Consider the following 60948-nt stretch of genomic DNA (forward strand, 5'->3'; position numbering starts at 1 on the left):
GTGCCAAGTGGTGGGAGTTTAAGAGGGCTAGAGACTTTTTCTATAACATTGTGGTGGTGGCGCCACCGGTCAAACAAACCAAAGGGCTTAGGTCCGTACGTCTGTGGGAGAAAGAGAGAGTGGTGAGTGAGGGAGTGAAAGGGGAAGAGAGTAGTGGTTCTAACTGCCATACCTATTCATATCCCTTCAATTCCAAGCCAAGAAAACTAAAAACTCATGCTTCTCCCTGTTTGTCGGTTGGTTCAAGCTGCCTTTCCACACAAATATTATGTCATTTGTCTAATAAAAACATATGTGTGTTTGTTTCCACTTTTTTAGTTTCGGAACAACTCATGAAATCTCCGAGTACAATGCGGATCAATTTGGATAAGTTTTAGGGTCTGCTTGATCTTAGTCCACCGAGGGCAGTGTGTGAGAAGCTAGCTAATTCAGTGTGATCTTCGTTTCTACGATTTAAATAAAATTTCCCTAAAAAGTTGTGTTATTTTTCATAAACATAAAACACACATTTCTTAAATTCAAATTAAATTTATATATATATAAAATGTGTATGGGATGTCTCTTTCTGTAAAGTTTGAGATTTCCATAAAAGATATCTCTATCTCAAATTGAGAGCAAACTACCACTAATTGTACAGAAAAAAAAAAAGCGTGATATCAGGTAATGTTTTGATGAGATTTTACTCATATTAGAGACGGAAATATCTCATGAAAGAAGAAAAGGAAGGGCTATTCCTAGCTATTTTATTTTGCCTAGACGCCAATAAACCTTCCAAAGAAAAATAAATAAATTAAAAGAACTTGCGTCTTTCCCAAGCGATCGTTTGTTCGTATCAGAAATCGCTGAAGCTTGGAATGAAAAGGATGATTAAGAGAATTTGAAAATTACTCCATTTAATTTATGCAATAAATTGAAAACATTGATGAACGGATTAATTCAATAAACAAAAAATGGAAAAAAAATATTATTTCTGTGTAGCGTTACTTCGCTCTCGCTCGGTTGAATTTGCACATTAATCCAATTTATAGTATTCAATCGGGTAGTGATCGAGAATCATTTTGCGCTATTTTACTGGTTCAGCAGAAGATTTGGGCATTGTTGTTCCTATGCATGTCGATGTTTATATTGGAGCTTCATACAGTAATGCTATAATTACCTAAAACATCTAAAATATTTAGAAAACACTATGGTGCTTCACTATTTATACATGGATAATAAATCACCTCAATCTTTTTTCTTTATTTTTTTTTACTTTGTAAACTTTCTCTCTCTCTCTCTTTCAATTAGACCCTTCATAACCGAATTTAACCTAATTTGATCATGAAATTATGCTTTTCATTTTCTTTTTTTTTCCACTCTCCCCTTTCTATATGAACTCGATTTTGTTTTTTTAATTTCTAAACTGTTTTTCTTCCAATTAGATCCTTCTACAAACTAGTTTGATGAAATTAGGCTCTGCCTCTTCCTCTTTTTTTTTCTTTCAATTCAACCCTCTCTTTTTTTTTTTTCCTTTCCCCTCCTTTTTATTTCAATTTCAACCTTTATTTTTTCAATTTCATCCTCGTATTTTTTTTAATAATCATCCGGGTTGTTCTTGAATTAATTAACCAAGTTAACCGGATCATATCGTAACATCTCTAACATGATTTAATTTTAAACTTGAGCTAAATAAATAGTCAAGTTAAGATGTTTTTCTTTCTTTCAATTCCATCATTTTCTTTTCTAAATTCTAACTTCAAGCTTTTTTTATATGACCCGCAACATAATGCCAGTGTATAAACTAGTTATATCTAAGCTATATTGTGGTTCGTTGGTATATGTTTGGGTTGGTGGTTTCTGCTTCACGAGGCTGACTGTTTCTGATGAGCATGCATGAGAGATATTATTAGAACTATATATTTTATTAATCTCATTAGTGAATCAATAAATTAAAAAATTGGTTCGGTTCTCAAATTGAGTTATTTATGCAATTGGGCCAGGTTTGGTTCTCAACTTGGGTCTTTTAAGAAATCAACCTTATCGAACCGAACATGGGCCTTTTAAGAAATCAACCTTATCAAACCAACTTGAACCATGATCTAATCAGTTTGAGCCAATCTAACATAACTGACAAGTCAACCCTACCAAAGACGTGTCATTAACTTTTTTAAACATAAATGACAAGGATCATACCCCAAGAAGACATGTCATTTACTTTAAGGGAAAATAATTGAAAAATGCATCATGGTGTTAAGAGTCGAGTCATTAACTGCTTACTTGGAAGCACTTGTGTCACCATCAAGTCATAACAAAAAAATTAAAGCTGAAGGGGTTTTCACTGTACACATATATAATTCACTTTTCAATATAATATTATAATTATGATTTTTTCCTTTTTTAAAAACACTCAATGGTGATCTATTAATCATTCAATTCTTTTCAGTATGATTAAATGACTTATTATTTTTTCAATTTGATTTTTATTTTTTTGTTATTTTGTTAAGGTTATTTTTTTCTCTCCGAGTAGTTTTTATAGTTATGTTCTCTCCTGTTGAAACTTTAGAGGTTCTTACATAATACATCCTATGCTATCTCTTTGTCTCCTCGTCTTCCATTGCATTCTCTCTAGTTATCTGATAGAGATAATAATCTTATTTATCTATAGAGATACAAAAGATTAAATCTTCATTAGCATTTGTGTAAAATAAAAGAAAAAAATCAATAGCTTAGCTATGATTTGAATTCTTATTATTGATCTGCTTCCACGGGTTGTTTAATGGAACGCTTTGAAATGGGTAGAAGAAGAAAGTTTCTTTATATGTATATATTAATTGTAGCTATCCAGATCAGCTTACATGTATTTTGACTAATCCTCTCAGAAATCATCAAATTTTAAGGTTATTGGAGACTTATCTGGTTGATAATTTCAGGATCTTAGAGGATTAATCAAGATACATGTAAGCTGATCCTATATATATATATATATATATATATAGAGAGAGAGAGAGAGAGAGAAGGCCCGGATTTCGCTTTCCATATTATCTTCCATTCCTTACTGTCTCACTATCACTTATTAAAATTATATAATCAAATTAACAGTCTCATAAAAAAAAAAAAAGATTACCTTTATAATTAAATAAATCAAATAAATAGTCCCGTTAATAAATAATTACCCTCCTAATCAAATAAAAAATCTTGTAAATAAACGGCTACCACAGCAACTAGATTTTTTTTCTTAATTTATGTTGATAGAATTATTAAAAGACGAAAACACCCTATATAAATAATAACCTTAAAAATCCAATTTCTCTTCCATCCGGTCACCACTCATACCCCCCTCTATCTCCTTCACCCGCCACCAACACCACCAATTTTACTATTTCACGACATTGATGGGAAGTTAGCGTGTTGGAATCGAAGGAAGGCTCAGACTTGTCATTGTTGGGATTGATGCAATGGTGTTTATCACTTTCTGAATTGTTTCGATTCTTATCCTCTTTTACATTGTAATTCAAATATTTGTTCACCTTTTCTTGGTGATGTTTTCACAATGGCTGTTGTTGCTGCTCTTCTTCTTCATTTTATCCAGCAAAAATCATGGTTGGTCTTGTTTGTAATCTCTGCAGAAGAAACAGAGACGAGTTGTAAAGGGCAAAGATGATGGTCTCCGAGGGTTATGGTGAATGGCAGAAGAAACAGAGACGAGTTGTAAAGGACAATTTAGGCATACAGATTATTAAAACATATGTTAAATGGAAACTTGAAATAATTTAGACGTCATGTATGGGCATGGATTAACGTATGTAAATAGTCAGAAAAGGTTCCGTGACAATTTCAATTAGTCAATGAACTGTTGGCTAAGCAAAGTTATTAATTGCTTCCATGAGTGAAGTGAGTTTAGTCTGTAACCCATCAATTACAATAATTAATTTTGCTTCGATTTAAAGCATCCATAACTGGGTTACTTAAGTAGTGATAGTGATAAGTAAAGAAGCTTACTTGGTTAGTGTAGGCCTTGAAGCAACCAGTCCACTTTACAGTCCTAAGATGATCGAGACCTCTCACTGAAGAAGTTAAATTGGGTGATGAACTAGCACTTCCAAGTTCCAACCACTACACCAAAGAGTGTGAATTAGCCAATGTTTTTTTTTTTTTTTTTTAATTTATTAGTCCTCATCTTTGCTAGCTAATCCCTCCAAAGTAGTCCAACTTTTTCTTGGTTTTGGTTACATAATGGTTTAAATTGCCAAATATGTTTTTATAAATATAATTTTATCAAGTAAAAAGTCATTGATTACAAACTAGTGAAGGATTGTTGGTATAATTTATAAATTAATAAAAAATAAAAAAGATTTTAATTTCATTTTGAAAAAAAAAATTTCCTCCTACTTGTTTATAAGTGTGAGTTTTTACTGTGTAAGATATTAAGTGAAAATTACGATGAAAGAGCTATTCTAATAAGTTTCTTATTGAGTTTAATTTAAAATATAAATGATTAGTGTTTTCATGCCTCTTAAACCAATAAATTTTACTATTTATTTGTTTCCATACCCAAAATATTACTAAAGAGTCTTTATTTTTATTTATTTTCCACTAGAGTGCTTATGCGATAAAAATTCATATATAAGATGAAATGTTGTATTCTGTTAGTGTTTGAAGTGTATATTAAATTATAGATCTAATTTTATAGATGGAACTATTTTTTATTACCACCGCTAAATTATTATATGATCAGATTTTAAATAGGTCATTCCTAATAAAAAGTTTATTTATTTACATAAAAAAAATCCACATAACCTACTCTTGATTTGAATAAAATATGACAACTTTAAAAACTTATCATGTCAGCCAATATTTCAGGATATCTTACATTGATTATAATAATTTTAAGTTAACGTACAAACTTTTTCGAAAACATTTGAATAAATATTTTTATTCTATTAATCACTCTTGATGTGACAAAATATCATTATCTACTAAAAATCCAGTTGATATATTCAGTGTCTTGTTTCTTATTATCTCACAGTGTTATTGGACTGACATGTGAAAACTACCTGTCGTCTCTCCCATGTGCACGAAGAAAAGGACTGGATTTGGGAGAGGGTCCTTTAGAATCGACACATTTACAAATTTTTTTTTTTTTTTTTTTTTTTGTGAAATGGTCGGGCGAGGTTGTATAAGCAGTGGCGTCATTGCCTGGACGAAGAATTTTTTGTCAGGCTTTGCCGCTTAAAACAAGGCCGCGACTTCGTGGACCAGCCGACCATTACATGGGCTCATAATTCAGACGCGACCCATATTCTGGCAACCCGAATTTCTGCCCAAACTTTATTTAAGAGTAATAAAAACAAAAATATTTTATGATCTATAAAGCAACAAGCCGCAATTAATTAGATCCAAATATTTTGTAAGTGTGAGGTAAAAATCAATGATATAATATTTACTTTATGATAAATTAAAAAAACCAAGCAGGATATATATAGTATCACCCTATCAGGATATAAATCCATTAATTCAACACTATTTCCTTCCAAGAAAAACATCGAGATTAACACTATTTTTTTTTATTAAAAAAATTATTTTTATTAATACTCAAAATAAGAGTACAGACACATTGCAATTTTCATGACACATGAATAAAAATAAAAGTTGACCAGTCTAATTGAAAGAAAAAATAAAGAGAAAATAGTCTTTTCCAAACCCTTCATAATAAAATCAAGGTTATGTGATTGTCAAACCTTACTTACGTATTAGCCCATAAAATAGAGAGTTTAATGAACATTATCCTCCATTAAGTCTAATGTATTATACAAGCCTTTTGCATTTGAAAATATATTTAGATGTATTTTAAAAATATGTTTAGCTTCAAAAAATATCAATTTAATATTTTTTTAATAATTTTAATTTATTGATGTTAAAAATTAAATGGAAATTTAAAATTAATTATTTTAATATATTTTTAAATAAAAATAATTTTTAAAAATATTATATACCATATTACCAAACAAACAGACAAAATAAAAGGTACCATGACGTGATGACAAGTTACTTATATAGCTCTCAGTTTAAAGACAAAGTAAAAAGTGCCATGACGTGATGACAAGTTACTTATGTACCTCTCAGTTTAAAACAAGGTAAAAAGTGATGAAAGAAATGCCCACGTGGTAAAGCTAATCATTCATCCTTTATAATAAGATTCCATGTTCCTTGGAACATACATACATACACACATGCATATGATCGGCTCCATATGGAACTATAGCTTTCATGTAGCAATTAACCACTAATTAAAATTTACTAGTGATCTATAAGTTTGTCCGGGTGCCCATCCTGCCGGAATTACACCGCTAGCTACAATGGTCTTGCCGGACTCAAGAGATGTTAGCTTAATAGAAAGCGGGGCACGTAACAACGAGCCTGCGTCGAGCTTCCAAACAGCACCCCATGATTTTTGCATGGGAACCCATGAATCTGAATCCAATGCCTGTTTTAATTCCACGGATTTAAGCTCACCATCTCCATCTTCGTATTCAACTACAGTTGCAAAGTAGTAAGGGTTTGATCCAGAATCAACATGGAAGGTCACCGTCTTACCAGGCCAGTTGCATGGGACCCTGCAAGCCAATAACGATGCATTATTAGACAAAAATTGACACTTAAAACAAATCGATTCGATTCTGATAATATTCTAATAGAGATTTTAATTAAAATCTTTTTAAATTTATCTGGGATTAGTAATCATAATGAAAAGTCCATGCCCGCAAATTATGATAATAAAAAACTCAAGTTAAATATGCTTGACTGGATGTATGCTTGAATAAATTAAACAGAAGACTTTGGTTACAATACTAATTATAAAAATTGACTAAATGTGCGTAGGAATTATTCCCCCCCCCCCCTTCTTATCTCTTCCCCCATTTCTCTCACAAATTTAAGTACCTTTGATGTTGAATTTGCAAGACTCCAGCATTACGAAGTTGATCTTCCTTGCCAGATATTGCCATGGCCCCAAAAGCAGTGCCACTTAAATCAAAATGAAAGGATTCCTGGGCACAGGGACTTCCAGGACACTGATCTGTGATAACCACAGTAACTGGATTCCCTGAGCATGCAGCATTCGAACTCGACGTGCATTTCACCTAATTAATTAAAATTGGAGCAGCATATTAGATAAGGCACAAATTAAAGATAATATTTATTGCTAACAATTAAAGAATCAATCTTCATTCAAATACTTGTTTAAAAAGTATTTGGTATACATAGAAATTAAACTAACAAGTTATTATTAGCAAACATGGTTCACCTGATAACAAGCTCCACATCCCTGGCCTGATTTGTATATAGAATCGCCTCCAGCTGATATAAATGAAGAGAATGGTGCTTGCTCCACAGCATTCCCATAGCCACAAGCTCCACCTACACATGCACACACAAAATATGAAAAACCTAACACAGTACTCTCTTTTTAAATTGGAAAAAAGGCAGCAAGGATTCATTCATTCATGATGTTTCAGTCTCTATTTCAATTACCATCACTTCCAGCACCAGTGGGGCTGCCATACCAAGTAGCCCCAGCAGGCGACCAATCAGAATTAGATTGTATCTTTGAGACATTGAAGAGCTTGGGATGGAAGCAGTGGCAGGAGTTCACCAAAAAGAAAGCTAGAATAATGGGGAGATGGAATGGATTTTGAAAGGAAATTATAGCCATAGTGAATTATTGATGTATCAAGGAACTGCTACTGTAATCAATAGCTATGTTGTTGTTTTGATGATGGGTCTAAATGGAAAAATAGACTCGTATTTATAGAAAAAGAGCGCTGCATGGTTTCAACTTTCAAACGAGTACAAGCATGAGTGGGCACGTGGCATAATGAGATTGAGTTCCATTTTTTCAAGGTACAAGACAAATTGTAAGATACGTAAAGTGCACGCTCTTAAGAAGGACCAATATTATATATATATATATATATATATATATATATATATGAAACAATCTTAGATTTTAAAGATAGATCTCACATATAGATAATATATATTTAGAAAAATATGTTTCTTTGAAAGTTGACATTAAAGATTAAATTAAAAAAATTAATAAAAATAAATAAATATTTTTAACCATCGAGCTAATTAATGTTTTGGTCCTTTGGAGCTGGGCAACAGATATATATATATATATATAAGATTTCCTTGACAGATTTCAATTATCAGTTTATTCAAGACGAATTAAATATTATGTCGTGTGTGTAGTAATTTCTATGTGTTTTCAATTATCAATTATCAATTTCTTTTTCAATGCATGAAAAAGGGCCTAATATTTGAAACTTATTAGAGTCAAATGCCACCTAAAATTAAGTATGAGTAAATTGTGAAAATGATACCTGAATTTAAGGGTTTTAATTTTTCCAATTTTTTGGGATTAAGCTTAATTAGCTGGTTTTTATTTCAATTGTTTCGATGCATTAGCAGGCTATTTTAAATTAAATTTGAGAATGAACAAAAAAAAGAGAGTTAACTTTGAAATATAATGCCCTTTAATTCCTTCTTCTGATGATATTATAAAAAATAATTCGTTTCATTTTTCAAGTTTGTTAATTACGTAATATTCAACATGAATTATATTTACTTTATTGTTTATCAGAGACACAGTGCTAATTAAATTTCCATACAGGGCAAGTCTTCTAATTTAATGCATCTTAATTTTCTCAATCTTTCATTAATGTAAATTTAAATGGACCTTTCTGATTATTTTCGCAGGCAGTTTTCCTTTCCATTTCCTTTCTTGCTTTTCTTTGTTATTTAATAAAACATCTTAAATTTATAATAATGCTAGAGATAGCTCTAGTACCATTGCACATCATTAGAAGAATGAGACGGATGAAGAGAATTATTTTAAAATTTTATTTTTAAAAATATTTTAGTTAATCTTTTCTTTTAATTTTATTTTTTAATGAAAATAATTTAGAAAACGTTCATGTTGTTGTTATATTAATGGCTTAGCCTCTGTTTCACATTGCGGCTAAAATTAATTTTTTTTATAAAAATAAATTTAAATATATATATTAAAAAACAACCACTAATATACTTTCAATCATTGTATTATATAAATAGCTCATAAAAATTAAAAATTTTACCATCTTTTTTTAATAGAAAAATCTTAGAACTAGTTTTTACATATTAATACTAAATCTCTATCTAATCAAATTAAAAAAAAAAATCCTAAATGGATGCATTTATATGAAAATGTTCCTTGCAGTTGAACATTTTAATTCATTTTTTATTCTTTTACGCGAATTTAATAAATTCACATTGCCTACTTTTAAGAAATTATTAAAATAAAACTGAAACCTCAATTAACTCTCAGCACTGTCATATCTCTTAATGGTTTCTTAATTTGACTCGTAATCTTTTCTTATTGGGTCTCTTTACTGTAAGAATTTAATCAACGACAACTTGATAAATCATGACGGTTGCTAGTTGAGACGGTTATTCTGTGCGATGGGCCCACCAGGCCGTTATCATGGACCCGTTTTGTTAGTGGGTCCTACCATGTTTTGTGTACGTTTCCTACGTTTTCTTCCAATGTGACAAGGTTCCGTCTTCAAGGGGATACGGTTCTTCCTCGTAAAGATTTTGCAGTTGCAATTTGAAAGCGAAAATTGTTCTTTGATTTTGCCGTTAATGGGGGTTCGAGGCCGTTGAAAAACATACCTGAATCTTGATCGAATGGTCGAGATGAACCCACATACTTTCCACGTGAGCGTCCACATCATTCGAAAATAACAGCACGTAATATTTGGCGGGGATTGGGGGGTTTTATTATCTATTTAATTGTGTTACTTGTGATTACACTTTTATTCACGTCGATGATGCTATCTTGACATTGTTTTTTTTTATATATATAATTATTTCATTAAGAAGTTCATTAGGTTTGACTAAAATGGTATATGAAAATTCTCTTTCTTTTTTGTTTTATTTCTTCTTTTTTTGTCGAAAAAATCAATTTCGAAAAATCTCAACCATTGAAATTCATGGAATACATTTATTTCTAGTATCCCTTTATGGGAAAAAGAGATTGAAAATATTGATGATATAATTATGTTTTATAATAAATACAATGAGAGATTATAGTAACAAGTTATATTCATAAATAATCAATTCTCTCTTGTCTTTACATATGGAATACAGTCAATCCTTTCTTATTTTATTTTTCTATAGAAAGAAAGTATTAAGCAAGATTATTTTTTAACAAGGATGTTAGAATCATTTAGCCTGACTAATTAATTAATTCTGCGCAGACCGGCTTGATCAAATTAATTTTGGACTAAAATTATATCAACTTTAATATGTGATTGTTAATTAATCAGTGCATATATTTTAATTTAAGTCGATGGGTAGTTTTATTTTTTTTTTAAATACTAGTTGTATTTCATATCAAATCCAATATTTTTCCAAGATTATATTAAGCAACCAAGCTACATAGTTAACATCCATCAAGTGACTCACTCAACCATATAATTTGAGCAAAACCTTGCATTGCTATTGTTAAACCCATAATGTATAGAATTATCAGTGTTTTCTTTTAACTAATTAACTTGAATGAGATTAGCATACTAAAGCTGTTTTTTTTTTTTTTTTTTGTGGTAATAGGAGCTCGTATATAAGATCAATTACATTGATAACAGTGATTTGATCGTGGTTTCTGCAATAAATGGGGTTTTTGTTTTGACTAATTTCTAGCATGAATCAAGCAAGACCCAAACGTGGCTATCATTGTCAAGATTAGACTTGAAAGAGAATTAAAATGGAATTTTCTTTTTTATTCAACAAAGGGAAATAGAAGCTGCACATGGCCATCGTTTTCACTTGAGGAAGTATTAGACAGGGCTTCCAAAGTGGCGAGGAAATTATCCTCACGGACAAATTGCTGGTAGGCGAAACAGAAAATGGATCTCCAAAAAAATGCACATGCAAGCATTTTACACTTGCATCAAAACCCTATTCGGCAAACTTTTAATGGATGAAACAGAAAGTAACTCAAATAATTTCCAGAGGAGAACAAACGCGATCAGGAGATGCCTGTGAATGGAGATATACTTTGAGGAAAGGAACTTCTACAATCACTAAAAATGATATTTCTGGGCCTGGTGACATATGGAAAGTCAGAAAATGCACATAAATGAATCTTTTGAGACAGGCATTCAACATTTTTTATTATTATGGACGGTACAGAAGCCCAAAATAGCTTCAACTTAGGATTATCCCAGTTAGAATTAAGAAAGCAGCACAGAAGACATCCTGAGATAGGTCTTGAAAGACGAAAGTATTCACGCACCATGCACGATGGTTTCCTTCTCAAATATTCAACACTACTAAACTAGTTCAATCTCTCTTTCTCTCTGTTTTTTTTTTTAACTACGATTTGTATAAAGAAAAAATGGTACCGAGTAATTTTAAATCATTAATGAGGTTTTTTTCCAATAGTTTATATTTTTAAATTAAGATTGTTTTTTTTAACTTAATAATAGAGCTTTTGTGACCAAACATTAATGAATTCAAATCTTTCGGCCTCACTTTTTGTTCTGAAATTAAATATAAGATTGTGATAGATCTGTTTAATTTTAAAAATATTTATTCAAAAAAATATATTAAAATATAATATAAAATTATTAAGAGCTAAGCTAACAACTCAAGAGACATGATAAAATCACAACTTTATCTTAGAAAACAAGTTTCCATGTGAAAGTAACCTAAACTTTCAAATTATCCTTACAATATTCTCTGTCTTTCAGTAATTGCAGCCTAAATTATTTCAAAGACTAGAAATATGCAAGACATTCATCAACGAAGCGATTGGTTCTTCATTCTTTAGAATTTGAATAATACGACGCATTTTGTACATGGATGTTGAAAATGTAAAAAATATGGTCCGATTTCCGAAGTCACGAAGAAAAATTGTTGATGGTTTGTCTTTTGTAAATGTTTTCCAGGAATAAGAAATGCTCCTTCAACATACTAACATGTTTTTCTTTCCCCCAAAAGAAAATTTTGATAGGTCTTCAGTCTACATGTACTTATTGGTTCCGAATCAACTAATTTAACGCAGCTAACTAGCTATTCGAAAGCCTAGCACTTGAGGTATTTAAGGGTTATTGTTTATTTTTATTTTTTCCTTTAGTTCTTTGTTTTTGAAAAAAATTGAAAGTAAAAATAGAAAACATGTAAGTTAATTGTTAAAATTCTAAAAAGCTAGACAAAGTGGTTTTTATAAATTATAATTATGATGGTCATAATTAATTGTAAGATCCAACTAGAAGTCGAGTCGGTTCAATATTGGATTACAAGTTGATTAATAAATCAATTAATTAACTTAAATTATAATTTTAAAAAATAAAATCAAACATCATTTTAATAATAAAAGTACAGTCCTAAATAAAACTCGATTTCGAGTTGATAAATCAACATTTAAGGATCTCAACTAGATTTCATAACTATGTTGGTAGCGATCATTTAATTTAGATTAGATTATGTTTTGTGGATAGCAAACATAATGCTCCGTATTTGTAGTCGGACTTCTGCTCTCTCTCTCTCTCACTAGTTTTGAACCCTTCCTGCTAGAGCTTATGGATTGCATGGTAAACATGAAACAAGAAGGTACAAGGCAGGATAATATATACAATGAACTGATCCAATGGTCTCAGAAAGCATAGCAAGTTAGCAAAGGCCAACGCCCCCATTGAATCCATAGCGCAGCAGGCATCCACTTCTCCCTCTCTTCAAATAACTTCAGATTCTAATCTTTCCTTCGTGACCAAAAATTAAAAAGAAAACATTAGAATGTTAGTTGTTTTTTCTTGGTAATGAAGAATGCTAGTTGCTTATGAAGGGTATCCTCCCTTCTCTGCAGAGCCAAATGGCCCAGGATATAAACATAGACCAGGTTCAATGGGATTTGTATTGGGCTTGAATATCGGTTTGGTAAATCGTTCGACTGGGTCCAATCCAGCTGCGTCTACCTGGGCTTTTCCTGGACCTCATTTTTAGTATGACTCAAATATTTTGTCTTTTTTTTTTCCTTTTTAGATTTGTTTTGGGGACGGCTGCAATCTTCCTTTTCTTGGTACAGTAAATTAGGACCAACTAAGGCCGCAGGAAGGCCACACCAATGGCATCTGCTAACAAAGTAGAGGTGTCCAACAGAAACCTGGAGGAGAGTTAGGTCAGTGCACGAACGGTAGAGATTGGAGAACCCCGCCTTGGCAAGAAAGTCTGCGCTAGAATTCCCTTCTCTGAGGACATGCAGGATTATATATACAGACCCGGGATCTCTGAAGGATGAACGTTATCGAAATATCCCTGAGAACAGCATTCCAAGAGCTAGTACATGATCGATCAGATTCAATAGCTCCCAAAGCTTCCGAGTAGAATCAGGGTGGACATAATTCAGGATGTATCTGTATTAAGGTTTTTCTTTTCTGTTCTTATTTTTTTTTAGTGCAACTGCAAGCAAAAACCATCATGGCAAGAAATATATAGTATTTGCATAGATATAAGACTTGGGTATAGTGGGGTTGTGGATTCGTAGATCAATCCGCAAGTCAACAAGTTAACCTTTTTTTTTAATTTAAATAATGTTATTTTGAATTTTTTTAATAAAATAATTTTGTCTTAGTTTTTCCTCATATAACATTTTGGTTAAAAAAAATCAGTCTTTAATAAAACTAGCAAATTTTAAATCGATGGATCATATTGTTAACCTACGTAGGCTAGAGAACAAGTTTTATAACTATAAAAAAGAATATGATATTGTTGTGGATGATTGGCAATAAAATTAAAAAAACTCTAAATTGTGTGGAAGTTTCATTGTATCAAAGAACATTTTTCACCGTCTCATATTTCACAGTGACTTCACTTTAAATTATTTTTTTTATTTTAACCCTTCTCCTTTTTTTTTGGGTCCGACTTAAAGTCCAGTTGCTTTAAATTTGTAAACCAATGACAAGATTTGAAGAAAAAGTATCAAAGAGAAAAAAACAATGAAAATAAATGGTCGTTTTGAAATTTTATTAAAAAGTACACTTTGATTCTCATACTTTTCAATTTATAAACTTTGGGCTCCTTAATATTTTTAAAAAATCAATTTTGATCCAAAACTCTATTTTTCTCATTTTTTAATATTCCATGGTTTGAGAGTGGAGGAGAAAGTGGTTGGATTATGGTGGTAAATAAAGAAAGTATTGGGTGACATTAATTCTGGCCAGAAAGAAAAGGTTAATTTTGGTGTTAATATGTTCCGTTTGACTAGAGGAGTTTATTCTAGATGTTATTTGCCTTTAACTTTGCCTGAGATAACAAATTTAAGCTTGAGTAGCTTTTTAGTTTTGGATTGATTTTGAATTTTTAGATAAATTTTTGGGTTGTTTGAGACCACATACATGTTTATCAAGGAATTTAGAATGTTTTCGGTCAAACATGAGTAGAAAAATGGGCTTCCATTTAAAAAAATATAAGCCTTGATTTCATAGCCACTACAATGGCTGGAATATGAGGAAAGACAGACAATACATCATATGTTTTTATTTTTTTCAAAGAAATAAGAGCAAATAATAGGTCGTTCACCCCATAAAAAAACAACAAGAATTAGACAGAACTAGGTGTGTGGGGTGTGCTTGGCGCCTGCGTATTTGAGCATTTTTTTAAAAAAAAACCTTTTTTTGCTTTTTAACCTTTTATTTTTTTTTCAATTTGATCCTTCACAATTGGATTTTTATTAATCTTTCTTACTTTTTTTTAAAAAAATATCATTATTTAATATTTTTTTATTTTTAATTGAGCAGCGTGATTTGTTTCGGTTTGATATTTGTAAGTTTATTATGATCCCAAAATAGATGCTGTAATATTTAGTTGATTATCATTTTTACATACATTTATTTTTCTTATTATATTGTTAAACTAAAAATTATAAAAAAAAAATTATTGAATGCAATTGAGTTCATGCATGATCCTAGTTAAGGATTTAGCAGGTTAATTTCAATTAGTTAAAAATTAAGTTTTATAATTTGTTTCGGATACACAAATAAATTTTTAATTTATTTAATTAAATACATTCATAAATTTCTATTTTTATAACTAAAATATTCTTATGTCCAAAAACAAGTATAAAATGCTATCATATTTATTTTTTGGTGTTAAATGAAAAATTAATCGGAGGTGCATGTAAAATGAAAAATTATATTTATTTTTGGTGTTAAATGAAAAATTAATCGGAAGTGCATGTAAAATAGTTAGTATGGAATAAATTACGTGTTTAATCGATGAACAACAAATGTGCCCAATAAAGTTTAGCTTATTCCATGTATGTATACGACAACAAAATCAAATGATCAAGTGCCTCCAATTCATATTTCTAAAATTAAACCTATCTGATGCCAGGAGCTACTTCAACTTTATCCAGCGCCCATTCAGCAAATTTTCGTTCGTGGCTGTGATTAATTTAGAATGGAAGATTGTGATTAACAAATACAATGGGCTTATGTATTTGCCAAAAGGCAGCTTGGCCCTTCTTCTTTCCACATTTGATCAAATAAATACTTAATTTAAACTGGATTAAATCAACTAAAGACAAATCAGAATCTTTCTCCAAATCACGTCGTAAAACAGAAGACATGCATGATTTTTTCTTGCCTTAAATACTATCTTCAATTGTTTAACATATGAACCAGTATGTAGTAAAAAAAAAGATTATCATATGAAGTCGAGATATAGTGAATAGACTAAATGTGATAATCTCAAGTTACACGCAAAGGAATTCCAAGTCGTAACTCGTAAGGCAGAACAAGAACTGGGTTAAACTCAAGTGAGTTGAGGATGAGATGGGTGGAGCGTGAGCTTGGGAAAGGAGCTCGCTCGAGTCACAGAACATCATTAGAGATTACTAATAACGAAATAAAGGGGTGTTGACAGGAGACAATCTTAGTTGTGTTATCATTAAAGTAAAGAGGTTTAGAGTTGAAAATGTGATTCCATGTAGAAAGTGGTAGTAAACAATGATAGCATGTAGCGTGTTTATTTTTCGTTTTAAAAGCATTTGTAAACAAAAACTTAGAATTTTTTATTTTATTTATTTTATTTTCAAAACATGATATTAAAAATAAATCTTAAAAAATAAAAAAAATCATTTTTATATATTTTAAATAAAAAAATACATTAAAAAACAATCCACTAATTGTACACCAAATACAGTGCCTCGGCTATTTTAATTTCATAAACTATACATTACACAGCACAAAACCCAGGTTTCTTCCTTCTTTCTCCTGCCCTATATTTTTTTTTCCCAGAAATATTGCCACTCGATACTTTATTAATCATGCATTCGGATTTGGGACTGAAAATTGTTCGATTTCATTCAACAACAAATCGATGGGATGCCTCCAATTATAGGATCCACCACCAATCTTGTCCCTCTTTAATTTACGGGCAATCCGTACATCGAAATCATCAACTGAGGTTAGAGAGAGCTGCCCTTTACGCCAACCAGCTCCTTGTAGTTAAGAAAAAAGTAGTTGCTTTTAGCCCCAAAATAATGCGCACAGTGTTATTTCATAAGCAAAAGATGCAAGTGTTTGATTAGATCTCTCATGGGACCTCGCCCCTTTCGCCCACTTGAGCTATTGATTATTTTTGTAAATTGATTTAAATTATTTTTTAGGTTTTAACTCAAAGAAGTTATAGATTTATTTGATTATAAATTTTTTTATTTAAATTAAAACTTTATTATTCAATCAAATCAAAATTCTGATTTGATTAAAATTCATCATTTATAACTTATACCGTATTTTAAAAAAATTATTTAGAGCTATTTTTACTAAACATATTTTTAAGTTAAAGTCATTTTAGTTTATCTTATTATAAGTTATTTATAGAAAACAACTTTTGAACCATGTGAGTCTCACTGGAAGTCAAAAATTCATGTAAAACAAACTCTAAAACCCCATCTAATTTCCTTTTCTCGTTTATATTCTTTAATACATAGATGGAAAGGATCGATGGGCAGCCAATCAAACAACTAGTGAATTTGTCATAATTAATTATTACAGCTAAATTAAGGGGCAAATCTCAATGTAATTAACTCCTAGTGTATTATCATTTGAGTCCTAGATCTAGATTTTATCAATCTTACTCCAAGTGCAATATAACCCCTCTGTTCATCAACTATTGTTGGTATTTGTACATTGGTAATTAAGAATTTCCATCTAATTTGCATGTAATTTGTATGTGCTCCTTTTATTCTTCAATTCAAAGTGCCAAAATAAGTCCCAATTTCTCATAAAGAACAGTTTTAGCATTAAAATTATTATTAAAGTGGAGAATTTTATTATGATTTGATGTTAAAATTGTCATTTAGAACACATTGGGGATAAGTATGGCTCCATTTGTAGAAAAACTTATACATCACATCCAAATAACGTCCAAATTTGTTGAAATGTTTTAACTACGTACCATTAACAACGGACGAATGAAGGGATGATGTTGTCTAATGTTGATTATATTTGAGGAAATTGATAAAATAAAAAGGTTTTGGACTAATTGATATTAGAATAAATAAATAGTTTAATCAATGATTTGATGTTTTTTTTTATTAAGTGGGGAATATATCTAAACTTACTTATACATCAATCAAGAATAATTTTCTTTGAAAATAATTTTTCGGATGCAACCTTTATATCAGAGTGAAAAAAACTTAATTTCTGTATCTAGAAATTGCACAAGGTAGCTCTAAATCTTCACCTAATAATTGGACCAAAATATACAAATCTATATTTGTGAAATTAAATTGGGAGCATGAAATATATAGGCAGCTCGTCGGTAGGTGATGGAGCCACTTCAATTTTAATCAGACACAAACAAACATAGCATTATTTTTCTCGATGCACTAGAACAGGACAAACTGCTACAACATTATAAAAGATCGATTCGGTGCCCAATTGATTAATTACCAAAAGCAGGAGACGCTTCTGTGATTTATCTAGTATTTGTTTTTTGTTGCTCCAGTGCCCTCCTCCCTTCCTCTTTCCCACCTGTCTTCTGCTGGTAATACACTATAGTTTAGTTTAATGTATCTTCTGAATGTTCTCTCATAAAATACTGCTACTGTTGCCAAACCAAACAAGAATCCAATAAGGTAGGTCAATGGTTGAACTAGCTTTGCTGGTAATGATACTTGCATTGTTAGAAAAATCAAGGGAACAAAAACAATTGCCTTACTTTATAGTATCCATGATCAATCCAGAAGAATTTACGAACGAGAAGAGCTCTGGTTTTGAGATTTTCACTCTTGATTTGTGTTCTTGCGGCTACTTCTTGCTTCACCAATATTTTTTCTTTCACGCCAAGTTTAACAATCCATCAAAATGAAGTTTATATTAAAGATAAATAAATAAATAATCTATATAGGATAAAGGGATTCACATGATTTATTTTTTAAAGATTTTTAAATCTTAATAGCTAAAAATTAAGTATATCTACTTAACTATCACGTTAATCTCATAATGTTATTTTAGCTTATAAATTGGTACGGGTGCCATAGCCTGCCTTTGGCGATGTTTCTACATGAAGGGACGGTGCTCTTCCTTAATTGCTGCATATCACCATCGATGTCTAATTAGTTAGCTATTCTTTAATTAAGTCTTTTTTTCTTCCTTCCTAATTACTGTAAAGACAAAAACAAGTAAGACGGACGGTGATTGATTACGTGGTTGTACCGTGTTTTTTTTTTAAATTTAAATTATTATTTTTTGATATTTTTAATTAATTTTAATATATTAATATTAAAAAATTTAAAAAATATTATTTTAATATATTTAATGACAAAAATTCTTTTTATTAATATTTCAAACAATCTTTAAATAATTATATAATTATAGAGATAGGCTCCTTTTCTCCATCCTCGAGTTGGTAACTGATAGATGACAGTGAAATGGCAGCTGAGAAGGTTTTTCTTTCAAAACAAGACAGCTAATAAATGCAGGCTTGATTCAGTTTTTCGTGGATTTTTATGCTAATCTCATTAAAAAGAACCTAGTTACTTGCTTTCTTCCGTGTACAACAGAACAGGGAAGTATGACTTGGGTTGAAATTTTCAAGTCATGTTACACAGTTGCTGAAATCAAGTGATTGTTCGACTTTCTGCCGGTCAATGCCACTATTTCTGGTACTTGATTATAACATGAATTTGATATTCAAAATTCTTTTTTAATGAACAAAATTGAGCAAATCGATAGTGATTTGTCTCTTTCAAAAACCAAAATACCAAATTATAATTCTACATCACTCTGCAGTCTGTATTTACTTTAAAAGTAAACCCAAGATGCCAAGAAATCATGATATATTTTACACATCAGTATGTACAAACAAGAAATACTCTACTCGGTACCCATCATGGCAGGCAAAATCGCAAGAGCAAAATTACTCTACAACATAATTCGAGCAATCTGATTATATCCTTTCTCTTCTTGTTGCCTTGATTTGATTTCTTCTGCACATCTCAAAGTCTTCTCTATATGGTATCCACCTCCAATGCCTACTTCCCTTTCTAAATGACAGCAATAGCTCTCAAAAACACTTACATTCACATGCAATTTGAAACCCATCAAGAACAAGAATTCAAGCTCCATCTTGTTCATTACATTTGCTGTCAATCCCCCAACTCTTGCAAAATAAGAATTCCTGTAATTCCTGTTCAATAATAGATTCGTTTATATTAGAACACTAAATCCAAGAAGGACCTCAATGTTTGGAAAGTTGTTTGCTTACAATCCGAATCATTTCCAAAAATCATCACAAAAACAGGAAAGAAGTTTCAGAAAACAAGAAGGAGAAGAGGGAAAGACAAGGATAGAGATCTCACATGTCCTCAACGTATTTAGAAGCCACCATGATAGTAGTAATAAGAAGCCTATGTACATTTCTTGCGTTGATTCTAAACTCTGGATTAGCCTGACAAAACCGATCAATGTAAACATAGGCAACAACATAAACTGAAGGTCCTGCACGAGTGTATCGAAAAATTCTCTCAAGATACGATTGAATTGTCAAGTCTGGTGTCTCGTGGCAATCAAAGACTCGAGTTCTGGTATCTTTAGATAAAGCCCAAGTGCAGTTCTTGACAATTCTTTCATTCCTTGCCATGGTTCTCTCAATAAGAGAAGCAAGAACAGCAATGACTAGTGGGGTGTTTGAGTCATTTTGGTAGGAATAGGAATACAGATCAGATCGGAGTTTTCTTGGGGAAATTGCAAGAGAAGATGTAGCCATTAGAGACTCTGGCTAGTCTTCAAAAGGCAGAGAAATAAAAACGATGGAAGTTCTGACTTCTTGTTGTGGAAAATGAAGGGTCTTGAAAGGGATTTTATACCAGAAAGACAGATTTAAAGTTCGGTACTGTCGGCTTGTGAGAGAGAGACGGTGAGGGAGAAAAGGTATCGGTCTCGTGAGGGTTCACTGCTGTAGGAAAGTATTTTTTAAAAAAATTATAAATATTTTTTTTATTTTAAATTAATATATTTTTAAATGTATTGATATTAAAAATAATTTTTTAAAAATAAAAAATATTATTTTAATATATTTTAAAATAAAAAATACTTTAAAAAATAATTAAAATAATTACCACCAGAAAAAAACAAGGTTTTAGATGGAGGGAGGAAGCGCCCTTACTAAAAAAAAGAAAAAAACACCTCTTTTTAACTTTTTTATTTTTTTCCTTTCCATGGGACAACAGGAAAGTCTTTAAGTTGTTGCTGGCTCCGTAAGTTAAATTGGAAAGTCCAAACAACAGGAAAGCAAGATGATTATAAAAAGATTCAATTAATTTGTCGCTCTTTCTTTTTTATTCTAACAAAAAAAACTTATATTTTCTTATGAATAATAATTTTTTCCCTGTATCATATTGGATTTTTCAACACAATCATGTGTTAAATTAGAAAATCCAACTAGCTTAGCAAAACTCGGGACAACAGGGACTTGGTAGAGACTATTATGGAATGCGGTTTTTCTAAAATTAAATTTTATATTTAAAATTAACTTTTTTACATATTTGTAGATTATTTTAATGTGCTAATATTAAATATAATTTAAAAAAATAAAAAAATTATTTTAATATATTTTTAAATAAAATATACTTTAAATTATAACAGTATAGATACATGACGTACGACAATGAATAAAGAATGACATGGAGTTTGGGCCATTTGGAAGGTGTATGGAAGGAAAGACAGTATCATAATCATCTATTAAAAGATTTTACTGCCTCCTATTTATAAAGCAAAAGTACAGACAAAAATGATGGTTTATTATTACTTGCAAATTTGTCCATCTGTTGACCTCACCGACAGCGGGCTTGGAATAGTAAGGGATCTACTCATCGTCGCGTAACGGACTGCATTAAATTGTTTTTTGAAAGTTAAAAAAAAATATTCACCAATTTGTTAATGTTCTTTTAGTAGATATATATATATATATATATATATATATATATATATATATATATATATATATATATAATTGATTTGATTTTAATAACTTTACGGGTTTAAAGATAATTTTGGTTTTACTGTCAGTATATTTCAAAGAAACTAAAAAATCTTTGGGATTTATTGTAGAAAAACAAAAATAATTATTGTGAATTGTAATATTGTCATGAGTTTTTTTTTTTGTCACTCAAGTTTTTATTTTTATTTTTATCCTTTTAAATTAGTTTAATTTAAAATTAAATTTAATGATTTACTTCAATTGGCTTTGGCTTCGCATGGCTCTAACAATATTGGGAAAAAACCGACACTAAATTAATGCTTGATTTGATAAAAATATATATATTATATTAATTTAAAACAATTAAATCTGATAATTTAAAATAAATGCTCATAAATTGATGTGAGTAAAAATTGAAAAAAATGATGAACACATATGTCAACATGTAAGAGAGTCCGCCCCACATCAGAGATGCGCACAGTGACCATACCTTTCTCCATTGGCAGCGTGCGTCAATAGGAAGCCATTGGTTTTCTTCAGTGAGTTATTCTTCCTTTCTTTTTAATCTCTTATTTTTCAGTTTTTGTGTTTTGTTCTATTAAAAAAAAAAGCGAGGATTCAATTTGTTTTAACGTAAAATTTGGTTCTAATTATTTTAGTTAATATGTTCCAGCAACAATATTCAGCAATAATTAATTTTTTAATTTTTTTCTATAAAGATATCCTTGTATCGTATGTAGCAGGTGTCTTTTAGGCACTTCCCTAGCAGATATTCAAAGGGATTGGAGTGCCCTTTTATATAGATTTTATGTTTATATTCGTATCAAGAATTTTAGGTAGATATTGGTAAGAGTGCAGTAACTAAGCTGGTAGATGTTTCACACAGGACTACTTGGACAACCGGAGTTTGCCATCTTGCCCGGAGCATGAACAGCAGTATTTGTGAAGCTATTTTCCTCCAGAGACTGTCCAAGGTTAAGAAGACATATTTGTCTCTTTTTTTTTTTTACTAATTAATTTATTTTTAATATCATCTTTCTATATTATGTTGGTTGACATTTGGAGATCGTAGTCCTTTTAATTTTTTTTTTATTGGGTAATCCAATTCTCACGAGCTAGTCGTGAATTTAAAAGGTTAGTCATAGTTGGCTCAATTCAATTTTTTCTTTTTTTAATTGAATTTTTTATATATAATTTCATCATTCAATATAAGGTCGGTTGGAAATTAGGTTTTGTAATTTTTTTAATTTTTTTTTTCTATGGAGATATTATGTTCTCATGGCTACGATTGTGTGTTTGATGGATTAACCCAAGTTAACTCAAGTTGTTTTTTAAGTATTTTATTTTAAAATGGAAGGTTCTAGCTTGACATTGTTTTTATTAATATATATTTTTTTATTTTATTGGATTAATAAAAATATATTTTTGATGTTATTTTATTAAATTCTATTTAACTTTTACTTTGTTATAATTGAGGTTATAAAAATATTTTCAAAATATTGTCACGTGTTTTTTGGTGTACTTCATCATGATTTATATTTAAAACTTTGGTTTGTTACTTGTGATTGTTTTTTATTATTATTATATAATTGAATAAAATAAACTTATCTTATATAATTTTAAATAAAATATTATTTTAAAAAATATCTTATACCACAATTTAAAACATCTCATTAATATCTTCATTGTGGAAATATCCGACAAGAAGAGGAACAACTTTCCACATTGGCAAGGCAATTTTGTAGGATTGCCGTGAAATTGAGGGAATTTTCTATCATTTTGCATATTACTCATAGTTGCAGCCAATAAGGGATTTTCTTTTCCTGTCAGATTGAAAATACATCTAATTTGAGCCTCGTCATTAAACCTCTCTGATTTTATTATTATTATTTTGCTTGATTTTCCTTTGTTTTATTTATTGTCAATTTGGGTTTTATCTTTGATTTTATTTTATTTTTTCTACCAGATCTTTTTTTACACTTAAACCCTAGAGTTTGGAATCTGGGTTTGGTCGAATTGCTCGTGTTATTAAATTAAGACGAGGTCAAACACGTTTCGTTTCAATGCAAAGGTCAATTAAGCAAATAGATATACAGATTCTTTCCTACATGGCAGGTTGGAGGAGGTAGTATACATGTCTCAACCGTAGGGCTTTGTTCTCCCTCAATACTCTCATCATCTTTGCAGATTACATAAATTTTTGTATGGTCTCAAGCAGGCTCCACGGGCCTGGTTCTCTTGTCTGAGTAACAAATTACATGATTTTGGTTTTACTGATAGCAAAGCTGATAATTCACTATTTATTAGGAGAAAGGATGGTGTTCTTACTGTGCTTCTTATCTATGTTGACGATATCCTCGAAACCGGTTCTTCTGCCTCCGTCATACATCATTTTATTCGGGATTTGCCTTCAGAATTCGTTGTCAAAGACCTTGGCAATATCAGTTATTTTATGGGCATCGAGGTGTTACGGAGCAATGATGGTCGACTGTACAGAATTCGTTCTTTATACAATGAATATGGCTGTAGCAAAACCTTGCAGAAGTCCTATGCCCACCACTTGCAAATTGTCCGCGACTGATGGGGTTACCTATTCTGATCCATATATGTACAGACATGTTGGCAGCTTACAGTACTTGTCCTTCACAAGACCTGACCTTTCTTTCTCTGTTCACAAAGTCAGCAAGTTCATGCACAATCCTTTGGACACTCACTGGCAGGCTGTTGAGAGGATATTATGGTATCTAAAGCATACCATCTCAACTGGTTTGTATCTTCAGCCATCTTCATCATGCAATCTTCAAGCATTTTTCGATTCTGATTGGGCGACTTATCACGATGATCAATGATCAGTGGGTGCCTATTGTGCTTTCACGGGCAAAAACCTTATCTCTTGGCACTGTAAGCAACAATACACAGTTGCTAAAAGTACAGGAGCAGAATAGAAGTCACTTGTCGATACTGCCTCTGTTCAAACTATCCTTGTATCTGACGTTGTTATATAACAAAATACAACATCTTCAACTCAATCATAATTCTTCTCTGCATCTATTTCCTGTTACACCTCTGTTCTTTATTGATCATTATATGGGCGGACATATTCATGCTAGGTGATTCCATCATTTCATGCCACTTTGAGATCTTATATGCAACGAATAAACGGGTCAATTTATGCATCTGCAGATCCAATTCACACTTCCAATTACATGGAATGCTAGATTAAGTGAATCGTGTAGTCACAGTTACACTACGCATCCGCCAGTCTACATTTTATTACGTACTATTAGTGCAGACGCCCAAGAATTGAGAGAGTTAAACTTTAGAGAGCTTGTTCTTCTTTCAGCAAGGGGCAGAATTCATAAAGGTGCAGGCGGAGCCACAGCCCCCTCCGAAGTTCAAAATAATTCCTGAGTTTTAATAGTTATTTCATACAAGTTTTTATAACAACTTCAACAAGGTAATCTCCTGATAGGTTATAAATAATAAAATGTTAGTTTCGGAATAAATAGTTTATTTTCAATTCGATTCCCTATGTATTTAGGGTATTGTTTGTTTTTAGGAGAGATTTGAAAAAACTATTAAATTGATATTTTTTTAATATTTTTTAATAATTTTAATATGCTGATATACAAAATAAAAAAAAATTATTTTAATATACTTTTAAGCGAAAATCCTTTTAAAAAAAAATTTACGCTTGGAAATGCATCAAAGTAATATTTTTTTATTTTTTAAAATTTATTTTTGATATCAGCACATCGATTAAAAGATAAAAAAAAATTCAATACATAAATAGGCACTGGGTGTAAAACAAAATAAAAAACATATTATCAGGGTGAGTTTGTTGCCATTTTTTTCCCTCTAATCTTTTCCATTTTTCCTCGATTTTTTTCTCCAAAGAATCGACAAGTGCTTATTGGACAATAGAGAGATTTTAATTTCTTTGATAATGGACAGTGGAGAGTAGTCAGATATGTGCATTTAATTTAGAGGAAGGTACACCAAAAAAATATACCACCCAAATACAAATAGGCTGTCTGGCCCGCTAAAAAACTTTGATAGGCCCAATAGAAAAACAGTTTTAATTGAGAGGGCTGAATATCTATCTGGGCCAGCTTGTGTTTTTGGGCCCAGACTCATATCATCCACAATCCACAAAATATCTTACCGTTCATTAATATCATAAAATATTTTCTTTTAGATTTACTATCTGGGCTTTAGTTTCGTAGATCGATATTTATTTCATTCTTTAAATCTAGTTAAATGCATATTAATTTCTTTGTTTTTTTAGTTTCTTTTTAAATAATTCTATTAATAAAAATTATTTACATTGGGAAAAAAATATGAAAAATTTATTTTACTTGAAATATGAAAGGTAACATTTATATTATTTATTCATCAGTCTCTTCTCGTCTCATTGGTCACGAGGAAGAACTCCTCACCATGTAAAACAGATACAAAATATCATTTGGGGTGAGTTGATGCGCATGAATGATATTATAACAAAGAAAAAACATTATTATTATTTTTTTATAAAATGGAAAAACTAAATGCAGCATGAATTTTTAGTAATTATCAGGGGCATGGGATGTTTTACTATTTTCATATTTATTTTTTTATTTAAAAAAACTAGTTGCGCGAACTCATTACTTGCTAGGGAGTGGGTGATGTCTGTGTCATTTGGGCGGCTCATGCGACACCACCTGATGCCCAAATATATCATTTCATTTGTATTTTGAAGCGTTGTCGTGTTTTCTTCCTCATAATATGGTACGTGGCATCGTATGGTGGTTAAATTGTGGTCTATGGTTGCCTTTTCTTTTCTTCTTTTCTCTCTCCATCCAGATAAAGTACACAAGTGTCCTTTTTGTTTTTGCCTTTTCAATTTCAATCTCATTTCTTTTGATTTTTTATTTTATTTTTATCCCTTTTATAAAAAATTTGTTTATTTTCAATTTAGTCTTTCAATTATAATTTCTCACTTTTTTAATTTGGTTCTTATTCTTTTGATTTTTAATTTATTTGTTAAGCCCTTTTGTTAAAGTTTTATTAGCTTTTAATTTCATCTTTCAATCAAAGTTCTTTATTTTTGTTTTTTCAATTTCAATCCTCCTTCTTTTGATTTTTTATTTCATTCTTATTCTTTTAATAAAAGTTTTGTTTGTTTTCAATTTAGTCATTCAATTACAATTTCTTTTTTTTTTAAATTTTGATTCTTATTCTTTTGATTAAGATTTTTTTCGAGATTCTTTTATGTAATTGATTTTTTTTTCATGGTTTTGTTTTGACATTTAATTTGTTAAGGATTCAACTTTATTTTTTTTTCATTTGTAACGCTTTCGATGAAATGACTCAGATCACGAGTTTGAAAAATTAATGTTGTTAGTCACTTTTTTTTGCTCATTTTCTTTTACGATCTTATCCTTTAACAATTTTTTTTTTTTTTTTTGCATATTTCTTTTGTGATTATCTTTGATTCTTTTTCTATAGATTTATCTTAATCTTATGACTTAGATCACGGGTTTTGCATATTTTTTTTGGATAAAAGTTTTTTTTAAAAAAATTGTTTTATTTATGTTTGATTTTTGAAGATATTATTCTAATTCATCTATAATTTTTTTTTGTTTTGTACAAATTAAATTTATTTTTCAAAATAAGAAATATTTATTTAAAAATAATATTTCTTATATATTCGGCCTTCCATAATATTTTTGTAGGGTGTGGATTTATTTAATCAGTTTCATTTGTGTTTCTATTTCATTTATCTTTTATTGATTTAAATTTTTAGGTTAAGTAAATACAATCGGGTAAATATTTCATTTTATATGATTGAATATCTTGATCCATATTTATTTTTTAATTTTTTTAATTTCTCTTCTTGTTATTGTTGATAATTTTTTATTTATTTATTTATATAGATGATTATGAATTTATTTAATTAGATATTTTCATAGATTTTTCAATTTACATTTTAAATTTTTTTATATAAAAAAAACACATCTATATAACTTGTATATCTGATTTTTTTAAAAAACAATTCACAATACACGTGAAACACGGTTAAATAACTATTTTATTTGCATTAACCGTGAATTGATGCCTCACCAAGAACAACTGTAGCTCGAGGCTTGTAGTTGAGTTGATGATTTGACACGATACCAACCACTCGATGTATTTTGAAATACCTTTGGAGGTATGATCTGATATTTAAGAGAGGGCAGTAGCTTCTTAAGTGTCCAGACTCCATCATGCCCACCTCGGTAAGTTGATCAGGGACTCACTTCCCCAGTCGGTTTTTTTTTATATATATATAAAAAAATAATAATACAAAGTTGACGTGGTTTAAAGTGAATAATTTAGCTGGTAAATCCACAATTTATAATATAATTAACTTGATTAAAATTTGATTTTACTTTTTTTTTAAAAAAAAAATTCTCCGAAACAACTTTAAAATAAATTAAAATGATTTTATTTTAATTAATCAAGTTAATTCTTTTAATTCATAACCGGAGCTTGAAGCTAGACTTTAACAACTTTAGATTCAAATATCATGACATGTCTCGATAAGTAAACTGCTCATATAGAGTATTATCTTGAAAAGATGGAATGATTATGGGTGAATTTCAATAGCATCGAGTTTTAGGGGTGTTTGTTTTACATAAAATATCTTATTTCTTATAAAATGTTTTATAGAAATATTGATTCACGTAAAATATATAACACCTCGCCACCATGACCTCCAGTGCCAACACCACTTTCGCCGCTTTCACCACCACTCTACTATCAACACCATTCTATTATAATCACCTTGCCACCACAACCTCCCCCAACACTATCACTTCCATGGTCGCGGTCCTGGCACCACCAGCACCCCTGAACATGGCTGTCTGGTAGCCGAGGGTGTTGAAGCTACAGCTAGACCCAACCATAACACCTCCAGCTTAATGTTCTGCTCCTGACTCAATGCAGCTACGAGCCCAGCATCTCCTTTGGCATTTTAAATTGATAAAATAGCTTTTTAAATAGTATAAATATGATTTTTTTTACTATATAAAAAAACATTTTAAAAAGTTAATTGTATTATAGTTAGAGAAATAAGTATTTTTTTTTTCAAGGAATTTGATTCATTTTTTTCACATGGTTATATTTAATTAATTTATTTTTTTATTGGATTCACTTTGTTGGTTTCAACTTTTTTGAGAGAGAGATAAAAATAATATTTTTAAAAGAGAAAAAATATTTTGACATTTTATTTGTCACTCTACTTTAAACATATAAAACAAACATTGAAAATCCAAAATAATTTTTGTATTTATTTATTTTGGACTTTCCACATTTATCACCACTTGGAGTTGCTCATAGTGTAATATCTGGTTCACTTTTGGTCGTAGAAGTTAGTAAGCTTTCAGCTCCTACTTTTACAATTCAAAGGCCCACCGAATTGTATTCCGGTCTGCGATAGGCCCATCAAAAGTTTATCTCTAGGGAAATAAATAAATAAATAAATAACTCACATAAAAGAAGAAACTATTACATGAATTTGGGCAATTAGTCCAAGCCATAAATTATTATCACCACTATCATTTTTTTTTAACACGGATGAAAAAACAAAGACAACTAGCTATTAATTTTAAAGGACTAAAAAAATAAATTTAATATTAAAAGACTAAAAACAAGTATTGATTGAGAAAAAAACACTATTCTAATATTCTAATGAATAGTTCTCTGTGAGCAGTGATAAAATAAAACCCCTTATCTTTTAGTTTTTGGGTTAATTAGATTGATGGCTTACACAACAACCGCGGGTCGAATCAATTTTTTTTTAATATAAAAAAATCTAGGCATTATTATCATTTTTCTAGTAAAAAAATTAAGACGTGTGAAAGTTAACCCGATATCACTTGATCGACTTGATGGATTCAAAAGCAACTCACACAATCAGTAAAAACATAGTTTGATTCACAAAGATTCAAGATAGCGCTCTCGCGGTACGGTAAATGGGTATTATGAAAAATTATTAATACTTATTGGGCGGCTAGGATTCCTTGAGCGACTTAAGGTCTACTATAAATATATACCATGCAACTTTATATGGACATAGTGAAAATTAAAAGCTCCTCGCTTTTATGGACATAGACACATTATCAAACCATGTTAAATTTTGTGTTTTTTCTAAATTCTTTTCTATTCCGATATTCATCAATAATTATCATAGTTTTTTCACAACAAAAATAAATATGAAATTCAAATCCATCATTTGTTTTACCCCTAATTTTCATTTTGATCTTTTGACTTTCAATCCAACTCTTCCTCCCAAAAAAATATATAATTGGGTGTAAATTTTGGTTCAGAAAGGCTTAATTATACAGAAAAAAAATTGAGAATCAAATTAATTTTTTTTAAAAAATTAACTATTTCAATCTATAATAATTTAGGAGAAAATGCAGAATAAAATTTGCTGCAGTAAACACTGACATGTTTTTCGATCATGTGTGTGTGTGGAGATCATTTGACGCGGTTCAACATCTAGGCCAATAAGTTTTTCTTTAAACTTTTTGTAGAAAGCTAGCCTGTTATGATATAGCTAGTGATACAGATTATGTCACTTCCAATAAATCTTTTTCTTCTGGCCACTGTTAGTCTGTCATGAATATTTTTCTTTTAATCCTACACCGTCTAAAGGGGCAGGACAGAAAATTAAAAGATTTGTTTTTGAAACAGTTTGGGACTCGAGCTACTGTCATTTAGCTTATATCTGAAAACACTATTAAAAAATTAATAAATAAAAATAAAAATATCGATAGAATTTTTTAATTAGTATATTACAATGATCTTCATTAATAAATTTTTTTTATCACAATTCGGTGCTGAAAATAAAAATGGTGTGTTTACGATTTCGTTACCGCGCATACCAATGACTCCATTTTGTTTGTTTCGCACACGAAACGAAAGGTATGATTTTTTTTATTACATCCATATATATATATATATATATATATTTCACTTTTTTTATTATCTTTGTGTGTGTGTGTTTATCTTGCAAGCTACGGTTCTTGGACGCGAGCCAAGCCCGATAGAGCTTTTTGTTGAAACTCATGCGCGGAGTGATGACCATTAAAACGGGGTGCAACAGTTCATGGATAACCGAACTTAGCACTTTGTGTTATGTTGGTTTTCAACCATTTTTATCTTAAGTTGTCATTTCATTGAATTTAATGAATTTATTTTTCTTTCCAGGATATATATAATAGTCGGTTGAATGAGAGATACGAGGACAATTTTTCGACCCATTTGGATCTCGATCTGGATTTGTCGTTGGAGGCAGGATCGTCAGGTGGACCTGATAGAAATCGAGTGTACAAACTCTTGAACACTACAACCGAGAACTTACAGACGACTCGTAGTGTTTCAATCGTTGGATGCTCACAATCGATTCCGAGCACTCAAACTCCAGAGTTTACGATGATGTTAGACCAACGAGTAAAGGCTCGGACGACACATCTTAATGAAAAATTTGAACGACTCATTGATAATTATGAAGAACTTTGCCGATTGGTATTGGAGATGAGATCACAAATGGATGGTACATGTGCACCCCATAAATGGCGTCACAGTCCCGACTACGACGAACCTCCTCCTCTTTCAGCGTCACCTCTATTTTAGATTTATTGTGTTTGAATGTATAAATGTTTAAATTTGTAGTAAATATTTGATTTTTAATTTATTTTAATCATTTTTCTACTTCTATTCAATATTTTTTTACAAAATATTTTTAAAATATTATTGACGGAGTTATAGACTAAACATCTCCGTTGGTATATTGCATAGAGAGTTGAAAAGGAAGTACTGCATATATCATTGTTATTGTTAACTCAACGATGAAATTATATATAGGTGATATTCGTTGGTGATATGATATATATACTGACGGACAAATAAAAACACTGATGGCATTACACAAGGTTTTCCTGTTAGTGATATATTAAATTTACCGATGAAGATACCGACGAAATGAAGCAAATAATTTTTTTTGACATGCTTTGTTCGTCTTTAAATTTATTAATATATTTATTACCAATAAATTTACTACTAGATGATAAAATTATCAATGAAAGTTTTTCCAACAAACTGTTTTTGCCCATAATATAAACATTGACTGAATATGAATATAAATACTAACAGAAAAATATTAGATCTAAGCAGTGAAGTGAATATGTTTTTGGAGCAGTTAGGCTAATAAATTATCTACTAGGCTTAGCAATAATTTAAAAGGAGAAACAGATCTCTGATAAAACGTAACGTAGTGTCATGAAAGTGAAAGTAGCCTAAAAGACAAAATTTTCCAGGAGGCAGAAACCGAAAGGGTTAGATTTTCAACATGAAGCATGTGGTGATCTCAAAGTCCAAGCGTCCCTTGCATAATCATTAGTTCTTCTCATATCTAAGTATTGTTAAGCAAAAATCACACAAGTGGATAACCACCACGTTCACATCCAAACACTGAATTACATAAAAAGATTAGCCTATTGTCGACTGGGGACCCATGTCAAGAAAAGCAATAAAGGAAAGGAAAGATGCAAAAAGGCAGTCTATTACATCGATCCACCTAGCAGGATCCACGGAATTAGGATACTTCTGTGCATCTTTTACTGATACAAACGGAAGCAATTGTGGTGCCTCTTGCACGCAAGTCTTGTCATAGCAGATAAGCATTTGAAGCTAGGCCGGACTCTCCTTGGTCTCATTAATATGCATGTACAGAAGATGGCCTATATAGCTCTACATAATTACTTACATATGACTTTTTTTTTTTTTTTTCACGTGGGTGTCCAGGCTAACTTATGCATATCTCGACTAATCCCACGGACCTTGAAGTTAATGATCATGTAAGCCTCCAGTGACCATCATATGAGCAACCACAAGACTCGAACCTGAGACCACAGAGAGAACAAACCTCTTGATCCCAAACTCTTATCACTGGGCCACCACCTAGATGATTACATATGACCTTCTTTATTTGCATGTGTTAAGACTTGAGCAGATATGCATGTGCTCCACGAAACAATTCGTCAACTCAGCATGTTGTAAAGTTTAAAAATAACTAAAATTTGACCTTTCTTTGTCACTTAGACCTAACATGACGAACTACTCAGGTTAAAAAAAACATATAATATAAGGTGAGGGTACAGTTTAAGATCTTACAATAATCGCAAACGTATGATATTGAACATCTAATCAGGACAAGATCAAATGATATACTAATTAATCATATAACCGGGAACATATGATATTGAACCTTACAATAATTCTGATCCGGCCATGCATGTTGATTGGCATTGTAACTTGTAAATTGAACTTTAATCAAAACTGAGCAAGAAGGTGCTTTGGAAATTGGCTTTTCTTATGAAAAGGCCTGGAAGGCCACGAAGGATTCAAAAGTATTATTTTGCGTGATGATTTGAGTTATTAGACCAGCTTGTAGAGTTGACAAGCGAGCATCCAATCATTTATATGTTCGTCTTTTTGCAAACACTTCATGTTAGGTGTCTCTCTGTAGCAACAACGTGCAGGACACTGTCAAAATTAATGATTAATTGGTCAAATAAGTGGAGGAGAATTTTTATCCTGATGACGACAGGTTTCATTTACAAGCGCTGCCCCCTTTCTTGTGTTAAAGTTACTGCCTCTTCCATTGTTTTTTTTTTTTTTTTTAAATTAGCACGGCAAAACAAAAATTTGGGTGGAATAATATAGTTTAAAAAATTTGGGTGGAATAATATTGGTAAAATTATAATGTTTACTATTTTGAATCCTGCTATTTAATAAATATTGATATTTCTAACCACGATAACATCAATTTTCAATTTAAAATAATGACAACTTAACATATCAAGATTTAGAATCATGATATATCATAAAATTTATCTTTTTCCTTGCATCACAGAATACACACACAACCCCACCCCCTCTCTTCATGCTTATGTGCGGACAACCCCTCTCTCTCTAAAAAAACTCACAAATAAGTGTTGTCCTCAAAACAATAAAAACTCTCGCAAACAATTGTTGTTTGCCACCGCCGCCACTATCGCAATTGCTGCAGCCACTTCCTAATCCTACAAGCAATGAAAAGAAGTCTCTTATAAAATGGATATGTATGTAATGAAAACTTTGTATTGTGTGTGTTATAAATGGGTGTAATTTATTATGGAATTCATTCTAAATTCATACTACATGAAAACAGGATGTAACTCACCGTAAATCCTATAACAATTTGGTTATTAGCCATTTCATTAACTAGGCATCGTGGTTTCAAAACATGATAAGAAGAAGCGATTTTAAAATATAACATTTACTTGATCATGTAATTTTTAATTATGATTTTTTTTAGATATTATAGTTCTGAAATGCGATATTTATTTAATATCGTGTTTTATAATTGTGATTTCTTTATATATCATATTTTGGAATAACAAAAATATCAAATTGTACTATTTCATTAAAATTTATAATTTTTTGTGCTAACAACCCAAAATTTGCTCTTCCATTTCGGTTCTAGATTTTTTTTTATCAGACATCTTGCACTAGGTATAACATTTAGTTTTGTCACAACTCAAAATTTATTTGTTAACTTACCATGAGTTTTTTTTTTTCCTTTCTCCTCTTAGAGATCGATAAATATAACCTGACAAAACATCTATTCGACGGTGGGGATATATATATATATATATATATATATATTTCTCAGCAAATCAAATAGTGCAACAATTCCCCTAGTGTGAAACCTCAATGAAAACATTGCACAACCCTAATAATGAGATAAGGGGATCTGACTTTATATATATATAGTTTTCTGAAATCAAGTACCGGACTCTGGTCAATTTATGGATCACCGGGTTAAAAATTAAAAAAAAAAAATATGAAACCACCTTTTAGACAAAAATAAATTTCATGAATTTAACCTTATCAGGACTTACCTGAGTTTGGTTGAATTAATGCATCGATTGCTCTCAAGTTTAAAACAGTCAAAATTTAAAATGGTTAAAAATAAAACTTGATCCAATATCCATATCAACATACTAGACGAGGCCTAGTTTAATAACTAAGGATTTGACCTTGAATAGTTAACTGGGAAAGGTTAGAGCTTGGATTCTTAAAGTTGGCCGATTGCTCAAGTTTGACATAATTAATATTTAAAATGGTTCAAAATAAACTCGATCCAGTTTCCATATCAACATACTAGACAAGGCCTAATTTAATAACTATGGATTTGACCCTGAACAGTTAACTGTAAAAGGTTAGGGCTTGGATTCTTAAAGCTAGATGCAGTAATTTCTTTTTAAAGAGGGTACCTAGAATATTCACCAAAAGCCTATATACAAATTAAACACTATTTGTTTGCACTCCAGATCGAAATGGTGCTTAAATTTATATACCATAAAGCATGATAATTCTCTGATTTGTTTGACAGCCTTGGGGTAGTCTGGATAAATGGAAATATATGTTCTACACATGGTTAATAACGAATTTGAATTCCTTCTTAATTTAGACTGGTTAATGTAGAGAATCCCAAAAATAGTATGCACAAAGTGGTAAATCATTACGCCTTGTCCTTGCAAGGTAGATCAGAAATCCAAAAGTATTACAAATTTTAAGTTGGAAATCAATAAATGAAAACTTAGAAGAAAAAAAAAGGAAAATAATTAATTAGGGAGCATCAGCCTTGCTTCCTGGCTAATCTGTGCAGCTTAAATAATAACATCTGCCTCGTACATCTATATACCATTGCTAGCAAAAATACAATCACATCCATGAGCAGACCTTTTTGCTTTTTGTCTGTGGCCGGCAAAGATTTTTTCTAAAAAAGCCATGAGTGAGCGCATATACAACCTTAATTAGCCCTTAGAATTAGAAGCAGGAGGTTGTTGATGTAGCTGCTGGTACATGGCAGCCATCCTGCTGTACGCATCCATTGTCATTGGCTGCATCAAAAAGGTTTAGTCAGTACATTGAGTTCGAAATCATGGGATATCATATATCCTGCTCTGTCCCAATTCCACGCTTACAATGAGAGATGTCTGAAGGCATAATAATCTTAAAATTAAATCCAAATAGCACTTGTAGAATTCTTCAATATGAGATTGCAAAGCCGTCCGACTCAAGAGTTTATGCTGCTTATAATTACCTGTGTTTGGCAGGCAAGGAACGCAGACATTGGGTCTGCGGCCGTGGTTTGTAACCGGTCATGACCACTTGAGCCATCCCATGTAGTCAGAGGAATGAAAGCGGTGGGGTGAAGTGCTGGAGGAATTCCTGTCATGTTGGAACGAGCTGCAATTGTGTTCATGTCCATGACACCCATTCCCATTCCCATGCCGGCCATTCCGATGCTCATTGGGGCCATCATTGACATTTGGAGTTGCTGTTGCAAAGCCAGTGGCAGCATCATTGGTTGCATATTCATTCTGCTCATCATTTGTACTTGTGCTTGCAATTGTTTCAAATATTCGATCACTTCATCAAGCATTGAGGCTTTGTCCGTCTAATACAAACAAAGAGAACATATATCAAGGAATCATAGCTGATAGTATATATACCAATCAATAATGTTTTCTTTCATTTAAAGAAATCATCTCGTGCAAGGATTTTAATTGAAATCATGCATAAACACAAGGGCAGGCATCAGGGCATGCATAAGCAGAAGGATTTATGTGGTATAGCAGGTAGTTTTCTTCGTACCAAACAACCTTCTGTCATGCTGTCCCCATGTCGATTTGGGTATGTGGACTAGGATCACTTGATCTGTCCCAAGATACTCTAAGCCATTTGAATGCAAAAAAGGATGAGATGGACCACATTAATTTATACCATCATGACGTGTTTGTCTGTTCTGATTATTTATTATTGAAGCTATTACTGCAGCTGCATTACACGACATGAATCTAATGTAGAAACACATTATTAGATGGATCCATAAAGACAAGACCTGAACCTTCGAACTTATGGCTAGTAATAATTCTTAGTTACGTCTTGAACGTGAGATTTTCGGTTTTTTTTTAAAAAAATCTGAAGCAAGCTCGCATTATTGAGTAGCAACACGGGCAGGCTTTTCCGTCACCAAGTTGTCCCCTATAGTGGGAATAACTAGAGCACCTAAAAGTTTGAAATGCGATGCCGACACTCTATACCAAGTGACCATGATTTTTATGAAGGATATTGACATTTCCAAACCAGATCCAAGATCACAAAGGTAGCTATGACTATGCTCAAGGATATGTGAGGCTAGCTCTTTAGAATATATGATAGCAAAGTAGGAACTACTTTTGTGATAGTAGCCACTTTACTGGGGTTCTTTTTCTTTTTCCTTTTGCTTATCATATATACTTTGAAGTAACTAGTTGGGAATTTCAGCACGGACCACCTTGAGATGGGCCTTAAAGAGTTAAAAGAGTTAGTGTGTAGCTTCTTCTTTTTTTGATATATTTTCATGGAGTAACCATTCTTTACATGGAAACACCTACATAAATGGAATGATCAGGATGATTATTATTTTTTTTTTTTTGCAGTTTGGCAGGATTAAAACTCACAAAAACTACGGTGCCAATCATTAATTTGCCTAATTAAATGATGAGAAAAACTGTGATATGATTGATTTATTGCTTCAACATAAAGGTGAAGAGGAAATTCCATTATTCAAGGAAAAGTTCACAGCAATACGGAAAAAAAATAAAGAAAGAAAGTGCATAACAAAAGAAAAACAACACCAACATATATTTGATTACAGCAAAAGACATTATGAGCTCCACAAACAATTGCTAAAAAAAAAGTATAAAAAACCTGAATTCGGAGGATGGATTCTTTGAATTCCATCGATCCCACGGTTTTGACTGGCAAGTAGTTTCCCATGGAATTCAATATCATGACTCAAATGGTGAGTAAACCTTGCCAGTTCGAGAGAGAACTGTGCTTGCATAAATGCGATCATAAAACATGCCATACTAGAGGCCTAGCAATTATATAAATTTTTTCTTTTTCTCAGGAAGTAATCCGATCTTAACCCTCTTGTTTTGCAATAATCTAGAAGTAACTTGGTCTCGGTGTATGATACTGCCTTGGCTGGGAAATAATCTTACCATAATTGTTTTTTTTTAAAAAAAAAAAACCTAAGACGGACCACAATAATTGGTGACTATTTCCACTTTTGACGAGAGGATGCATGTTAATTATTAAACAAGATTGGTAGGTGTACAATATGTAATGGTGAAGTGCCATAAACGCGCATGGGTAAAATTTAAAGAGCTTCTTTGTAATACACTGAAAAGTTACCGAAGAAACTTTTCGTACCTTACTGGAACTGGGGACCAATTTCTGTAGTGTCTTCATTCTCTGGTTTATCTTATCTCTCCTTTTCTGCCAATAAAATCGAGAGCAACATGAACAAAAAACAAAAGGATTCGGTACCAGCAATGATGGTGCATAATATGATACTTGAAATCTATATATATAGCGTTAAAAAGGTTGAATTGTAATTAGATATTTAAGTGATTTTAATAATAATAATAAAAAAAAGACCTCTGATGGGTCAATTGCAAAAAGTCCACAGAAGGACTTGATTTAAACTGAAGCCTTATTATAAAGCTTTAAAGTCGTAAACACTTAATAATTAAATTCTCATGAGATCTCCTGTGTTAATCCAATTATTTGTTCAGTCAAATCTTCTATTCCAACACCATGATTTTCTCCAATTATGGAACCTATCATTAACTTAAAGCGAAACAAACTTCTTTTAATATTCTATTAATTTATTTCGTGCTGTAAGACATTTTCCAGGAGAGGGAACATACTCGTTCAGATTGGTTATGGATAGCAGCAGCCCTGCTTCTTTTGGTGGAAACTGAGGACTTCCCATTTCCTTTCTTCTTGTCATCTTCCTTGCCTGCCTCCCTCTTTTAAAACCAATAACAAACCCAAAGAATTAAAATAATAACAAAAAACAAAACTACTCCGATACTATAAATTGATAAAACATAATATCCAAAATAAATTAACTTGCCTGTGGTCTGCTGTGACAAACTGAGTCATTCTCGTCAGCAGTAAGGGTCTTAGTACATGGGTTGGTGCCTGAGCTGGTGTTTTCTTGCGACCCAAAAGAAGTGGAGGTAAACCCAACACCGAACTCTCTCTCGCAACTGTCCACCGTCATCTGCTGGCTATCCTTCTTGCCAAAAGTGGCACTATGGTTGACGCTTTGGTCTCTGCTCCACTCTGGTGGTACTGGGACACGCGCCACCCTCGCACGTTTCCCAGTGAGGAGACCATCTTCGTCTTGCGTGGCAGCTGGGGCACTGCAAGACCCCACACGAGTGGAGCAACCCACCACACACGTGCCTAATCCCGCTGGGCCGGAGTCTATCACGTGCGTGGTCCGGCCTTGATCAGACCGGTTCGAGCAAGGAACTAAAGCGTCCATGGTCATTGTGGCGGAGGCTGAGGCCTTATGGTGGTTAAACCATGGGATGAGGTCATGGTCCGAACCAGTACTGTTGTCAAAAGTTGCTTTATTGCATTGGGGGACACATGTAGCTTGATTGACAATGGATTCAAGGGTGCCACTGGCGCGTGGCTTGTCCCATGTGTACTTAGAGGGTGAAGTGGAGGCTATTGGTTTGGCTGGCACGCGCGGTGGTCCTAGGCCGTGCATGGCTATCTGGCCGTTCTCCCATGTTAGCTCTGCTACTTCGTAGTCTAACCTGCACCAGGAAACACCCTATATCATCACTATACATATCTTTCAACACACACAGACACGCATATAGATATATATTGACATGATCTGGCAATCTTATATGCATCTACGAGAAGGAGAGATCAGTACATGGGCATGTCTGGTGCGCTGGAATTGGAGTGGAAGCGAAGGGAGAGTTTGGGAGCTGTGGTGCGATTGTCATCAACTTCCCAGCTGGGAACGCACTGATGACTCATTTTGAGAAAGTTTTCTTGTAGGATATGAACTTGAAAAAAAGTGAGTTATCTTTTTCTTTGAATAGATTCTGCAGACGACTTTCGTGTGTTTTTGAGAGGGATACTGGTGGTTCATATGGCTATGGGAATGGAGTTGTTGTTGTCATGGCTGATGTGTAGAGTTGCGCTCTTTTATGGCTGTGATATATCAGAACATTTTGAGAGAGAGAAGAATTTATTCTAGTCCAATATGTGTGGTAAAATTGAAAATTCGACCAAAAAAGAGAGAGAGAGAGTTTTTCTCTTATTTTTCCATGAGTAATCATGGATTAAGCATTAAATAATTGACAGCGCTCTGTCTATTCGAAACAACCACCCAAGATAATTTCTGAATGATAAGAGTATAGCAAAAAATACTAGTAATACAAAAGCTATCATGATCACACGCACTCAAACGCGTGCGTACGTGTGTATATGTAATTCAATAATAACAAATGTTTTTAGAATAATTTATGAATCAATTAAGATTATTTTTAAAAAATAATTTGAAGGATATGCTGTTTTAAATATTGGTCTGATATATTTAAGAAAATAAATTTCGTTCTACATACTACTTGTAATATTTGAATTCAAAAAATTAAAACAAAACAAACCCTTTTCAATTATATATATATATATATATATATGAGAGAGAGAGAGAGAGAGATTAGTATTAGTAGCGAAACCGTTTACTTTTTTCCCTTTCCATTCCTCTTTCTATCTCTCTCTCTTTTTAAAAATATCACTTTTCTTTCAATTTTATTCTTAATTTTTTTAATAGTTATATGAATTGTATTTAACCCTGTCACATCGACTAAATCACAATAAAAAACTACTATTTAATCTAGTTTTAAACTCGAGTTAGATAAAAAGTTGAGTTAATAGGTTTTTTCTGTCAATTTTATTATTTTTTGTCAATTTCTTTCTAAAACTTTCTTTACCAGACATTCGAGTGGTTTTTAAATCGATCAAGTCGAGTAAATGATGTTAAGACAACTTTCACAATGTTTAATTTAAAAAATAGAATAGCCAAGAAAGGCCAAGAGGTTTTTTTTGTTAATTTATCTTCTTTTTTTTTAATTTTATCCTTAATTTTTTTTATCGATCGGTTGGGTTGTTTTTGGACTAACCAAGTCGACTAGGTGATATTAAAACAACTTCCACGTGATTTAATTTTAAACATAAACTAAACAAGGAATCGAATTGGGAGGTTTCAAGATTTATTCATTGGAGTATCAAATAATTCCCTACAACCTTGATTTTTTAAATTTGATTTGCAATGTAGTGTGTACCTATAAACTAGTTAAAACCTAATTAATTGATTTTTTTTTATAATAAATAAATTTTATCATAATTGAAGTCAATACTACAAAAAATTAAAAGGTAAAAATGTCTCGAACCAAGTAATTAAAGGATACACTAGCTAATTTGGAAGTTGAGTTTTGTCTAACCTTTACAATCAAATACATACAGAAAGAGAAAAGACCATTATCAAGCAAAGCAAGACGAGAGATAATTATTGATAAAAAAAATTGACGTGAGATAATTTAAAAAAGATTGCTTATTTAAAAGAGGTTGTTTATTAACGACAGGGTGACCTGGCCGGTGCACAGGGTTTGGTTGTACCATAATCTTTTCACTCCTCAAGTCTTTCCTATCTTCATTTAGGTTTAAGTTAAGGTTCAATCTAGCCAAGAATACACAGAGTTAGGTGCCAAGAATACACGGAGTTAGGTAGAGGAGAGAGACTAGTGAAATGGCAGCCTTCAAATCTTTTTAAATGTGAATCATCAATAGAAAATATTTTTTATATGAATTCCTTAATATTAACATGAAATAGTTTTTTATATAAAATTGAAAAATTGTAAAAACTAGTATAAAAAAAAAACTATATATATATATATACACGCCCGCATACGCTAGCAAAAAGAAGAAGAAGAAAATACTATTAATAAATGTATAGAGTGTAAAGCTTTGAATAAATGAAGCTTGTCCTATTCAGAACAGTTGTGGTGCGAAAGATAAGAAAGAACTCTAATGCACGTGGAGCATGAAAAGGCGGAAATTTTTGTGGCAGCTGATAGAAAACAAAGGCAGATGCAGTGCCACTGGAATCCAAACGATATCTGATCTACCATCGGAAGGTGCGTGACAGAGGTTCCACTGGATTTGAGCCCGAGTCTCCTCTGTAAATGACAAAAATAAAAAAATAAAAAAAAATTATTAGATTTTGAAGAGAAGTCATTAAATCTCAATTTTAAATCCAAGACATTATTTTATTTATAAAATAAAAATACCTTTGAGGTTTTGATTAAAACAGAAACTATCAAAAACAAAATTTATGCGAACGCACAAGTTTGAAATTTGAATGGTCTATCTATAAATAAACTAAAAAAAAACCTGAGATATGTATGATTCAGAGATGGGCTGTAGCTTCGAGCTTCTCAAAAAGATTATAAAAAGCTTCTCTAGCTTTTTTTACTGTGAATTTCACAACCAATTTTTAATTTTCCAATGGATTTGGATTATATATATATATATATATATATATATATATATATGCTGTAATTTATATATAAAAATTACATGCAATTTGCAGGCAAGACCACCCTCGTCAGAATCTCCCATGGCATATGGCATGAGGATGAGAAATGGTTTATAGGAAATTGCGATGTCGGATTTGTGTTATTTACGTTGGCGCTTCACACGTGTAGTCTTATTATCCAACTCGAGACACGGTTGTTTGGAGCTCACCACGTGTCACCACCACCCGGTTTCAACAGACTGTCAATAAAACTTCTGATTATTGTCAGTCATGCACGCTGTCAAGGTAGAGTTATAGCAATTACATTAGACTTTTAGTTTATTTGTTTCGAGTAAAATAAAAAAAAAAGGGTAAAATTCAATTTAATTTAACTAGAGTTGAACTGTTACACATGAGGGACGTTCACCAGCCTCTCAACTTGGTTTTTTTTTTTTTTCTTATTAATTTCATCTAGCTGCGACTCTATTTTCTGATGTAATATATAGATTTTAATTTTATTATTTATTAAGATTTTTCATAATATAATTTAGGAATATTTTTATTTTAAACATAGGTTTAAAATTTATATTCTATTTTATTATTTTATGATTCATGAATTGAAATGCAATTTATTTTTCAAGCTTATATTTTATTTTTGTAAAATAGATTGAGAAAGAAAAAAAATCCATTATAATATTTCAATTGTATCAAAGACAAAATAGAAAGAGATTGATGAATTTAAATATTCCAAATGGAATATAAGTGAAGCAAAATCCAATTTATCATCTTTGAATTTTGAATCCAATAAAGTTTCATTGTGTAAACATTTCCTTTTTCTTATATTTTCCCTTATGTAACAATTCATCTTATTGGAATTAGAGTTGTAAATCATTAATAACATTTATTTATTGGATATTAAGTTTTAATCATACGAGGGTACTGGAAAATTTTATGGTGTTTGGAAAGTAATTAATGACATCATATTAATTATTTTTAATTTTTTAAAAAAAAAATAAAAAAAATTAATGTGAAAATATTCTTATAATTTTTGGTAAGTCATTAATTTCATTATATATATATATATATTTATTTTTTTTAAGATGAGCCTACAAAATAACTAATAGTGTGTCATTAGTTACTACCCTGAACATCATAAAATTAATTTTTTGTGAAGTTTTTTTTTCTTCTTTAAAATCTTTGTTTTTTTTTTTTTAATCCAAGCATAAACCAACATGTAACCCTCCCAATCCATAAATATATGTGTGTGTGTAGACGCACACACCCATTCATTTCTTTTCATGGTTATAAAAGAGAGGATGGTAAAGAGAAAACTTAAGAGAAGGACTGCCTAGTGGTGCGGAGGTCGAAGATTATAGAAAACTAGGCAAAGGAGAAACTAAGAAAGAGATTGTGGAATGCAGCAACTGCAAAGTTAGGCTTGTATAGATTTTTATCGGTTAATTTACAGGGAGGACGATTATCTATTGTTTAATTTACAGGGACTTAGGGACTGGTTTTTAACGGGCAGTCGGTTTATATAATTCCTTCCAAATTATCATCGGAATCCAACCATACATGCCGGAGGCTGGATTTGCTCGAGTTTCAAGTCAGGTGCGGTATGGAATGATTAAGGGCCTAATATCGAAGCCCATTTAACAAATAAAAAGACGTGCCTAGTCTCATGCTTGTTTAGGCCATTTTCTAATTATCGTTGTTTGGGCCATTTTGTTTAATGTAGGTGTTGAAAACTTGAGTCCAAATAAGATGCTCTAATGAAATAAGGAGATTATAATCACAAGGTCAACTACAGCTCTGCTTTCAGACAAGCCGACCAAGGCTTATTAACCATCCCTATTGTTTAATGAACGATCAATAGGAGAGCTACCAAATTACCAATATACAATAAGAATATATAGTAAACAACTAAGTGGGAAATTTATATTTTAAATTTTTGGAAGTATTATGAATCATGATCAATGGGATCCTGGGTCTTGCTCCCTGCCAGAGATGCACTACGCATCCTCTGCAGCAAGATTTGTTAAGGCGAATCGACAATTTCCAACATGAAATTGCCCTAGTTTGACTTAATAAAACAAATCCCTTGTATATCTAGCTGCCTCTAGATAATGGCTCTAGTTCTGAATAAATGATCATGACTTGGCCTCCATGGAAATGGACCTAATCCTATCCAGAGACTCCATAACAACTCCAGTTTAAAAAAAAAAAAAAAAAACAGCAGAGCAGCAGTTTTTCCAGCATATTCGTCATGCTAGCTCTGACCCAGACGGCAATTGCATATCCTAATGTTAAAAAGGGAAACACACAACTCGATTGGAGTTCCAATTAACCAGATGAACATACCACAGTAATCAACTAATGCGATGCATGAGTTATTTTCAAGAAATAAGGTTTGCTAGCTAATCACAGGTGAGTTAAGAGCACCGCTTCATCTTCCATTCAGAACTGTGAAAAAAGAGAAATGCCAAAAGCGTATGGGATAATTAGTACTGCCTGTATAAGCCGTGTAACCATCAAATCAAAGAGTGATCAATTTCTGTTCTGATACCCTCAAATTTGTCTTTACACTTGTGATTGTAAGAAACTCCAGATCAATATTGATGGTATCTCATATTTCATTTAGCAGAACAATCCCACGCCTACAAAATGATAAGAACCAAGAACTCTTAAATCCAATAAGATGAGACATAAGAACCAATAATCAGTCATCGTTTTAATTAATGTCTTGCCTTTGTTAAAACTCAACCTTATAATTACCGGCCCGGGTAATCTAGCTCAGAATCTTTTCATCCCGAAGCCTTGACACCTTGCTAGCAAGCAATATACGGTGCAGTCGTACAGCTCAAGATGACAACCAGAAATATGGTGATTGCTCAGAATATAGTTAAAAACAGAGCTTTTTATTTGACAAACTATACAATACATGCTATACAAGGTAAGCATTCAACACAAATTGATCAGAACCAAAAGCTACCATCTTCTATCAATCTGTTCAACATCCATAAGCACATCCCTGTCCCGAAACAATGGCAGAGTCACGCTCCTCGGTTTCGATGGTGGTAGTATAATCCCAAACCGAATAGTAGCCCAAAATTTTTGAGATTGAGAACAGACCATTTTCATCTCATCTTAAGGCTTAAATCTTTTGAAATTAAAACTTCAAACTCAATTAACAAATTCAATTGTTCCGGGACCTAATAACCTTTATTCTTGATCCAAGTGTACGGAAGAAAGGAGTTGAGGTTCAAACCCAACAACCTCTTCAATAAGGAAAAAAACTTGCTACCACGCACTAGGACGAAAGCTTAATCCTAATGAACTTTGTATTTCAAAGCACAACAGGAAAACCATTTTCTCCGTTGGGTGTCACAGGTAACCCATCGTAAATCTCATTCTTCTGCAGCTTTGGTAAAGCAAGACTCCGTAGCTTCCTTACATATAATAGCTTCTTCCTTGCTTGTTCCATTACCATCCTTGCATGTCTCTTTAAGCGTATCTCTTCGAATCTAAAATTAAAGCTCTACCCCTTTTTCTTCGGCTACACTAAGTGCCTCTGATAACTAGTTAAAGTCAAAGGATGCTTTGTCTGTGTCTTCTGAAACATCAAGTGCATTTCTTTAGGTTGTGATCAGATCATGAACTGGGTCCTTTTTCGGATTCTGGCTACGATGTGACAGGTAGCGATGGATCACTTGTTAATCTATATATCAAATAAAATCAATTACAAAAAGATTGAATTGTTAATGCAACAATTATAGTATTGATTTACTGGATGGGCTGGATGGCCTGGTATAGCCTGTCAATGCAACAAATAACGCGGAAGCCCTTAGTCCCATAGTACTTCTTTGGGCCAAAACATTTTTATGCCATTTTTTTTTCCTATCGTCGTTGTCTTGCTGATGTTTTCCTATTAAAGAAAAAAATAGATTTTGGTTTTCAACAAGAGAGACAAAATTGATTAACGAAGTGGTTATTATTGTATTCTTACGGTCAGCTACAGTCGCATTCAGACAAGGTGACAATGACATATAACCCACATCTTACTCACATGATAAATTATATAATGCACTTCATAGTTTTTTTTAATCTAAATGGATGGCGAGAAAGAAGGTAGAATTACATACAAATTTAAAATGACCTCCTCACTGCATTTCTATATATATATATATATATATTAGGCCGAAACTGCAAAAAGAGGTGTCGTTGTCATAAAATAGTCTAATTCTTTTTGCTTTTAAACTGTCACAACTCACAATATATGTTGATCTTTTCCACTTCTTTCTGGGGTCTCCTTTTGACTCCATAAAATTAACTAACCTCTAACCTAGCAACCTGCTCTCAAGGAGTTGAATGGCCCCAGTCTGGCTAATATACATGTCATGACTTGCCGCACCAGCCAGAGTCTAAACGGGTGTTTGGTGCAAGGTTCAATCATCTTTTCGCTAAATAATATTTATTTTAACATATTTTTAATCTAAAAAATAATCGTTACCGCATCATAAACTCCCCAGATAAATCCTACCTACTAACACCAACCACCCCGAAAGAATACAACCTAGCTACTAGGCTAATACTATAAAGTGTTTTCTTGGTTGGTTCTTGTAATTATAATCAACCAACTCCCATGGGATTCGTTTATATTTTGAAGAGCTAGCCCTAAAGCTATAATATAGATTGCCACGTCTAAATATTGCATTTATCATATCGTTCACATCTATCTGCCCACTCACCCTTGTTCTTTAAGAGCATCGAAGATTTCCCTATAATATTTTTGTTGTCTTACGAATGCAATAATTGAGTTTCTGATTTATTTGGAAAGGCTAAAAAGAAGGCACGGGCTCTCAGTTTGTGAAGGCTTACCACTAAAATGTGTCGGCTAAAAGCATCACAAACAATTTAATTAAAAGGGTGCGTAAAGGCAGCATGATACATAGGAGATTACTTTATAAGAATTTAATTGGAGTAGGAATTAGGAAAGTTTGGAAGACATGTCGTAAAGTTACTTTGAAGCACATATTGCTGCTGCAGCAGCAGCTGATCTCAGGAAATAGGACTAATTCATGCAATGATTGTGCCCATAAGAAAAACAATATTGCGGTAGAAACAAGACATCACTGTGAACTCTTTGAGTGGAAGCATTCTCTGTGGAGAAAGATCAGTGGCAGTGAACTTGTTGGCAATATATCTAAAGTGACCAGACAACGGTGAGATACAAAATTAAAGTCTAAAATTAATCATTCCGAAACGCCAAAAGAAAAGACACATCACCTTTGAGTATAATAATTTTTAAAAAAGGAAAAGGAAAAGGAAAAAGGAAAAGGAGAGACACCTGATATCTTATTCTTTTAAATATATTATGTTAATAAAGGGAAAGGAAGATATCTTTATTGAAATTTAAAAATAAAAATAAAGAAAGCAGACCATATGCGTTATTCAGTCTGAACCTAACGAGTTAATTAGCTATTTTAAATATTTACAAATTAACACAACATATTAATCCATTTTTATCTCACAGAGAATAACACAACAAAAACATCATATCGGTATCAAAGTTTGTGAAGCTTGGATAGCTCCCAAGTAATCAGCGAAAAAGAAGTGGCATCCAACTTCATTTCTTCTGTGCTACTACTTTCATCACTGCATTTTCTGTAGGTTTCTAATAATTTCAAGGTGTGCTCCGAATGCGGTTTTTTTTTTTAAAGGATATTTTTTAAAAGTATTTTTAGTATAAAAAATATTAAATTATTATTTTGTTTTAGTATTTTTTGATGTGTAAATGTAAAAAAATAAAAAATTTATTTTGATATATTTATAAGCGAAAAGTTATTTTGAAAAATAATTTCAAGCACACATTAGAAGGTGTTTGAGATAGTATTAGAAGTTGTTTTTCAAAGTATTTTTTCTTTTGAAGATATATTAAAATAATATTTTATTTTATTTTTATATCAGCACATCAAAATAATCTAAAATATAAAAATAATTTAATAAAACTTCAAAAAATGATGAAATGATAGTTCTCACTTCACCAAACAATCCCTAAGGTAGTGAAAGTGCCACAGTGATTCAAGTTTATATTTTTGTTATTTTTATGGATTTAACTACATTTAATGTTTTTAGAATTGTGTTCAAACGACATTTCATAAAAATTTAAATTTTTTTATATTTTTAAATTATTTTAATATATTGATATTAAAAATAATTTTTAAAAAATAAAAAATTATTATATTTTTAAATAAAAAATATTTTATACACGCAGTATTATTTTGTCTTAAATTTTCTGCTTCGCTAAGCTTTGACAAATTTAAACAAATTACAAACATAGAATAACTGCACAAGTGAAGAGTCATCTTCTCTGTATCAATCACTGATAATAATTACATCCTACCTAACAATTTCCAATCTTCTTGTAAAATTTGTGATACTTAAAACTCGTATGGCAGCCACATATTTGCTAAAAGTTTAATTTTTTTTTAGTATTTTTAGATTATTTTAATGTTATATATTAAAAATAATTTTAAAAATAAAATAAATATTATTTTAATAAATATAAAAAAAACATTTAGAAAACAATTACTATTACTGCACCAAATACTAACTTAGCATCGACTGACTAATAAATACTTCATGCTTGCTAACGATGCGTCTTGGCTTCTTACGTTGTAATGAAAAGACTTTAAATGGGTCATGTTTTTTGGACTCTATCACCATCATGGATTCGTGACTGTATTTTTTTAATACCATCTCTTTTAAACAAAATGGAAAGACGAACTGCTCTAATTATCTTGGATTTTTCTTTTCAGGGATCATTTGCTATTATTTGTGTTTTCTGTATTTTTAATTTGATGTTTTTAATTTATTGAATAACAATTTGTTTTTTTGTTTTCCCAATGCTCGAATCACTTGGATCACAATTTAGCAAGTTGAACTCGACCCATTTGAACCCATCGTGACCTTGGTTTGACTCTCACACCCTCTATGGCCAGGGCATCCAACTTCAGCCTGAACCCTAGGTCCTCCCGACCGTGGCCCAACCCGTGCTCCATTCCCGTTTAACCATTGGCAGTCTCATGTTGCCCTATCTTTCTCATGTTACCGTTGAAGCACACAGGAGTCCAAAAAGCTAAGCAATCAAAGAGTAGAGAAAATTCATCCTCCGTCAGAGTAATATAAAAAAAAAGCAAGTGAAAACAGCAGAAAAGTGCAGCAAACCAAACTCAGCCATTACCTTACTCCACACCCACAAAATACCTTCCTCCCAAGACAACCAAGGCACAATCCTCCCTCCCAAGAAAACAAAAGCACTAAAATAGCCGTATTACCATTAGTACACCTCAGAATTTTCAATCTTTTCCTCTCTGTTTTTCTTTCCTCGAGAAAGTTAGAAGGGAATTCAATTCCATTCCCTTCTTACAAACAAACCCATAAACAAAAGAAAGAAATAATTCAATTCTATTGTTTACAATTTTCCCATTTTGTCATGACTGAAACCATGGACACTACAACCTCAACAACATCAAAACAACCACAAATTTCTGAAATGTTTTCAAAATTTGCACTTGCTTTCAAGACCAAAACTTTCGAATTCTTCGCCGATGAAATTTCTGACGCCGACGAAGGCTTCTCCCTCCTTGATTCTGCCGAGGATTTTATCCCTGACCAGAAAGTCATAATCTTGAAACCTGACCAACCCTTGAATCAAAATCAAGAATTTTTGTCACAGCAAGAGTTGACAGTGAAAAAGAGTGAGACCCAGATCAAGCATTTAAATACCCAGCTGGCTAATACTTTGATTTCTTCAGTTTTTGCTAAAGTTTCTTCATTTGAAGCTTCTTATTTGCAGTTACAAATTGCACACGTTCCTTTTAATGAAGAGAACATTAAAGTAGCTGATAAGGCTTCAGTTTCAGTTCTTCAAAGGTTGTCTGATTTGAAGCAAGTTTATAGGGATATGTGTAAGAATCCTGATTCTGGTGATGATTTGCCAATTGGATCTTGCTTGGAAGCTCAAGTAGAAGAGAATCAAAGCAAGTTGAGAATTATGGGGACTGTTTCTAATAGTTTGCAAGCAGAGATTGATAAAAAAGATTGCGAGGTTTCGGCTTTGAAGAAGAAATTGATTGAGGTTCAAAAGTCCAATTCTTTATTGTCTAAGAGGTTGCTCAGTAGTTTGAATTTGAATTCTGAGGTCTTGTTGACTGTTAAGGTTTTTGATTCTGTGCTAAATGATGCTTGTAGAACAATGCATAAGTTTACAAAGATATTGGTTGATTTGATGAGAAAAGCTGGGTGGGATTTGGATTTGGCGGCCAATTCTGTTCATTCTGATGTTGGTTATGTGAAAAGAGGGCATAATCGTTACGCATTTTTGTCTTATGTTTGTTTGGGGATGTTTAAAGGTTTTGATTTAGAAGGGTTTGGTTTGAAGAGTGACGGTGAGATTTTATGCAACGGGCATGACTCTGTTTCGGTTAAGAGTAATAGCGCGTTGAAGCAATTACTTGAGCATGTATCTAGCAATCCTATGGAGTTGCTAAGTATGAATCCTACGTGTGAGTTTTTGAGATTTTGTGAAAAGAAGTATCAAGAGCTTATACACCCAACAATGGAATCCTCGATTTTCAGCAATTTCGATCAAAATGAATTTGTGTTGAATTCATGGAGGTCACTTGGGATGTTCTATGAGTCATTTGTTAACATGGCTAGTTCTGTATGGACACTTCATAAGCTGGCGTTTTCTTTTGATCCCGTGGTTGATATTTTTCAAGTGGAAAGAGGGGTTGATTTTTCAATGGTGTATATGGAAGATGTCACGGGGAGATGCACCATGCCAGGTAAAACCAGGCTGAAGGTTGGGTTCACAGTGGTTCCAGGATTTAAAATCGGAAGAACAGCTATCCAATCTCAGGTTTATTTATGTGGCTCAACATGTACAGAATAATTGTTTATGTTTTCTGCCAAAGCAAAGCAATTTATGTTTTGCTTGGAATCTCTGCACTAAATTTGAACATCAAGGGTTTGGACTGTGGCCAAACTACAGGGGCACAAGAATCCGAAGGTAACAGGTCAGGGTTTTAATGCATACACCAGTTAAATATGCTCAAGGAGGAATTGGAAATATATATGCTCAGACAAACCAGCTATTTATTGTGCTGTTTCACCTGGCATTAAGAGCAACTATGGCATGCAGCTCTTGGCTATCTTTTGATGTGCAGTTATAGGATTATACTTACAGTTAGGTTGTGAATTTACACACACCTCCTTTCATCTTTCTTTCCTTGCTCCAAGTCCCGTGTAAAAATGGCTGTAAATGCATGTTTTTAACTTCTCTGTTTTGGTATTGATTGCAAGCTCTCTTCTAACTCACACTACACATAGTGCATTTGACCTTAGCCTCTTTAGATACATACAAATTTACTTGGAATGGAAAGTTGAGCAATAACATGGTTCTGTTCATCATAAATTGTGTGTTGAAGCTATTTTTGTTAAGTGCCTGAGAGCGCACTTCTTGGATATTAAGCCAATGGAGTGGGCAATATTCCATTTCCTTTTTATCCAAGTACTTTGGAGTTCTTTTAGGTTTTGGATGGATAACTTTCATCCATTTTGTCTTCCTTTTGGCTGTTTAGAATATCTGCATTATATATTATGTGAAGCAATTAGATTGAGAATCCATCTGTCCGTAACACATCTTCTGACTTGACCAATTGCATTTTAGCTTTTGCCAATGTTTTGGTTTTTTGATTTTATGCTTAGTTTGATGTGTCTGAACTTAAAGATTTTTCCCTCTTAACTCCACGTTGTATGTCAAAAAGAATGTTTTAGATAGAGTATCTTACAGATTTGGCTTCTTATTAGTTGCTGCACTGATTTAGCTGTTCCTTGGCTAGCTTGTTAATGTACTACATCTATTGGGTTTTTATGTTGCCATATGGGGTGATGGCTGAAATTATGAGTTCTTCTCTGCTGAATAATGTGTTAATGATTGTCTTTTTTGGGACCATTGGTCTTTAAATGATAACGGAATATAGACGTCCAGTTAGGCAATTGCATTGTTCAATGAATTATCTCATTACTGATAAAGGCATCGGGAATGTGGGAGCTGTCATCATTTGTTTACTCTGTTTTGTTGCTTATATGCACAAGTTTGTATCAGTGCTCAAGTTTGTTTTGCTCATCTCTGTAAAGCTGGTTTTGTGATGGGTTCTTCACTAATGAATGTTATAAAAACATATTCATGGTTGCTTTTTTCTTCTAGTCTTTTGTATTGAAATGAACAGTGGTGCTTAGGCCTTCTAATTAGGTCAATCAATTATTCATTCAATGATTTATTGCTCAAACTATCAGTAATTGCTTATCTGTTTTGTTTGCTTACATGCACAAGTTTATTTAGTGCAGATGACATGTTATCACACAGCATCCCCCTCCCCCTCCCTGCGTTCCCTTCTATGCTGTTTCTCCACCTGTTCTTGTTTCGTAACTATTCCTATACTGTTGTTTGTTCGAATGGATTAGGAGCAGGGTTTATGTTTCTGTAAAATAGTAGGTAATGAATCATTGTGGAATATCTAGTTTACTCTTCCATGGTTCTGCACTTCCATTAGGGTTCAACATAATATACCATAAAAGTCTGTTGGTTAATAATCAACTATCCCAGGCACCCCATGAGGAGCGTAGTTCTCTGGGCATCCTTTCTCTTTGAACATTAGTTCATGTTACTGCTTTTATACAGCTGGTTGAACAGATATACTCCCAGTAATCTGTAATGTTTTAGTTGTTGGGTGTCCACTTTTAGTGCACATTTAAAACTGGAAAAATTAATCAGTATTCATTATATAGTTGACACCAGACACCATTAACTGGAAACCTGGTTTGGCTTTTGTTACATGCTTAGATTGTGCCCTATTTAATTACTCCTTTTTTTGCTCCTTGATCCTGTTCTACTTGCTATGGATGCTTCATTTTAGAAATCCAGTTATGAAATCTGTATCAGCAACAAGGACAAGCAACGAAGTACAAATTGTTTTCACTAAAATAAAGCTCAGCTGTGTGGATCATGTGCCTTAAACATGTCTTATTTCGTTCGGAAGAAGGATTCACACATCTCTACCTTTAGTTTTTCAAAACCTTTCTGTTTATGGAATGCTGATGTAGTTTATCAGGACTAAACTCCATTCTTTTTGCTGCTTGCGTCCTTCCATTGGTGATGAAGCATTGAAAAATATTTCAGATAGAAATTCAGCTTTGCATGACTGCCATCTAGATTAATGGAGTGATAGGCTGACCTTTGGTTGATGGATCTGACCTGATGGATGAATGTTCGCCTCAAAAGCAAGTCCCCTGAAAAATATGGGATTCTTTTAATACTTTAAGTTGATAAATATAGGAAGATAAAATAATATATAAAAAGAAAAATAAATTGAAGTTGTAAGGATTTTGATAGACAGGGTTGTGTGTATCAGGTTTAAATTCCAATCCAGCCCAAATGGCCGGAAAAAATCCGTTGTTACAGCCGTTTGGGCCTGAATTTTATTTTATTTAGTGTGTGTTATCAATTGGGTTTCTCTAATGAATGCAATGTGTTGGGGTTCTTCTGGAATGATAAACAACAATGCTTTTATTTATTACTGCTAAAGGGATCTGGATATCTTCTGGGAACAATCAGTATTTGCTTTTTTAATATCAGTTTCTGCAAACCACCATCGCTGTTTTTGTTCGTTTCTGGAACAGAGATTCTCCTTATCGGTCACGTTTTTATTGGTCCAGTCTTCATGTGAGTTTAATTATTAATGCAAAGGTGGTCTTTGTTAGCCTTTTCATAAGATTCGGTTTACAAGTCAACTTGGTAACCCGTTGAATAAAAACCTGAACCTGACAGCTACCGGGAAAAAAAACTATATATATATATATATATTATCAACGAAGCTATTTGCATCTCTTGTTGTGGCTACACTATCTGCTAAACGAGACAGAACGTTGTTGATATATAGCGTTGGCCCAACCTTGTTCCACAAGAAGGCCCTGATTTGCCAGGCCAAGACCAAGCCCAATCAGTGCTTTCAAAGAAAAAGATAGCCCCGAACTCGTCCCACGTCAAGGCTCTGATTTCTAGGCAAGGCCCTGGCCCAGTATAGATAAGTAAATAAATTGATAATAAAAAATTTCTAAGAAAATGTGAACGATCAAATTCTACTAACAATGAATGTAATTCCTATAAATGCTTCTAGAGGATGTATTTGTGTTTGAGTAATCAGTCCGATCTAGAACCACAGGCAGATTCTTCTGATCTGAACGTCAACAATATCTTGAGAAAATAAAATACCAAATACGCTGTTGTTTTTAGGGGAAAAGACGAAATATTTCATTATCATGGGAGTAAAGCGTTGAGGAAACACCATTTAGGGGAAAAAAATTAGAATCAAGTTTTAATTCTCAGGGATCAAGCTGAAAATGTTAACAAAGGTGGACCAAAGTGAATATATTTTAAGTGATGGGGGTTAAAGTTTTTATCCCTAGGCTCCCATAGCCCTACTGCATGCTCCCTTGATTCGTGGTGGCGTGGTTGGATCTAGAATGTTTGGAATTGTTATAGTGTAGTTTAAAATGTTTTTTATTTAAAAATGTATTAATTTTTTTTAAAAAATTAATTTTAATCTCATCATATTAAAAATATCCTAAAAAACTAAAAAATTATTCATTTTAAGCACAAAAAATCAAATTTTAAAGGAACGTGATTTGCCCTGCATTCTCAATCACTCTTTTGTAACTTGTTTTGCCCTAACCCTAATTCTTCTTTGCTGTAGTTTTATTGATTCAACATGGTTTGCCCTAACCCCTCTCATAATCAGGGAAATATTATCTATCTTTATCATTTTTATATATAATCGTTGATTTTTTATGCTTTATTATGTATAATATTTTGTACAATTAGATCTATAAAATAATTAATTTAAAAATAAAAAATCTTGACCCTAATCCTGGCACAATATTGATAAAAATTAAACTGTGATTCGATTCTAACTCGTTCAATTAGGACATCTAAGGCAATGCTTGTGAAACAGGACATTGATGGGTAGACAACACACAAAATAGAAGCAGAAAGTGATATTCATGCATCAATAGGGAGAGTAGCATGCACACGCGATAGGGTAAATATCTTAGTTTGTAATATATTATTGTTTTTAGACAATATAGAATTGAATTTTTACAATATATTTTAGCCCAAATGCAATATGTTCTTCCGATACAATCTTATTTTATTAAGTTATGACAAATATTCATTCCAATCTCTAATATTTTGAACATTTATCTTAAGACACATAAAAATACACATTTTCTTCCTCTTTTTAACAATCTATTTCACGAATATTCTTATTAACAAGAACTAATTAAAAAGGCAAATCATTGCCTACAAAGGAACACTATATATACTCAGCCTCGTTTGGTATTAATCCAAGTAATTATTCTTCTTCTTCATAACCTATCAGTTCCACTTTTAACTGATCAAACCAGAATGTTACTTTCCAAGTCATAGTTTTTTCCCTTTAAGAAGAAGAATCTTCTTCTTCTGCTGCTGATCATGTTCTTGTATTGCTTTTTTTTCCAAGTTGGGTTTCTTTCCCTCCAGGAGTTTAATGAATCCTTGACTTGAAAGAAAAAAAAAAAAAACAAGATGTTAATTTTGGCTTGGTACTGATAATCTACTCAACGGGTAATGCTCTTAAAACAATCATCACCACCTTTTATAATTTCCTTCGAATAAGCACACACACAGATCATTACGTATCCCTGCCTCAACTTGCTCCAAAGTTTACACTAATAGTAATAAACAACATGAACACAAATTACTCATTATTTGCCTCCTTTTCTTGGGATAAATTCACCTATCCATACTAGTTCATCCTCTTTTTTTCAACTAATATATTCAATCAAATATATATTTACCACAGGTTAATTTGGTGCTCTATTTTTTCTGGCTGCTAAAGATTTCTTTTAACAAGTTCTCCCTCTCTCATGTTTCAGATTAAACTCGGTTTTTCTGGAGTAAAGCTATTGTGAACCACCTTTGCTTGGCTTTAATTTCAGTATTCTGGAGCTGAGCTCTGGTGGAGCGGAAGATCGTAGTTTACCTTCAACTCTTACTACTGGAGGAAAACTTAATTGACGAACCGGAGATATCTTATCCAGTTAAGTTATTGTGGCTTCATGAAGATATATATCATCTTCAGTAATCACCAAGTCCCTTCATTTATAATGATAAGTAGTAGCACTATTGGAGTTGCATTTCATAAGCAGGAATAGTTTATTGACCCATTCAAGAAAGCTATTTGTGCAGCAATTGATTACGCACACACACCAGTCCGAGATATCAGATATATGTATTTGCTATTGTGCAGGCTCATAAAGTCCGTGCCACTGATTGAGGATCGCCATCACTTCATTTTGATTGAGGAAAAACAATTTACAAACGAACAAACCATACAAAAATCTCACGTTAACAGATGTATTAGTTGTGGAGTTTGTTAGTCTCAGACTTTGTTGCTTGTATAGATAATGAATTTCTTTGGATTTCTATGATGTGCTCATATATATGTCTCTTCCTAAACCCCATTTATTTCATACTCCAGTCACTTTGAAAACCATTATCAATTTCAGTTTTCTTCGATATATGATTGTTCAATTCGCACGCGAGAATGTACTAAAATTGTTCTATAAACTTTACTCAAAATTAATGCCAAATGTTCAATTAATGCCGCAGTTTCATCATCCTCACCCTCACCTTCATGCCAACTACTGGAACCAGATTGCAGCTGCCGCTAGTTACTGTACTATTGTTGATCCGGGACCAAGTGATAATAAACAACCAGCCGGACCCAATTAATGGTCCATGAAATCCCTCCCATTCAATGACATTTGTCCTGAATATTAACAGAGGCAATACTGTCTTGCACTTCGTGAAAACATATGCACCTTCCTATTTTGTGCTACTCCCACAATAAGGTTGAGAAAATTTCACTTGAAGATATATATAGCTAAAACAAACAGACATCCGGGCCATTAATCACTGAATGTCTTGGAACAAACTCTGGTAGTATGTTTTGTACTATGGAATATAGAAAATAAAGAAGATGATTAGATAAGAGAAAAGGGATTTTATTGAATGGTAAATTAGTACAATCCTCTAATGTAATTAATTAGCAGAATACTCTGCAGATGTTCAGTGAATGTGATTATATGTGAACTTTGAATCTATTATTCTAAGCACAAAATTGTGAAAGCTTTTCATCTGATATTTTATGAGGCATTTGTTTGCTAAAATTATGTTGCCTGTAAAATTCTCTTTTTATGAACTTCGAGAAATTAATACATAATGGCTTGTAAATGCAAATTTTTAATCGAAACAATAAGATATACGTTCCATACTCGGTGTGCTATGTGCATATGCTTCTGTAGCTTGAATTGTCAAACTACTTAACACTCCTATAGTTCTATAAAACTGTTGGATAAAATCGTAGGATTGTCGATCATTACTAGTTGGCATCGCTAACGTTTTGAGAACTAGCAAGTATCAACATCATAGATAGGATGCTTTTGGGGAGCTTTAGCAGCTAGGCTTCACATACATTGTAGAATTCAAAACCTTCTCCCAAAACATTACCAAAAAAGGCCAACAGCAGCCCCTATTCTTAGGGGTTTTCTAAAAAGAAAGCTTAAAGCAAGGACCTAACGACAGTCAAAGAAAAGACATGGCTATGTAGAGAGGGAAGTAACAAAGAAAACCCTAATAGCTCCACTTCTCAGTAGGGAGTGACACCCACATTTGCAGGAGCGAAAAACCCATCTTTCATGAGCACGTCCTCTCCTTCCTGCAAAAAAATAAAAAATATTTAAAAACTAAAATGCCCTTGTCAATAGGCTTACTACGTACTCCAATTCTAAATAGTTTGTATGACAAAATGTTAAAAGAAGAGTTAGATTTCTTAGGGTTTCAATGATCAAAAGTACCTGTTGGCGCACGTTAGTTTTCTTCACGGGTTGATCAGGCATAAGTCCGAAATGGATATGTGGAAAATGGGCCCACTGAAACAAACAAACAACAAATTAAGAAAAATACTAGCTAATTAAATAGCTAATCATAGCTAATGTAGCATTGGCTGCATCATGAAACCATGTGTAAACATTAATAACATTTTGAGTTTTCATGGATCTCACATTCTTTGCAGCTGCGCTAAATGCTTCTCTGTGACTTATATCAGGGTTTCCTGCTTTGATACGTTGGATCTCGTCCCTGCAAATTGGTACATAATAATGTCAAGATCATGCATGTGCTTCATAGAAAAATACAAATTTCTGACAATTGCAAATTCATATAGAGAATTTTTAAAAAAAAAATTAACACCAAATTCAAGTTTTAAATCTTGATTTTCATCACATTAAAAATGTAAAGTTTACAGCAAGAATTTTACTTACTTGATAAAGCGGTTGTAGGCAGATGGGACTCTTTGTCTCTTTTCTGGAGCTGAACATGTAAAACAGAGACATAACAACGACAAAGAAACAGACAAATCTTTGAAATCACTTCGCTGACTTTATGTAAGATTTCTGCTTTTATTATCTCTCTCTCTCTCATCATCATTACTTCATCATCATCTAGGATCTAATCAGTCTAATATCCATGGATTCTGTATCTATATTTCCGGGGGAGAAAACTGAAAACTCTCTCTCCTATTCATATGTAGTAGAAATTATATAAAGGTAAGCTACATTATACATTTCTGGGTTCATAATGAGATAGTACATGCATTGAAAGAAACTGAAAGAAATTCAATGGCCCATTTGAGCAAAGGTAACATCTGTTTGATGATGGTAAAATTTGGGCCTGTTAGTTAAATTCTTCTATATTATAAAAAAAAAAAAGTTAAATTCTTCTAGAGAAGAAAATTAAAGGGAGAGGTACCGACACAGATGGGATAGCTACGAAAGCCTCAAAGAAATGCAATTGACCTACTAGGTGCAAATCTACAGTATCCCTTATGGTAGCACTAAATAAATGTTGAATAGCATCAAGAAGGCTAGACATGATAAGATTGTCCAAAAGATGCTTGGTACATCAAGCAAAACCAAGATATCTAGGGCACTGTTGTTTTTTACATACCTTTTCATGATTACTTAAGACTATAGCTACTATGTGTAAGAAATGCAAAAATGCAATGGTGCTTGACAAACTTTAAAGAAAGTTAAAGGGGACTGGTGAAGTCACTTAATAATGACTCAAAATTTGTTGGAGTGCTGCTGCTCATATATAGACCAGTGAAAAGGCCATTGATATGTCAAAGAAATGAGGTAAGTGTGAAGAATCTCACGTCTATTAACCACTGGTGGTTTAGGGATCTCCTCAACACCTCGAATTGGCATAACAGATTCATTTGGATTTGGCTGATTGATCATCAAACTTGGCGGTGCTCCAGTACTCCTCATTCCCTCCTAGAATTACGCCAGTAACCATGGAAAGCCAAGAATTAAATTCCAAGTTTAGATTTATTTCTATGCTTATCTATATAATTAAGGAATCATGAAAGAGAAATCAAAGGAAATTTAGTCTTTTTAACTGTTTTAGTGCTCCAAACCCTAACGTATAAGGGTATAATTAAAACCACAAAAAGAATGAGTAAAAAGAGAAAGCATTGATATGTTTGAAACCCTAAAATATCTTGATATACCAGGATATTAATCTGAGGATTGAAGAAACCATGACCAAGGTAAAATTGATTAGCTGCAGGAAGTAGGCTACGCATGTTCACAGAAAATAGGTTGGTGCAGTGACCACATCGAACCGTAACAGTCTTGAACAAGCTAGAGCAAGGTACACTCACCTATAACACCAACAAGAGATGTGACTCAAACCAACCTTAAGAAATTCATAGAAGAATAAGAAAAGGAAGAAGCCAATGAGGGTTCGCTCGATTGGCTCGGATCAGGTTCAAGCCTACACTAACGGAACAGAAAATTAGGGATAAGAAAAAATGGGGAGAAAATGATACCGCGAGGACAGTGTCACAGAAGTTGCAATGGACATAACAAAGCTGGTCTGATGAAGAGAGGTGATCCGGTGAAAAGGCAGCTGAAGAGGATGCCATTTCTTTTATGATTCTTTTAGAGATTTTGTTGATTTGATTGATGGATTGACTGATCGGTGGATATTTTGAAAGAACAGATAATAATCCTCTTCCTCGGATCTAATCTTCTTGATTGTTGACTTGTTAATATAGCAAAAGAGAAGAGAGAGATGTGGAAAGAGAGGAACCTGCTACTACTAATATACTAGGAGATAGAGCAGAACCAGAAAGTGTTCACTTTCTCTCTCCGTTTCTTGACACTATAATTTTTTCTTTATTTTTTTATTTTTAAACGTTTTTACATGTTTTTTTGTTGTATGTAAAGTTGTTGATGTATCATAAATAGTGCACAGAATAGAGTGAGGGAGGGAGAAGGTTAAAGAGAAAGCAAATGAATGGTTGGCATTCCAAAAAGGAAATGGATGTGTGTGCGATAGAGAGAGAGAGATAGAGAGCGCAGAGAGGGCAGAGGTGGGGGAGCGAGAAAAGGACGTTTGCATGGGCTTTGGCTCATTCACCAGTTGTTTTCATAGTTAAGATGGGTGAGAAGGAAGGGAAAACCTCCATTTTCTTGGTTCACTACAATTCCATGGTGCCCTCGATAAGGCCACAAGGACGAAAAAAAAAAAAACTAATGCTCTTACACATTCGTTTTGACTCAATTAGTAAATAAAAGCCCTCAAACTCGGGCACCTGCCTTCCTACACTTTGGTTATTTACTTACTTCTAACTATAAGCCCTACCTCAATCCCAGTTTGTCATTTCATTCTGTTTTGGTTTCATAAGTCTTGTCTA

General features: G+C 32.4%; 6 protein-coding genes across 7 annotated transcripts in view; 1 reads left to right on the forward strand and 5 right to left on the reverse strand.

Moving 5' to 3' along the window:
* The window catches only part of LOC7497346 (zinc finger protein ZAT9), a 2442-nt gene extending 1950 nt beyond the window's left edge, over positions 1-492 (reverse strand). The window contains exon 1 of the mRNA XM_024584420.2: positions 1-492. This exon is cut by the window's left edge and continues 1950 nt beyond it. The gene's annotated coding sequence lies outside the window, so the exon portion shown is untranslated.
* Positions 493-6144: 5652 nt separating this feature from the next.
* LOC7497347 (putative expansin-B2) lies at positions 6145-7750 on the reverse strand. The gene is made up of 4 exons (XM_002320672.4): positions 7510-7750; positions 7283-7395; positions 6919-7118; positions 6145-6593 (listed from the first exon to the last, which is right to left on the reverse strand). Exons 1-4 carry the CDS (start codon positions 7688-7690, stop codon positions 6263-6265), a joined length of 825 nt encoding a protein of 274 aa, XP_002320708.1. The 5' UTR covers positions 7691-7750; the 3' UTR covers positions 6145-6262.
* Positions 7751-19223: 11473 nt separating this feature from the next.
* Positions 19224-20396, reverse strand: LOC7497348 (cyclin-U2-2). Its single transcript, XM_002320673.4, has 2 exons — positions 19886-20396; positions 19224-19713 (listed from the first exon to the last, which is right to left on the reverse strand). The coding sequence occupies exons 1-2, from the start codon at positions 20290-20292 to the stop codon at positions 19449-19451; spliced, it is 672 nt and encodes a 223-aa protein (XP_002320709.1). The 5' UTR covers positions 20293-20396; the 3' UTR covers positions 19224-19448.
* Positions 20397-35074: 14678 nt separating this feature from the next.
* Positions 35075-39723, reverse strand: LOC7497350 (transcription factor UNE10). The gene is made up of 6 exons (XM_002320675.4): positions 39374-39723; positions 38552-39248; positions 38343-38444; positions 37843-37908; positions 35684-36040; positions 35075-35480 (listed from the first exon to the last, which is right to left on the reverse strand). The coding sequence occupies exons 1-6, from the start codon at positions 39478-39480 to the stop codon at positions 35394-35396; spliced, it is 1416 nt and encodes a 471-aa protein (XP_002320711.2). The 5' UTR covers positions 39481-39723; the 3' UTR covers positions 35075-35393.
* Positions 39724-48989: 9266 nt separating this feature from the next.
* LOC7488884 (protein GRAVITROPIC IN THE LIGHT 1) lies at positions 48990-51403 on the forward strand. 2 transcript variants are annotated; one of them, XM_052447256.1, is made up of 2 exons: positions 48990-49782; positions 49867-51403. In XM_052447256.1, the coding sequence occupies exons 1-2, from the start codon at positions 49518-49520 to the stop codon at positions 50976-50978; spliced, it is 1377 nt and encodes a 458-aa protein (XP_052303216.1). In that variant the 5' UTR covers positions 48990-49517; the 3' UTR covers positions 50979-51403. The 2 variants fall into 2 exon arrangements, with proteins under 2 accessions (XP_052303216.1, XP_002320047.2); XM_002320011.4 differs by having other exon boundaries at positions 48992-51403.
* Positions 51404-57536: 6133 nt separating this feature from the next.
* LOC7488885 (axial regulator YABBY 1) lies at positions 57537-60481 on the reverse strand. Its single transcript, XM_002320676.4, has 7 exons — positions 60079-60481; positions 59758-59910; positions 59401-59521; positions 58508-58556; positions 58250-58325; positions 58043-58117; positions 57537-57903 (listed from the first exon to the last, which is right to left on the reverse strand). Exons 1-7 carry the CDS (start codon positions 60172-60174, stop codon positions 57835-57837), a joined length of 639 nt encoding a protein of 212 aa, XP_002320712.1. The 5' UTR covers positions 60175-60481; the 3' UTR covers positions 57537-57834.
* Between the last annotated feature and the right edge of the window lie 467 nt (positions 60482-60948).

This window comes from Populus trichocarpa, chromosome 14 (genome assembly GCF_000002775.5).
Source record: "Populus trichocarpa isolate Nisqually-1 chromosome 14, P.trichocarpa_v4.1, whole genome shotgun sequence".
Classification (NCBI taxonomy): domain Eukaryota; kingdom Viridiplantae; phylum Streptophyta; class Magnoliopsida; order Malpighiales; family Salicaceae; genus Populus; species Populus trichocarpa.

Coding starts and splice junctions, on each gene's coding strand:
- LOC7497347 (XM_002320672.4), bottom strand. CDS start 7,690: ATGGCTATAATTTCCTTTCAAAATCCATTCCATCTCCCCATTATTCTA. Junction 7,119..7,282: donor GATGTGGAGCTTGTTATCAG/GTGAACCATGTT, acceptor TTAATTAATTAG/GTGAAATGCACGTCGAGTTC. Junction 6,594..6,918: donor TTGCAAATTCAACATCAAAG/GTACTTAAATTT, acceptor ATTGGCTTGCAG/GGTCCCATGCAACTGGCCTG.
- LOC7497348 (XM_002320673.4), bottom strand. CDS start 20,292: ATGGCTACATCTTCTCTTGCAATTTCCCCAAGAAAACTCCGATCTGAT. Junction 19,714..19,885: donor TCTAAATACGTTGAGGACAT/GTGAGATCTCTA, acceptor ATTATTGAACAG/GAATTACAGGAATTCTTATT.
- LOC7497350 (XM_002320675.4), bottom strand. CDS start 39,480: ATGAGTCATCAGTGCGTTCCCAGCTGGGAAGTTGATGACAATCGCACC. Junction 39,249..39,373: donor AGCGCACCAGACATGCCCAT/GTACTGATCTCT, acceptor TTCCTGGTGCAG/GTTAGACTACGAAGTAGCAG. Junction 37,909..38,342: donor TCCATAACCAATCTGAACGA/GTATGTTCCCTC, acceptor TTTTATTGGCAG/AAAAGGAGAGATAAGATAAA.
- LOC7488884 (XM_002320011.4), top strand. CDS start 49,518: ATGACTGAAACCATGGACACTACAACCTCAACAACATCAAAACAACCA.
- LOC7488885 (XM_002320676.4), bottom strand. CDS start 60,174: ATGGCATCCTCTTCAGCTGCCTTTTCACCGGATCACCTCTCTTCATCA. Junction 59,522..59,757: donor ATCCTCAGATTAATATCCTG/GTATATCAAGAT, acceptor GCGTAATTCTAG/GAGGGAATGAGGAGTACTGG. Junction 58,118..58,249: donor TTAGCGCAGCTGCAAAGAAT/GTGAGATCCATG, acceptor TGTTTGTTTCAG/TGGGCCCATTTTCCACATAT.